The sequence below is a fragment of the Myodes glareolus genome, chromosome X (genome assembly GCF_982192425.1).
Source record: "Myodes glareolus chromosome X, mMyoGla1.1, whole genome shotgun sequence".
Classification (NCBI taxonomy): Eukaryota; Metazoa; Chordata; class Mammalia; order Rodentia; family Cricetidae; genus Myodes; species Myodes glareolus.
The window spans coordinates 65,093,947-65,166,035 of NC_142053.1; the positions used below are offsets into that span (position 1 = coordinate 65,093,947).

General features: G+C 34.7%; 1 protein-coding gene across 1 annotated transcript; it reads right to left on the reverse strand.

Annotated features, from left to right (window-relative positions):
* Nucleotides 1–20,484: 20,484 nt before the first annotated feature.
* Nucleotides 20,485–27,782, reverse strand: Pabpc5 (poly(A) binding protein cytoplasmic 5). Its single transcript, XM_048417903.3, has one exon. The coding sequence runs from the start codon at nucleotides 27,476–27,478 to the stop codon at nucleotides 26,330–26,332; it is 1,149 nt and encodes a 382-aa protein (XP_048273860.1). The 5' UTR covers nucleotides 27,479–27,782; the 3' UTR covers nucleotides 20,485–26,329.
* Nucleotides 27,783–72,089: the final 44,307 nt, after the last annotated feature.

Here is a 72,089-nt window from a genome sequence, read left to right on the forward strand (position 1 = left end):
GTTCAGTACCCCATTTTTTAATTGGGTTAATTAGAGTTTTAGTGTCTAGTTTCTTGAGTTCTTTGTATATTTTGGAGATCAGACCTTTATCTGTTGAAGGGTTTGTGAAGATCTTTTCCCAGTCAGAAGGTAGCCTTTTTGTCTTACTGACAGTGTCCTTTGCTTTACAGAAGCTTCTCAGTTTCAGTACGTCCCATTTATTTATTGTTTCTCTTATTGTCTGCGCTCCTAGGGTTCTGCTTAGGAAGTGGTCTCCTGTGCCTATATCTTGTAGACTACTTCCCACTTTCTCTTCTATCAGGTTCACAGTGGTCGGATTAATGTTGATGTCTTTTATCCATTTGGACCTGAGTTTTGTGCATGGTGATAGATATGGATCTATTTTCATTCTTCTACAGGTTGACATCCAGTTATGCCAGCACCATTTGTTAAAGATGCTATTTTTCTTCCATTGTATAGCTTTAGCTCCCTTGTCAAAAATCAGGTGTTCATAAGTTTGTGGGTTTATACCCGGGTCTTCTATTCGATTCCATAGGTCTACTTCTCTGTTGTTATGCCAATACCAAGCTGTTTTCAATACTGTTGCTCTGTAATAGAGTTTGAAGTCAGGGATGGTAATGCCTCCAGAGGTTCCTTTATTGTATAAGATTGTTTTGGCTATCCTGGGTTTTTTGTTTTGCAATATAAACTTGATTATTGTTCTCTCCAGGTCTGTGAAGAAGTTTGATGGGATTTTGATGGGGATTGCATTGAATCTATAGATTGCTTTTGGTAGAATTGCCATTTTTACTATGTTGATTCTCCCAAACCAAGAGCAGGGAAGGTCTTTCCATTTTCTGGTATACTCCTCAATTTCTTTCTTCAAAGACTTAAAGTTCTTGTCAAATAGGTCTTTCACTTCCTTGGTTAGAGTTACCCCAAGATATTTTAAGCTATTTGTGGCTATCATGAAAGGTAATGTTTTTCTGATTTCCCTCTCTGCTTCTTTATCCTTTGTGTATATGAGGGCTACTGATTTTTTGGAGTAGATCTTGTATCCTGCCACATTACTAAAGGTGTTTATCAACTGTAGGAGTTCTTTGGTAGAGTCTTTGGGGTCGCTGATGTACACTATCATATCATCTGCAAATAACGAAAGTTTAACTTCATCTTTTCCAATTCGAATCCCCTTGATCCCCGTAAGTCGTCTTATTGCTATTGCTAGAACTTCAAGCACTATATTGAAGAGGAATGGTGAGAGTGGACAGCCTTGTCGTGTTCCTGATTTTAGTGGAAAGGCTTTGAGTTTCTCTCCATTCAATTTGATGTTAGCTGACGGCTTGCTATATATTGCTTTTATTATATTTAGGTATGATCCTTGTATCCCTAGTCTCTTCAACACCTTTATCATAAATTGGTGGTTTTGGTACCAGGGTAACTGTAGCTTCATAAAAAGAGTTTGGCAGTGATTCTTCTGATTCTATATTGTGAAATACATTAAGGAGTATAGGTATTAGCTCTTCCTGGAAGTTCTGGTAGAATTCTGCATTGAAACCATCTGGTCCTGGGCTTTTTTTGGTAGGGAGACTTTTAATAACAGCTTCTAATTCTTCACAACTGACAGGTCTATTTAGATTGCTCACCTGTTCTTGGTTCAACTTTGGTATATGGTACTTATCTAAAAAAATGTCCATTTCTTGTACATTTTCCAACTTTGTGGCATATAAATTTTCGTAGTACAATCTAATGATTCTCTGGATTTCTTCTGTGTCTGTGGTTATGTCCCCCTTTTCATTTCTGATCTTATTAATTTGCATGTTCTCTCTCTGCCGTTTGATTAATTTCGATAGGGGTTTGTCGATCTTGTTGATTTTCTCCACGAACCAGCTTTTTGATTCATTGATTCTTTGGATTGTTTTCTGTATTTCTATTTTGTTGATTTCAGCCCTCAGTTTGATTATTTCCAGTCTTCTACTCCTCCTGGGTGAATCAGCTTCTTTTTTTTCGAGAGCTTTCAAGTGTGCTGTTAAGTCTCCAATGTGTGCTTTCTCCATTTTCTTTAATTGGGCACTTAGTGCTATGAACTTTCCTCTTAGCACTGCTTTCATAGTGTCCCATAGGTTTGAGTATGTTTTGTCTTTATTTTCATTAAATTCAAGGAAGACTCTAATTTCTTTCTTTATTTCTTCCTTGACCCAGGGGTGATTCAGTAGTTGACTGTTCAACTTCCATGAATTTGTTGGCTTCCTGGGGGTAGCACTGTTCTTGAATTCTAACTTTACTCCATGGTGGTCTGACAAGACACAGGTGGTTACTAATATTTTTTTTGTTTCTGTGGAAGTTTGTTTTGTTACCCAGTATGTGGTCAATTTTTGAGACGGTTCCATGAGCTGCAGAGAAGAAGGTATATTCTTTCCTATTTGGGTGGAATGGTCTATAGATGTCTGTTAAGTGCATTTGATTCAATACCTCCAATAATTCTCTTATTTCTCTGTTAGGTTTCTGTCTGATTGACCTGTCCATTGGTGAGAGAGGAGTGTTGAAGTCTCCTACTAGTAGTGTTTGTGGTTTGATGACTGCCTTGAGTTCTAGAAGTGTTTCTTTTACATAAGTAGGAGTCTTTATATTAGGGGCGTAGATATTCAGGATTGAGACTTCCTCCTGATAAATTGTTCCTGTTATGAGTATAAAATGTCCATCTCCATCTCTTCTGATTGATTTTAGTTTGAAGTCAATTTTGTTGGAGATTAGAATGGCCACACCTGCTTGTTTCTTAGGTCCATTTGCTTGAAAAACCTTTTCCCAACCCTTTACTCTGAGTAAATGTCTGTCTTTGTGGTTGAGGTGTGTTTCTTGTAAACAGCAGAATGTTGGATCCTGTTTTCGTATCCAGTCTCTTAGTCTGTGCCTTTTTATAGGTGAATTGAGTCCATTAATATTAAGTGATATTAATGACCAGGGGTTGTTGACTCCGGTTATTATTACTTTTTGTTTGTTTGATTAATAGAGTTTGTATGTGTCCCTTATTTGAGTTAAGCTCATGAAGGGTCGCTAGATGTCTGAGTTATTGTAAGCAGTGCTGGCAATGTTGGACTCTTTGGGTTGTGATTTTCCTTCTATTACTTTCTGTAAGGCTGGGTTTGTGGCTGCGAATTGTTTAAATTTGTTCTTATCCTGGAATATTTTGTTTTCTCCATTGATAGTGAATGATAGCTTGGCTGGGTATATTAGTCTGGGTTTGCATCCATGGTCTCTTAGTTTCTGCTGTACCTCTATCCGGGACCTTCTGGCTTTCATGGCTTCCATAGAGAAGTCCGGTGTAAGTCTGATAGGTTTACCTTTATAAGTTACTTGCCCTTTTTCCTTTGCAGCTCTTAATATTCTTTCTTTAATCTGTATGTTTTGTGTTTTGATTATTATATGGCGAGGGGATGTTTTTTTTTTTGATCAAGCCTATTCGGTGTTCTGTATGCTTCTTGAACCTTCATAGGGATATCATTCTTTAGATTGGGAAAGTTTTCTTCTATAATTTTGTTGAATATATTTTCTGGTCCTTTGATCTGCAGTTCTTCTCCTTCTTCAATCCCTATTATTCTTAGATTTGGTTTTTTTATTGTGTCCCAGATTTCTTGAATGTTTTGTGATGAGAATTTGTTGGATTTGCTGTTTTCTTTGATCAGAGCATTTATTTTCTCTATGGTATCTTCAGACTCTGAGATTCGTTCTTCCATCTCTTGTATCCTGTTGGTTATGCTTGATTCTGTAGTCTCTGTTCGTTTACCTAGATTTTCCATATCCAGCCAGCCCTCATTTTGTGATTTCTTCATTGCCTCCATTTCAGTTTTCAATTCTTGAAGTGTTTCTATTACCTGTTTGATTGTTTTTTCTTGGTTTCCCAGTATATCATTCATGGATTTACTCATTTTTTCGATGTTTTTTTTTATATTTTTCATCCATTTCTTTACTCATTTCTTCAATCTTTTTGTTATACTTCTTATCCAGTTCTTTAAGGGAGTTATTCATATCCTGTTTAAGGGACTCTATTGCTTTTATAAGGGCATTTTTTCCCACTTCTTCTGACTTAAGAGGTTCAAGTCCTTCTATTGTAGGGTCATTGGGTTCTGGTGTTTTCATGTTGCTTTTTGATTTTTGGAGGAGTTCTTGCCTTGGCGTCTGCCCATCTCTTCCTTCAAATGCTCTCTACTGGATCTTCTAGTACCAGGTCAGGTTCCCTTGTTGGGCAGGGGCTTCACTGACAGAAGGTATACCTTTCCTCAGGCAGTCTATTGAAACACAGGCACTCCCTACTACCGGGTTGCACTCACAACCCAGGCCCAGCGAGCAAGGGAGTTGCTCTGGGGATATCTTGTGGCCCCAGAGGGAAGGGGGGAAGAGAGGAAGGTGTACCTGGATAAAGGCTGGGACGGGATTCAGGAGAGCTCCGCAGGGAGGAGTCGCCTCTGACTGGTGACCAGATTGTCGAGGGGGGCGGGGAAAGGCTGAATTCCTCCTAGGGTAAGCCCTCTGGCCAGGAGAAAACTCACCCCTCCTCCAATGGGAGTCTGCTAGAAGTTCACTCTCCTGGATAAAGGCTGGGACAGGATTCGGGAGAGCTCCGCAGGGAGGAGTAGCCTCTGCCTGGTGACCAGATTGTCGAGGGGGGCGGGGAAAGGCTGAATTCCTCCTAGAGGAAGCCCTCTAGCCAGGAGAAAACTCACCCCTTGTCCAATGGGAGTCTGCTAGAAGTTCCCTCTCTCCTGGATAAAAGCTGGGACAGGATTCAGGAGAGCTCCGCAGGGAGGAGTCGCCTCTGCTTGGTGACCAGATTGTCGAGGGGGGCGGGGAAAGGCTGAATTCCTCCTAGCAGAAGCCCTCTGGCCAGGAGAAAACTCACCACTCCTCCAATGGAAGTCTGCTAGAAGTTCACACTCTCTTGCTGTGGGTTAAACTTTTGTTAGATTTAATGTTTTATTTAACTGATGAGTCTATGTCCTCTATTGTATCTTTAGCGCTTGAGATTCTCTCTTTCATCTCTTGTATTCTGTTGTTCATGCTTGTGTTTGTGCTTCCTGATTGCTTTCTTGTGATTTCTGTTTTTATAATTCCCTCAGCTTGTGTTTTTTTTTTTACTGTCTCTATTTCTGCTTTCAAGTCCTAAATAGTTTCTTTCATATGTTTTATTTCTTTTTCTTGGTTTTCTTTAAGTGATTTGCTGATGTCTTCTAATTTTTTGTTTGGTTTTTTCCTCTATTTCTTTAAGGGAATTTCTCATTTCCTCTTTAAGAATTTCAAATGTTCTCTTGAAGGTATTTTTATGTCATTATCTTCTGCGTCATCTATATTTGTTTGTTCAGATCCTGCTTTTTTAAGGTCTTTAGGTTTTACTGGTCTTGTGTTGTTCTTTGTGGTGTTGCTTGTGTTCTTAATTTTTCTATTCATCTTTTCCTCTAATAGGTTGGGGCTGTATGAGATTCTGTTGAATAATCGCTTAGGTGCCAGTGAATACAAAGCTCAGATGGTTGTTCCTCATGGTACAGTTAGTACCACAGTTCTAGTTACCCTGTTGGTGATTTGTGTTCCTGGAGGTACCTTGGTGCTCCTGGGCTTTGCTCTGCTCCCTTAGAGTTTGCTATCTCAGGCTTACTTTGGCCTAGGTTGCTGACTTTGCCATGTTTCAGTAAATACTGGTCTGGATTCCCTCCTGCAGAAGTCTCTGCTTGGAGTTGGACCTGCAAAGGTTTCTCACTCTGGTCTCTTGCCTCAGAGCTCCCAGGTTTAGATGATCCTGGGATCACAGAGGACCTGGCTCAAGCTTGCTTCTTCAGGGGTCCCAGACTCACACTTGGACCCACAGAAGTTCCAGGTTTCTGCCTATTCCCTTTGATTTACCAGACCAATGCCCAGACCCATAGATGTCCTGGTTCAGACCTACTCCCTCTGAAGTCCCAGACTCACTTGTAGCCCCATAATAATCTCTGGTTCCTGCCTATTCCCTTGGAGGTCCCAGGTTCACTCACGCTTAGACTGGCAGAGGTCCTGGCACAGGTCTGGTTCCTGGGATGTCTTAGACTCATGTCTAGACCCAGTGAGGTCCTGGCTTGGGTCTACTCCCTTGAAGGTTCCAGACTTACATCTGGACCCTCAGAAGTCTCTGTCTCTGGATCACATGCTCAATGGATACTCTCCTGTACCTGTTCTGGTGGAGATTGCTGATTCTGGATCTGTTTGGACTCAATCCTGATCCACCAGTGTCCTGGGAATGGGTTGGCTTCCGGGTCTGGATTTGCTCCTGGCTCCTACTCCAGACTTTTTTCTTTTACTTTATATGAAAAAACTCACTACTATACCCATGCTATATTTATTTGCTCTTATGTTGCCTATTGTGATTCTTACAATTTAGATCTACACTTGAATCTATGATGTATTTGTGTTATAATGTATTTGTATATGTTCTACATTTAGATCTAAAGATGGTTTTGTGTTAACTTTTGTCAGAAGTATAAGGTCTATATTTTAATTAAATCTTTGTGAGTAGATACCCAATCACTTCAACACTGTGTATTGAAAAAATAATTCTTTGCTTTTCTGTGTTTTATTTGATAATTTTAAAATCACTTCAAGATGTGCTTTCCCTCCACTTTATAATTTGCCCTATAATTTTACTGCTGTTGAGAAGTACACCATCATGCATTGAGTAAAATAACTGGGGGATGTAAATATTTAGTAATACACCAGGAAGAAATAAATAAAGAAATAAAAAGTATGTTGTACTCTTATAGTAAAGCAGCAATCTTTTTGTTTACCTATGTGAACTTCACAGGGCTTTTCACTTTCCTCCTAATAGTTGAGCATGATGGTAGAATGTATACAGAGCTATGCATTTCTCTTTTTCTAAGTGATAGGCTCAACTGGCTGTAACTGGATAATTTCCTTTTTCCCAGTATATTGATATCTGTAATAAGTCCATCAGGACCATTGTTGGTAAAGTAATTTTTCCTGACTCTGATATTTATGAACAAAAAGGACCAAGTGATTTTACACCTTTTAAAATGATTCATTTCCTTCCTCTTATAAGAGGTTTATACTTTTGATATTTACCACAGGAAAATAGGAGATATTCTGGACGACAAAACACCAACTTGTGACTAATACTGAGTTCCTGTAAAGATAATCTCTTTCATGTTTGCACATAACAAAGTATAAGCAATTTGCCAATTCCAATTATAGTTTTCTGTGTTGAATTTTTATAGGATATTTTTTCATTTTACATACCATCCTCAGGCCTCCTTCCCTGCCCTCCTACACTTCCTCATCACCTCCCCACACTCAATCCCCTATCCACTCCTTAGAAAGGAAAGTCTACATACAACGCTTGGCTCATCAAGATAAGGCAGGACCAAGCCCTCCCAACTGTAACAAGGCTGATTAAAGTATTCTTCCATAAAGAACGGGCTTCAAAAAGCCAATTCATGCACAGGGAATAAATCCCAGTCCAGCTGTAAGTGATCCCAAAGAATGCACAAGCCACAAAATTGTCACCCACATTCAGAGGCCAAAGTTCAGTTCTATGCAGGTTCCCCAGCTCTCAGACCAGAGTCAGTGAGCTCCCACTTACACTGTTTAGTTTTCTCTGTGGGTTTTCCCATCATGATCTTGATCCATTTGCTCATATAATCCCCCATCCCTCTCTTTGATTGGACTTGGCCCAGTTATTATCTATGGATCTCTACATCTACTTCCATCAGATACTACATGAAGGTTCTATGGTGTAAACTAGGGTGGTCATCATTCTAACTACAGGGCAAGTCCAATTCAAGCACCATCTCCACTATTGCTAGGAGTCTCAGATTTTATGACAGAAATCTCCTTGATAAGTTTGTTACTTGATTGCTACATAGGTAAGTTGAGTATCTAGCCATTTTACCTTTAAATGTATTATTCTTCATTTTGTGTTTATGAATATTCTGCCTGCATGTATGCCTTTGTACCATGTTCATGTTTGATGCCATATGTAGATAGCAGAAAGCATCAGGCTCCTAGAACTGGAGTCACAGTCACCTTTGAGCCACCATGTTTGTCTGGGAATCAACGGTCCATCCTCTGGAAAATTAACCAGTGCTCTCAACTGCTAAGGTCTCTCTCCAGTCATACTATTTACTATTCCATGTTAGTGTTTATGTCTATTACTTTATTTCTCTGTTTATTTTAAGAGTGATTGCCTTTTGCTGCCTAGTTGTGGTGTTGGGAGGCAAAGGAAGTTAAATCTCTGAGTTATAGCCCAGCTTGTTCTCTAGAATTGGCAAGGCTACACAAATAAACATGGTCACCAGAAAATTTAATGTTGGAGTCAAGCTTTTTCCTGAAAAAGATAATGAGATTAAAAAGAAGAATGATATAAAATAAACCAAAAAGAAGGGTGCCCTATGGGCAGGAAACCACCCAGCTAAGCTTCCTTCTTAAGAAAATGGAAAAGGAATTTTCTGCTTCTACCTTTCAACAATACAATACAAACTGCTGCAAATGTAATTCTACAAGGACAGTATCGGCAAATCAATCCCACACCAGTTATGTTTTAAGGGGTTATTTATTTTGTGGGGTAAAACTTACATACACCATAAACCGTCAGGAAGGGAGCCTAGTCGCTGGAGCAGGAGCCGGGAGCAGGAACCGGGACCAAGCCCCGGAACCAAGAGGGCCTGATCCGGGATCTATGTCTCTTTTTAAAAGAGAAATATACCATGCCCCAGTGGGCTGGTATTTCAGTGGCTATTGGCTGATGGAGCGGAAGGCAATCCCCGTCGCACTGTGGGCTCGTGCTTCAGCAACTATTGGCTGAGGCAGCAGAAGATACTCCTGCAGCACCTCCCCCTTTTGTTTAAGTAAGAGAGTTCTAAGTCTACTACGAAGTTATCTACAGTAAGTACAAACCTACACAATTATATACAATAAGTACAAATATCCTATTCTAACTAGCTAAAGTCTTGTATAATAAATAACTTGGCCAAGTCATGAAAGGAAAGTAACTACGTTTATATAATCTTCAATCCCATCAAAGACCTGAGAAGGGAAATAATGTTACCTGAGTAATTAGGAAGTGCAATCAAACTTCCAGAACATGTAACAAATCACAGAGACAACTGGCTACCTGGGCAAACACCCAAAGTCACGTTTGCAGCGTTGAAACAACCAACTTTGGCTAAGGCCTAACATAACTGACATACCATTTTCAAAGACAAGGAACTTTTCAAAACTATCTTACCCTGTCTTGACAGGATATGACAGTCCTGTTTTATCCATTTACGGATACTCTGTAACTCTGTCAGTAGTTGAGGTATGGGCATTTCTTTACCCAAAGGCCAGTTCTGCCAAGAAGAAAGGCTCCAGGTGGAGTGTCTTTGGTGCTCAACATTCTCTCGGGAATAGATCGGTGTTGCCAGGAGTGATTGTGTCTCCCTACCACAAAACTCTGAATTAGATTAAAGGCCATTTTCTACAGTTCTTTGAAGAGGTTGAAGATTATCTATCTATACTGAATATAATCTCTATGTATCTAAAGAACCTGATTAGTCTAATTATAAATGACAAACTTAGATGACTATTGATCTATATAATTCTCAATATCTATCTAACTTAAAGACTGAGATAGTAAACAACTGTGCAATAAATGGGGACAATATGACCTCCAAATATAAACAATGTGCAAGTATACATTGAAATATGGTAAATATATATATATATCAATACATAAACAATATATAAGTATCTTAATCAGAGCTAGAAGTGTACAATGCAATATGGTAAAATATACATATATCAATACAATGTATATATATATGTCAATACATAAAATGTTTTAAACAGAGGTAGAAGCATGCATGCATAAAATAGTCAACATAATTTAACTTTGTATCAATATATAAGAATCAATACCAATATATTTGTCAAAAAACAATAACTCACAAGTACAAAGCTATTATCCCATAATCCAATTATCCCTCTCTCTTTTTTTTTAAGGATTCCTGCACTTATAAAATTCCTTCCCCAACCCTCAACCCTATACTAATTATAGCCAACCCCTAAATGATGTCCCTAAACCCAAGGACAAACTTTACTGGGAGAGGGGACGTCGTTCTCTAGAATTACTTTCAGCTGTCATGGGGGTGACATTCTCTCTGGGGGATCCTGTGAAAGCAAAATGATGGTTAAATTTCAAGATCAATGTCTTTTAAAATTGCAAATAGTCTCTGAGTATTTTGTGGAGGACTGGCCAGAATATTGTACAAGATGTGCATCATTTCAGCTAACCACTTTGGAATCGTCTTGTGCAGCTGGTACCCAAAACAGGTCTTGTAGTAGCACTATCAGCATCATGACGTCATATCAACCAGGTGGAGTTGTTGTTATGGGGCCCGTCTTCTTGCTGGAAACTTCAAATGTCACTGCAGGAAAAACTTATTGTTCATTGTGGAAAACTTAAACATTAATCATATAGACATATACAGACATACATATATTCAATGAAAGACATGATAGATATACTTAATGAAAGGTATGATAGATATGAAGAAAAGTAAAAATGTTTTCTAAACTCATATTTCTTTCTGTCCCATATCATGGCTCTTGACATGAGACAGAAACTCCAGAAACTCTGAGTTTTTCTTTTAACAACAGGCTTGGAATTAGAGAGGGACTGAGCCAGAGTCCAACTCTAAAACCAGATTTATAAATTTAGAAATATGATTTAGTATATTTTACTTAAAGAACCTATTCAGTTTTCTTGATAATCCCTATTGGGCCATTATTTTCCATCTGTCAGTATTCAGATATCCAGGGTCCCTTGAACTTTTCAAAGATCAGTGTTTTCCTGTGGAGATAAGAACAGAACCCTGCCTCCATTCTATAGGTTTTTCTTACCAACTGTATGAATATCATCATTGTGGATGAGCTGTCATTTCTCCTTTCCAAGAGGTTTCTCCTCTTCAAATCGAACCTTTATTAATTTTGATGGTATCCACAATTTTTCTTCTCCTGTGGAAACAAGAGCAAAACCCCTTCCCCAACGTAACCCATCTCCTGGCCTCCATTGAGAGGTCAGCACGCCTTTAAAATAAACAGGTTGGTTTAGTTGAGAAGTTTTTTCCATTATTCAATGCCTCTCTGCTGCTGTTGTTCTTTTCTCATTAGCATTAAGAAAATTCAAGGTTAATAAAGCATTATGCAATCTATTTCTGGGGGTATCTTTCATCCCTTTCTGTTTGCTTAGCATATCCTTTATAGTACGATTTGATCTTTCTATAACAGCTTGACCTGTAGGATTGTATGGTATACCTGTAACATGCTTAATATTATAATAAGCAAAAAATCGTTTCATTTTCCTAGATACATAAGCTGGACCATTATCTGTTTTTATTTGTGCAGGTATACCCATAATGGCCATAACTTCTAATAAATGTGTGATTACTGAGACAGCTTTTTCTGAGCTTAAAGCAGTTGCCCACTGAAAGCCTGAATAATTGTCAATGGTGTGATGTACATATTTTAATTTGCCAAATTCTGGAAAGTGAAACACATCTATCTGCCAAATTTCATTCCTTTTAATACCCTTTGGATTAGTCCCTGCAGGCAATGGTGTTTGGTTATAAAAAGAGCAAGTAGGGCATTTCTTTACAATCTCCTTAGCTTGTTGCCATGTAATAGAAAACTCTTTTTTCAAGCCTTTGCTATTGACATGATGTTTTTTATGAAATTCAGATGCCTCCAGCACACTACCAATCAATAATTGATCAAGATCTGCATTACCTTGTGCTAGAGGACCTGGCAGACCCGATTGGGATCGGATATGCATTATATACATAGGGCAGAGCCTGTTTCTGATCATGTCTTGTACCTGGATAAGCAATGAGGTCAGTTCTGTATTATCAGGTATAAATTCAGCAGTTTCAATATGTAAAATAACTCTTTCTGCATATTGTGAGTCAGTAATTATATTAAGAGGCTCTTTAAAATCCCTAAGCACTATAAGGATGGCATATAATTCTGCCTTCTGGACAGAATCATAAGGACTTTGTCCCACTTTACTCAATTCTTCTGATTTGTAGCCTGCTTTCCCTGATTTATTAGCATCGGTATAAAATGTATGGGCTCCAGTTATTGGAGCATCACGGACAATTCGAGGGAGGATCCAAGAAGTTCTCTTTATAAAATTAAGTCTCTTGATTTTTTGGGTAATTGTTATTGATTTCTCCCAAAAAATTAGCACATGCTCTTTGCCATGGTTCATTGTCTTCCCACAACTTTTTTATCTCATCAGTAGTGAAAGGCACTAAAATTTCTGCTGGGTCTATACCTGCTAATTGACGAAGTCTCAATTTTTCTTTTATAATCAATTCAGAGACTTTTTTCACATAAGTTTTTAATTTTTTACTTGGTTTGTGTGGTAAAAAGATCCATTCTAAAATATCTTCCCTCTGCATTAAAATTCCTGTAGGAGAAATTCTGGAAAGCAATATGACTAGAATGCAACTAAGATTTGGATCCACCCTATCTACATGTGCCTCCTGTAATTTTTCCTCAACCATCATCAGTTCCTTTTCTGCTTCAGCTGTTAACTCTCTGGGACTATTCAAATCTTTGTCACCATCTAAGGTTTTGTTTAAATTAATTATTAGATCAGATGTTATCCCAACAGCTGGTCGTAGACTGGAAATGTCTCCTAATAATCTTTGAAAGTCATGAAGAGTTCGTAACTGGTCTCTCCTGATTTGTGCCTTTTGAGTCTTAATTCTTTGTAAGCCTATTTTATAACCTAAATAATTAACAGAATCTCCTCTCTGAATTTTTTCAGGAGCAATTTGCAATCCCCATTCAGGTAATACTATTTTTACTTCTTAAAACAGCCTTTCTAAGGTGTCTTTGTTTTGATCAGATATCATGATATCATCCATATAGTGTTATATTATGGACTTAGGAAATGGTTTGCGTATAATTTTCAATGGTTGGCTTACAAAATATTGGCACAGGGTGAGAAAGTTCAACATTCCCTGTGGAAGGACGGTCCACTGGTACCTCCTTGCAGGCTGAGAGTTATTATAGGTTGGCACTGTGAAAACAAACTTTTCTCTATCTTTTTCTTGTAATGGTATAGTGAAGAAACAATCTTTCAGATCAATAACTATAAGAGGCCATCCCTTTGGTAACAGGGAGGGCAGAATAATTCCAGATTGCAGAGGGCCCATAGGTTGAATAACCTTGTTGATAGCTCTAAGATCTGTCACCATTCTCCATTTACCAGATTTTTTCTTAACAACAAATACAGGAGAGTTCCAAGGGCTGGTAGATTCTTCTATATGTCCAGCATCTAATTGCTCTTGTACCAGCTGTTCTAAAGCCTGTAACTTTTCCTCAGCTAAAGGCCACTGTTTAGTCCATATTGGTTTCTCAGTCAACCATTGTAGAGGCATGGCTGTTGGTACCTCTGAAGGGCCATCAATTGTGTTGTGTTCTTGTATAGCTCTAATGGCTGGTTTCCGCCATCTGTAATATCTTGTAATATTGTCCTCAGAAATATAGGCTCTGGAAGCAGCAGGAATGTTAATTTGGGTATTCCATTGCTGCAATAGGTCACGGCCCCATAAATTCACTGCAATATTTGCTACATATGGCCTTAGTTTTCCTATTTGTCCGTCTGGACCTATACAATTGACCCATCTTGTGCTTTGTCTTACTCGAGATAGGTTTCCAATTCCTTAGAACTGAATATCTACCTCCTGAAGAGGCCAATGCGGATGCCAAGATTCTGGAGTATTGATACTTACATCCGCATCTGTGTCCAGTAAGCCAGTAATAAATTTGCCATTTACGCATACTCTTAGCTGTGGTCTTTGTTCTGGCATTCTGTGTCTGCCAGAATATTCGTTTACTTTGTCCTCTTAGTTTTCTTGATTCATTCACCACATTTAACTCATCCTTCAGGCTGTTATTGCTTTTAACAGCAAGCATGGGGCATTCTAAATTCCCTGAAGAGGCATGTTCTCTGCAGTGTTCGGAAATGACTGGACCACATTTGCCATGGAGGCCTTCGAGAGGCCCCCTATTGAGTTTCCCGATGGCAACGGGTTGCCCTGTTTATCTCTTGTTGACCTACACTCATTCGTCCAATGCCTGCCCTTTCCACATCTCCTACATAAACCTGAAGGCTGAGTCCTCCTATTCCTGTTATTCCTATAAGAGGTATTATTCCTGGAATTCCATTGTCTGCAGTCCCTTTTCATGTGTCCCATTTTGCCACAATGAAAGCATTTTGTAATCTGATGTCTCCTTTTACCTTTGGAAATTGCTTCTTGTACCCATGTTTCATTGCCATAATCAAATGTATCAACATTCATTGTATGTAAAACTCATTCATCCAAAGGCGCTGATCTGAGCTTTAAAGGCCCCAGGATGCTTTTGCATTCTACATTGGCATTCTCATAAGCCAAAGACTCAATTACTATATTTCTTGCTTCTGGATCAGGTATCCCTATTTGTACAGCCTTAGTTAATCATTGCAAAAAGTCACTAAAGGGTTCTCTCTGACCCTATTTGACCCTGACATTCGATTCTACTCTCTGACCTGAGTCTTGAACCCTGTCCCAGGCCCTTAGAGCTGCTGTAGCACATATGGATAAGATGTTTACATCATAAAGAGCTTGCTCCTGAGGATCAGAGTAAAGTCCTACACCTAGAATTTGATCTAGAGAAACCTCAATTCCTTTTGCTGATTCTTGTTGTTGTAAAAGTCTGGCCTCTTGCTTGAACAGGCATATGAAATGCCATAAAAGTCCGTTCTCGAGGACAGCTGACGTGAACTGGTTCCAATCTTGAGAGGTGGCCCTGCTGCTCAGAGCCCAGGATTTTAACATCTCCCTAACAAAGGATGAATGTAGTCCATAATTCACAATTGCTTGTTTAAATTCTTTCAGATCATTCATACGTATAGGCTCCCATGTATGTTCTTTAATGACCTTAGGGTTTTTGGAGCCGGTTATCTTTTCTGATGTTATTACTGGAAAGGCAGGTATAACTCTATGTAGACTGAGAGTTTTTTGAGGTGAAGGTTGCCTTTCTACCTTTTGCTCCTGTTCATCAGAGTCTATGATTTCCTCAATCTTATTAAATCTGCTCACCATTGCCTTCTGTAAGTCCTGAATCTTCTGTTCAGTATTATGCTCCAAAGCCTTCATTAACGATTCTAAGGCATGGAGCTTGTCCGTCAGAGACACTATTTCCTCCTTAGACACAATCACCTTCATTGATAATTCTAAGGCGTGGAGCTTGTCCATTAGAGATACGATATCCTCCTTGGACATAATCCTCATGGCATGTACTGTGCCTTCTTGTATGGAAATCCTGTCAATTAATCTATCATACCCTTTTGATAAAGTCCGATTTTCACATCCAATGGTTATAATCCTCTCAGCTAATGTTTCAGCACTTACAGTCATGGACTGGAGGTTACGAGTCATTTTGGTTGTCCCCTCCTCCAGAGCAGTGAGGCTCCCTTCTAAAGAAGCAATATCAGACTGTACCTTCTTGATATTTTGGTCAGTCGACCGAGTCATATTAAACAAAGATCTAGTCTCCTCTTTGAGAACTCCAAACTCTGATCTAGTCTCCTGCTTGAAAACTCCAAACTCTGACCTAGTCTCCTGCTTGAAAACTCCAAACTCTGATCTAGTTTCCTCCTTGAAAACTCCAAACTCTGATCTAGTTTCCTCCTTGAAATCTCCAAACTCTTTTTTGAAGAGGTTGGTATCAGTCTGAATTGTTCTTAAGGTTTTAATCTCTGGCCTCAGCATTGTAGATTCAGTCTGTAAGGACTGTATCTTTCTTATAAAATAGCCAAACACCAGAAAAGCAACAGTTCCCAGGAATAACAAAGTAAGAGGAATATCTGAGACATCCTTCAGAATATCCTCCATAGCGCAATTTAAAAAAACCATTGAACTTTTGGATAGTAATATTTTCTAACATTTTCAATCAAAAGAAATTGTACTTGTGTGTATGTATGTATGTATTTATTTTCAACCGAAAAGAAAAATCTTACCTGTAATGACCGTTGCCTGCCAGTAGGAGGTGGGGTGCACCTGAATCCACGTGGCAGTGGCGTTGATTCAGGAAGTAAACTCTAGAATATATACACTCAAATCCAGAGGTTAAATTCACAGATCACAAAAGGTCAGAGAGCTTCTAGTGGCCAATAAACAAGGCAGCCTGGCCTACCCCGGCCGGGCTCTGCTGCCCTGCTGCTCTGTTCAACCCGATGCAGAGGGTCGTGACACAGCCACTGCGCTGTTGCTAAGAGGCCTAGTGCTTTGGGCCCTGTGTCCCTGTGCTGGGATTAAGGGTCAAGCTGCTTGCAGCACTCCCAATCAGTTATGGCAGATGGCAGGGGCTTCAAACAGCTTGCTGGAACTTCAAAGGGAGCTTGCTACTGTGAGTTCTTTGACTCACGTTGCAAGGAAAAATTTAAAAATCCCTGCCGAACAGGGCAAAGTAAGCCGGCAGAGAATGTCCGGACCTGTGTATCCTGGGAAGCCGAGCTGGGGGTGGGGGGGTGGGGCGGTTCTTAAACCAAATGCTGGGTGCCAAATATCGGCGAATCAATCCCTCACCAGTTATGTTTTAAGGGGTTATTTATTTTGTGGGGTAAAACTTACATACACCATAAACCGTCAGGAAGGGAGCCTAGTCGCTGGAGCAGGAGCCGGGAGCAGGAGCCGGGAACAGGAGCCAGGACCAAGCGCCGGAACCAAGAGGGCCTGATCCGGAATCTGTGTCTCTTTTTAAAAGAGAAATATACCATGCCCCAGTGGGATTGTATTTCAGCGGCTATTGGCTGACAGAGCGGAAGGCACTCCCCGCCACACTGTGGGCTCGTGCTTCAGTGACTATTGGCTGAGGCAGAGGAAGATACTCCCACAGCAGGACAGGTTGCATGCCACATAAGTAGTTAAATTTGGCAATGCTGTTTGAGTGTTTCTGATTTTGGGGTCATAAAAGATACACAAATAAAGGAGTCATGGAATTTTCAAGAGTTGCTGAGAGCAGAAATGTAACAATCTGTCCCTGTATGTAGTCCCTGAGAGAACTAATTGTGAAAAACTATGAAAATAAATCCAGGTTTGCATTACAGTGCTAGAAGTAACAGAGATATATTTGCCAAGGGGAACTGTTAGAGAGAGAATGAAACCAGGCCATGAGAGAGATGTGTGTTAGAGTCAGAAAAACTGGAAGAGCAGCTTTATGTCAATAATACCTGGAAATTCAATTATTATCTTGTTATAATTTAAAATATTTTCTTATACTGTAGAAACTGTGCTTTTAGTTGAAATTTTATAACTTATGCTTCTAAAAGAAATGGTTTTACCTAGTGTCACCTTTAAAGAAGTGATTACATCATGGGGGTAAAAACTTCCTAAATGAGATTAGGCCCTCCTAATAACAATAAGGAACCTTCTTTAGCATTTCCATATGGGGAAATGATGAAGAGAAACAGTTCATAAAGATGATGTTGTCACTAAACAACTATTTCTATCAGGATCTTGATTTAAGAATCTCTCACCTTTAAAACTGCAAGTAATAATAATCTTTGGTAATAAACTATCCAAGCTATATTATTTCATCATTGCAATAAGAATGGATTAAGACAACCTTTCTGAAGAAAGTTTCTCGATCAGGGATTTGGAAATAATAATTCATAAGCTTGTATTCTGATACTACTTTTACTTGTTTTTGTATAAATACAAGTTTTCTTTTTCTTGTTTTATTTTAAAATGTTTGTAACTAATTTTATGACTAAGACACTAAATTTGAAGTCTTTTCAAGTAAAATGTAGCTGCTCAAATTAGAATTGTGATATAAACAATCTTTTATTTCTATTATCATCGCTGTATTTTATCTAATTCAAAACTTATTGAAATATGGATTGTTGAACCATTTAAGTATCTGTATAACATTCTTGAGCCTGGTCAGACCACTTAACTATATGTGATATGCTATCTGGTCCTTTAAAAAAAGTTATTTTTTGGCTTCTTATATAACTATTAAGACAAGTAAGCATAAGAATTTTCTGAAGATAATGATAAAAATATAGATTTGTTCCTCATACAAATATGAGTGTGGTTACACTGATTTTGATTCAATAAACTAGAGATGAGGACTTGTAGTGTTAATATTTTTTTCAAAAGGAAAGAATGCTAAAATATTTAGATTTTTCAATACTGATTTTAAGTTTAGTCATGTCTTGTTTATTGAAAATTTGCCATATAGAAATTTTAGTTACATGATTTTTGTGGTTGTACGAACAACATAGACTAAGTGTAAGTCCCTTGAGGCACACAAGATGCCAGGCCCCTCCCCTAAGGACCTCCAATCATCAGGTTCTACCCATAGAACATAGAACTAACCTAACAGTCAAATCCGGCCCTCATCCTACATAAGTAAAAGCACAAAGTTAGGATTTAAATCCTATTAATTACTGCAATTGACTCAAGATCTGGACATTTATCCTCCATATTTAGCAAGAAAATAATTGTATCTGCTGTGATACAAAATGTCCATCATTGATAAAAACTAAATCTGCATGGCAAATAGTGACTCTCTACCAAGACAAGGTAAATATTCATTATAAAGTTTTCTAAGGAGTGAAATTACACAGGAATCCTATCTATCTATGCTTTCTTTCATCATTCATCATTTCTCTCATTACCTTTCCTTAGAACACAACTTTTTATACACAGCAAGGCCTTGTTTTTCATTTGAGAATTTGGTGGTTACTAATTTATAATTGTATGAAAACAGAATTAGTTATTATTCATGTGTTGCACAGAGCTGCTCTTAAGTTCATTTTTGTTCTTTTTTATTGTTTGTATATTATATAAAGATATGCATGCACATATCTTTCAACTGACCCATTCATCAATATATTTGTCCATCTAATTTCCTTACAAATGAATTTTAAATTTCCTACACTGCTTTTGTTCTCAATTATTTTGAAATATTGATATTTTACAAAAAGAATACAAAATTTGTGCTCTCATATATTTACACATTTACCGATGACCCATAAAAATTACATATTTAGGAACATCCTGTTACAAGCAACAAAAATAATAAAATTAATATAGAAAATTTCAAAGTTATTTTTAGAAATTGCAGATCACTTGTAGAATAACTTATTAATAATTTCTAAAAGTATTGGATTACAAAAGAAATACTCCTTCTTCTGAGACAACTTTTAACATAAAATGTTACTCTTCTTTAATGAAGGTTTAAATGTCAGGAAGATGTTTTATCTTTAGGGATCTATTGTTTACTTTTACTCTTTTTTCTACCTTTCTACATATTCATTTACCATTGCTTCTATAGTGATGTTATAAAAAATTTAAATGGCACTTCTTTTAGTGTTTTGGCTTTTTGTTCATGTATTCTACAAATGCTCTCCTTTTGAGGACAGTATATCAACTACTACCTTATACAGTTACATTTTACACTTTCTCAATGCTAAATTCTTGGTTTGATATTTCAAATCATACATATTCAATGTATTGGAATGCCTCTCTTTTTAATTAATGAATTCCTTATAGTTACCCAACTCATTTATACACTGCCCTTAACTAGTCAAAGTGCTTTATTTGACTTCTAGAGACAGACTCCACATTGATTATTTACATGACATTTTCAATTTTTTTAATTCTGAATGATATATATATATATTGCATATTATGCATATTATACAGAATAAAAATCTTTAAAAATGGTAACAATAAACACATGTAGTTTATGATCAGTTATGGTGTTAGTAAAAACTCTAAGTTCTTGACCCAAGACTGAAAATAATATTTCAACTAAACAATCATTTATCTCTGATAAATTCAATATAAATTATCTCAGTGATTTAAAATATTGTTAAATAAAGCTGTGCTATTGTTTTTTTAACTTATGTGTATTATTAAAATTATTATAGAGAAGCACTTGTATTTTAGCATTAAAATAGATAACATATGGGCATGTATCAGAACTTAGAATTAGTGAACATTACCCAGTAATCTAAGGAAGCCATACTGCCTAAAGTAAAACCATTTTATTTTGGACATTCAAGAAAAAGACATACCTAGTGTATATGTCTTTCCTGTCTGGTTTGCTTTAGTTGGACGAAAATGAAACTGAAGTTTCAAAATAATAACTTTACATGTATTTTTATTCTTTGACTGGATCACATTAGTATGCCATGCCATAATAAAACATATAAAGTCTGTTTGTGGAAAGGCAATTTCATGGCCTATTTGCTACATAAGAGAACTTGAAGACTTTATTGGCACATCTTGTATATGTTTTCAGGACTTAAATTATTTTATAAATATATATATGTATATATATATATATATATATATACATATAAAATAGTTTGGTATTCAGATATTCTATGTCATGCATGCATTATGAAGCCATAATACCAGACAAACCCAGATTTGATGTTTCTTTAATTGGCATTATTATTGAATGTACATTCATTTAAAAGTACATTTTAATTAAATACATTCATCTACATATAAGCAATAGACAAGTTTCCCATCATCTACTATTTCTTAGCATGCAAATATTAAAAATCTCAGCAAAGTTGCACAGTATTACAAACATGCTACAATTTTTTTTTAAAAAAAGAGGTCATGTTTAGAAAAATTTCATACACCAGAAAAATTCTATGCATTCTCAAAAATTTGCAGGGTGGACCAATGTTAGCTAAATGGAGGTAAAGGAGTAGAGAGTAGATTAGCACCAGTCATTTTTTGAAAGGATGTTCACTTACAAAAGATTACTCTTGAGGTTTAAGATCACTTTTAGTAGTCACATAAGGAATAACTCCAGAAATTTATTGGAAAAAGCTCTTCTTGACATTTGATCTTAGACATCAAAATATGCAGAATTTTATTGTTATTACAGTATCCATTTACATTTATAATATTCAATTACTCTTTGTATCCTTTATTGTCAATTCACAAATCTCTCTTTTTGTATACAGAATAAATAAATGCATTCTTGGTTTTTCTATTTTTCTTGTTTGGAAATAAATTTCCTTCATTTGCTTTGAATTTTTAAAATATTCTTATGACAATGTTTTTAACCCAACCTTAACCTTATGACTTCACTGAAGTATATTTCTCTTTTAAATAATATTAAATTATAATATACTGTATAATGTATCTATTAGTTTAAATATTTGGGATTTTCTGTGTTTTATACAAGCATGTAGAATGTGCAAAGTTCTCAAAGATAGGTGACTTTAAAAAAATCAATTGCCATTCTATATATACATTAGCTTAAGTTTAATTTTTAAATAGTATCAGATATTGATTTGTTGAGTACTTCATTTTTCAAAAGCAATATATGCCCCTTTGGAAATCTAAAGTTAATCCCTAAATGTATAAATTTTTATTGTATGTTATATTTGTTTAATGATTAGTTTTAAATTAAAAAGTAGTCTGATGGCTGGGAAAATCAAGTCATATAATACCAGAATTCACTATGATTTGTTGGTGATTACTAAAGAACTCGTACATTTTTAAAAGTCCCTAAAATTCATATTAGAAATTCAAGGGAGACTGGCAGTGGCGACTCATGCCTTTAATTCCAGCCCTCAGGAGACAGAGACAAGCAGATCTCTGAGTTCGAGGCCAGCCTGGTCTTCAGAGTGACTTTCAGCATAGGCTCCAAAGCTACACAGAAAAATCTTTTCTCAAAAGTCAAACAAACAAACAAACAAAAAAATCCAAAAAATATAAATTGAAAATAGATTTTCGCCAGGTAATGGTGGTGCATGCCTTTAATCCCAGCTTCCAGCACTTGGAAGGCAGTGGCAGGCAGATCTCTGTGTGTTTGAGGCCAGCCTAGTCTACAAGCGCAAGTTTCAGGACAAGTTTCAAAACTACAGAGAAACCCTGTCACAAAACAAGCAAGCAAGCAAACAACAAAAAAAAAAACACCAATAAACATAATTCAAAAATAAAAAAAATAGATTAAAAGAAACTCAAGGAAAAGACCTTCTCCCTGTTAAATAAGACATATTTTTAAAAATTGCCTCTGATTTTTGAGGATAAAAGTACTTACAGTTTTGATTTTACAGTATTTTACAGTATAAGAATTAGAAGGCCAGTCTTAGTGGTACATTGCTTTAATCATAACACTCTGGCGATGGAGATAGGTGGATCACTGTGAGTTCAAGACCACCCTGGTCTTTGTAGAGAGTGCTGAATCTGTTAGGGCTAGGAGAGAGTAACTTAAAGAAAGAAGTATTCAGAAATTTGGCTGAAGGTTTGAGAGATGGCTCAGTGCATAAGACCACTTGATGATCTTGTGGATGACCTGGCTTGAGTTCCCAATAGCCACATTGTGGTTCATAAACATCTGTAATTCTAGTTCCCAAGGATGCAAAGGTCTTCTCTGACCCCTATAAACACTAGGCACATATTTGATACACTACACACATGTTGAAAAGAAATTCATAAACATAGATTAAAATAAATTTATTCTTAAAAAGCAAGAATTATAAGCTTTAGTATTAGGACTGCTTCAAGAATTTTTATTTTCAGATTTGATTTTATACCTAGAGTATTTATAAATACTGATGACATGCTGAAACTATATGGGATACAATAACTCTCTTGAGTGTTTAAGAAATCATTTGTTACTGCATGTTTCAATAGAAGTAAATAATACTATTAGTGTATGAGTATTAAATAATTTCAGAAAAGCAAGTTCTATTTACTCAGGAATTGATGTGAATATGTATTTCAGCACAGAAGTAAGACTTTGTGAAGTCTGATTGGTCTTCATATAGCATGTCATTAATGTATAAAAAGTGTTGTTCTACAAATAATTTTTTGAGTTATGTCAATCATTACAGGACTTGCATGACATACTTTTCAGTCAAATTGTGAATAATCATGGAAATATGGTATGAAAAAAATGATAATGATCATAGATAAAATCTTAACACTTACAGGATATTTTGATTCCAAATCATTATAATCGATATAAGTATTTTCTTTGTTCTCAATTACAAATCCATATGCTACTTAAAATCTCATTTATTTCATTAAATACTGAGAGGAGAAATAAAAAGTAACCAAATGGATGGGTGGCTCTTGTGTTATTAATGCATTCATTAATGGTTTGTGGAAAACTGCATTTTTGTAATTTAACACAATTTTATTATATATCTTAGACATTTATTGACACTTTTCTAATTGTTCTCTTAAATTAGGTGATTTGTTTCCTTGTAAGATGGTATTTAATCCATTTTTAATTTTCCAATTAAAGAAATTATTATTGCTTCCACCTGATCAAGCCAAAAATTTCACTTACATGTATTTTTTTTTCTTTTTCCTTTGTTGTTGGTGATAAATAAACAGAACTAGTTGTAAAGTTACCTGTACAAAAATTTATTCCCCTCCACCAAATTTTTATGATGATGGTGCATAATTATAAAGGAATATTACTAATTTTCTTCACCATGGACATATTTAAAATTTGTCCAAGTAACACTTTGAAAACTTAGGCAAAACAAAACTTGAATTAAATAGTCAATTTTTAACACTAACAGTAATTTTAAAAAGCACATTTTTCTCAGAAATCCTGCACTATAAACTTTATAAAACCCTTGGCAAAATTGTTGATATTTGGAAGTCTATTATGAGTACTCAAACCATAAATATAAAAATAAAAATATAATCAGATGTTTCTATTCAAAGTGAGATTGCATTTAATATATATTTTCCTCATGGTTTTCAGCTATTGAAGCTTCAATTTTTTCATATGGCTATATAGATCCTCAATATTTCTATTTTAACTGTAAATATAAATATTTAATTTTACCTGAAATTCATAAAGGTTGATCTTTAGAATACAGTAACACTTCTATTATTAGGTTGCAAAATCACACATTTTATTGTTTTTACTTTTTGGAACTCTTCCTTGATTTGTATTGAATAGACCTAAATTTTTTAAAGTATCAGGTTAAAAGTGAAGTTTTGTGCTTATAACTATGACTTGAAAATAATATTTGGGGCAGAAGTTATGTCTCAGTGAGTAAGATCACTGGCTTCTCTTCCAGAGAACCACGGTTCAATTCCTAGGACTCACAAGGCAACAGACAATTATCTATAACTTCGCTTCCAGGGGATCTTGAAATTTCAGACATATATGTAGGAAAAACCCAACTGATAAAAAATAAATAAATCTTTAAGAAATATTGTTTAAAATGTAAACAGTATATGATATATAATTGCCATTATATCTATTTGAAATTTTATGTAGTTTTATAACTTCAATATTATAAATTAGGTTCATAAATCATGAAAATTATCTTTTTCTGATTTCTTCTCCATATAACTTTAGATGCATAATACATGCTGAAAGTATTCAAACATTTGACAACATATCTAACTATTGTGTGTTTAAATTCTCTAGATAATTTAATTCTTACACATTAAAGAAATTTTTTGACAAACTCATAATGTATATTTCCAGAAAAAAAAAGATGTACAGCACAGTAAATCTTACAAATTTTTAAAAATGCATAATCAAAAATATTATCCAATTTTCATATTAAGGAAATTATGAAGTTCCTAATACATATGTGTGTGTGTGTATGAAAAGTTGAATGGCGTTCAATGCAAAACAAAAATATTAAACAGTATATGTATTTTTGTACAAATGTGTGCACACCTATGAAAAAGATATAAAAGTGTATGCACATACTAAAATTGAGAATGAATTTCTTCAGAAATGTTTATAAGGTTCACAATTATGTTTAGGTATTATATTTATAATCCATAAATCAGTGATTTTCATTTTGAAAATATTAGAGTATGAATATACACACACAATTGGATATCATTTCATATAAATACCCAATTTTCATTCCAAGGTGAAAAAGTTTAAAATTGTAAAATTTTTTTATGTTCTTAATGAAAATGAAAATTCTTCTGTAAAGCAATAGAAACAAACAACTGAAAAGAGATATCAAACATGTTCCTGTGACTGGATCTATCTTATGAGTGAATTATATATTGTAAGAAAGTTATTTAAGTTTCATACAATTTGATTGGTTTTCTAATTTTCAAAGATGCTTATTCTGATGTTAAGAATTAAAATTAAAAGATTAAAGTTAGGAGAAGAGGTTATTGCAATGAAACATGGAGAATTTGTATTTTGGAAATTATATTGCACATGAAGAAGCTGCAAAACAATTTTTTTGTCCCTAATGCTTAAACAGCACGTTTTGTTTTAAACTATTTGAAGGAGCAAAGGATAATCTTTGGGAGTTAATAATGCTTACATAATGGATGGAGAATTATGACTTATTCAAAGAAAAATTTCTTCCTTAATGACACAACTATCAATCTTTGCACATGGATATAATCAAGGTTAACAATAAACAACAGGTCATTAATTTTTCAGCAGCAGTGTATAAAATTTTTAAAGGTAAAAAAAAGTTAGTGCAATATTAAATAATCTTTCTATTTTAACATAGTCTACCTGTAGGTATGAATTATATACATTTAGAAAAACAGCTATTAAGGATGGTTCTTAGAATATCATCAAATATTAAATATCCTGGAAAATATTTTTAAGTCACCATCAGATTTTGAATAGACATTTATTAATGCAACAGTTTTCTAAAAGCACCAAATGCAAAGCAAGAGCATGACATTAATAAAAGCAATTTCTAATACTTCTTCAAAGACACTTACAAATCAGTAGAATGCTCCCAATATATTTATAAAAGAAAAATAATACAAATAAATAAGAAATACTATTCATAATTTAAAATGAAAATATATATCAATTTAAGTGTTTCATATGCATTTCCCTCTCCTTTGGTGACTTCTCTAAAAAGCAAGTGGTGACTTTTCACTTTGCCAGAATCAGAAAAAAGGACAATGCTAATAATATTTTCATGGTAGTAATTGCATTAGTATTATTAAAATGAAGACAAGAATATAATCAACTGGATCACTTATGCAATTCATAAAAATTAAGAGGAATAACCTTTATTCTACAATTTACTAAGGATAAAGATTATGTAAAAATTCAGATAACTGACAATTTTATATTTGAAAATTATGTTCTTCAGTATAACGAAAAAGATATTCTCTGTACACTCGCCAAAATAAGTTTTTACACACAAAAAAAAAACAAATCAAAACAAAACAATAATCTGTGAATTGACAGAAATAACCCCCTGCTACAAAGGCGCTCAAGCTAAGTAGGTAACAGCTAAGCCTAAACAAACTGATCATTGTGGTTCTCACCACCTGCCCCTTGCTTGGCCCAGAGTGACATTTAGTGGCTTAGAGCCTACTACACGACCATTCATCTCATCTACTGCTTTGGTAGCCTCTTCAAAGGAAGAGAAGCAAACAACACCAAATCCTTTGCCTTGTTCCACTTCCATCATCACTTTGGCTCGACTAATTGATCCAAACGAAGAAAATTCTTTCTTCAGTTTTTCATCATCGATGGTCTCATCCAGGTTCTTAATATAGATGGGCACTCCTGGAGGCCTACTTTTTTCTTTTAATTTCAGCCTTTCAAATCTCCGTCTTAACTCAGCCAAGCGTTCAATTTTTTTCTGTGCTCTCCCTACATACAGGACTTTCCCGTCTATTGACTTGCCATTCAGGTCTAGCACAGCTTTTTGGGCAGCTTCATGTGTCCCATACCTTACAAATCCAAAGCCTTTAGATTTTCCACTGGCATCTCTTATTACTTTAACACTCTCAGTTGGACCATATTCACTGAAAAGTTTCTTTAGTTTTTCATCATTCATGTCATCTCCAAAGTTTTTCACGAAAACATTGGTAAATGTTGCTCTATCCCTTGTTCTGATTTCAGCTGCTCTCTCTTCAGGAAATTTGAATCGGCCCACATACACTTGACGGTTGTTGAGCCGGACTCCATTCATGTGCCAGATAGCCCTATTGGCAGCAGCAAGGCTATCAAAGTGGACATAGGCATAACCCTTGGAGCCATTGTCATCACATACAATTTTACAGGAAAGAATGTTCCCAAAAGCAGAAAATAAATAAAACAGGGCCCTATTGTCTATGGATTTATCCAAGTTTTTGATGAATATATTTCCAACTCCAGACTTTCTTAAGCGGTCATCTGGCTGTGACCACATGAGGCGAAATGGCTTACCATTAATTAAATCAAAATTCATTGTATTCAAGGCCCACTCAGCATCCGCAGGAAAGCGGAAGTTAACATACCCATAACCCAAGGGATTGCGGGTCACCGGGTCACGGCAGATTCTAGTGAAGCGTAGAGGGCCAGCAGGTCTGAACTTCTTATAGAGCATGTCCTCTGTGACATCAGGGGCCAAGTCACCCACATACAGGGCCGCCTTGAGGTACTTCTTTTTCTTGCCAGCAGTATTAGGTTCCCCACTCCCCATATCTGAGCACTTAGAAGAAACTCTCTTGGGAGAGGGGGAGGAGGCGCCTTTCTCTAATCTAGGGGCCAAACAGAGCTGTTCTTGAACAGAAACAAGGCAAGGCAGGCGAAAGGAAGCTAAAAGAAGACTCAGATCACTGTTGAGGCTGAGGCTGAGAAAATGAAGTTCAGAAACAGCTGGTCAGCAGGCTCAGAACAAATGCATCAGACAAAAAGGCAACCCCAAAAGCAATCTGGTCTCCCTAAGAGGACTTAGAATTTTTACCCTTTCAAATTTCAAATTGCTTTCAAAAGCCTGCATTAAGAACACAATAGCCCCTTCCCGGTTATAATTAAAGACATCACCAAGGATCTGGCTGGCTCCCCACATCTAGCTTTGTCAACAGAGGCCTCGCGACTGGCTTTCTGAAAAAAAAAAAAAAAAAAAAATATATATATATATATATATATATATATATATATATATATATATATATATATATATATATGCCTCCAGCTCCTGTAGATTTAAAACGCCTGCAACCGCTGCAGGGCCAAGTGTATGTATTCCTCTGCCAGCCAGGGTCAGGCTGGTTAGGTGCTCACTAAGGCCTTTCTGCATTCAGCGTCAGCGAAAGGGCACACAAGACACTTGGTGCGCTGGAATCAGCAGGCAGGCTGCTAGGAGCGGATTACACAGAGAGACAGACACACAGACACACGCGTGGGGAACCGGAGACCGCCCAGATCCCCAAGATGCCCACTGGGTACGGACCGAGTGAGGCGCGGTGATTTCTGCAGCCTGAGGCTCTCGGCAGGTCCGGAGGGACTGACTGGCAGCCACGCTGTGGGTCAGCTCTGACGCGGGGCGGATCTAGACAGATATGGGGCGGAGTCAGCAGCGGAGGGCAGACGCGCCAAGGGCAAATCCAGTGAGGACAGGTGGACAAGCATTGCTTCCTGCAGTACAGAACAACCAAGGATCAAAGAGACTAAGATCTTGAGGCTGTGCTGTACTAAGGAGGGCGGAAGGGACGCTGGGAAACACGGAACCTTGCTAAGTAAATTCCCCTACATGCTTGATTAAGAGATTCAGAAAGAGAGAGAGCTAGAGCTAGAGAGAGCGAGAGAGCGAGAGAGCGAGAGTGGTTATAACCAATGTATAAAAAATACATAGTTTTGGGGGTTTTTTTATTCTTTTTTTTTTTTTTTAATTCTCTTCTGGGGAGTAAGGTTTGTGTTGGGAATGAAGACACAGGTTACAAACTTAAGTCAGTACACTGGAAACTCAAGAGCTGATAGCTTTCCTGGATATCAAGTGCTAAATGTTCACTGGGTCAAAAAGAACAAAGAGAAGAGCTTGGCTTTTATCCTTATCAATCCTAAATCATGGTAGAATTATCCTCGGGAAGTAGGGAGAGTTTTTTTCTTTGCTCCAGTGATATTAAGGTTTTAATTGCTGGAGAGTCATAAAATGGCATTTAATGCTACATAGTGACAAAAAAAAAAAAACCAAACAATTAAAAAAACATGATTTTTTTATAGCAGCATTCGGGGTGAATAGTTTAAAAATCACAGTACAAATGTTGAAAAAAGTGAATAAAACCATATAATTAGCATTCTAAGATAAGATAAGGATGTCAGGACATGGGTGCTTTCTAAAATTATTTATAAATATCAATGTGAGTTATCAAATTTAAAGCATTGCCAAGAAGTAAGTTGCTGTATCTATCTATGTATCTATCATCTATCTACCTATAGATCATCTATCAATCTATTAATGGTGGTGTGGTGGTACTAAATATAGAATCTAAAGCCTCAAGCACTGTAAACAAATCTTCAAAATTTTAACAAGATTCTTTGGAAAGAATTTTGCACTTTTAAAGAAAGTCAACAAAGCCTATCACACTTAACCAAATCCTCATGGAAATCTTTGAAGAACCATTCTTCTACCAAAACAAAACAAAACAAACAAACAATAAAATGAAAAATTTATCAGTACTCTTAATCTGGAGAAACAATCCTAGGTTAACAAGAAAATGATAGTATATGTTCTTACCAAGAACTTTTTAGAAAAACAAGATTAATTTAAATATTTTTAAGATTTTGGCATTTTATAGTTTTTATTGAGTTGTAGAATTAATTACATGACATTTACTCTCAGTAATTAATAAAATAGTGACAATATATATTTATTGTGTTCTTATTCTCCTTTTTCTAGGTTATTGCTTACCCAAGTCCTGAAGGATATGTACAGGGAAATGGTTAGGTGAAAGAAAAACAAACCTAGAATCTTACTGTATACAAATAGCGACAAGAAAGAATTATAGAGATATCTTGTTACATTTTTTTGCAGGTATATATATTTTTATAATAGTCTTTTTTTGGTCATATAGTACAAAGCAGTCACTGAATTTTTACCATGTGCGAATGCCTAGGTTTTGTGCACAACACCATTAATATATATATATATATATATATATATATATATATATATATATATACATTCATAATATAATGTATTTCATTATATGTGTAAGTAGCAATTGGTTATTCTTATTTTTCTCATAAGCTTTGAGATTATTGAAAATTATTTGAGAAAAAAACTACATATATAAAAATATTAACTCTCTCATTCTCACCACTACTAAGTTATGTAGTTACTGTTTCCAATATCTGTCTGTTGTGAATAGAGCCAGAAGTAAACAGAGATAAACAAGTATCTCTTACTAGAACATGAAATCCTTTGGATATATGCCTAAATACTGAGATATATCTATATATTATCTATGTATCCTATCTATCTATCTATCTATCTATCTATCTATCTATCTATCTATCTATCTATCAATATGTAGAGGGAGGCTGCTTGTTGGTTCCCAGACATCTGGCTTGCTTAGGCCTGAAATAATCACACAGAAACTGTATTAATTAAATTATGTTTGGCCCCTTTGCTCTAGCTTCTTAATGGCTAACTCTTACATATTAATTTTAATCAATTTCTATGGATCTCTGTATCGCCATGTGGCAATGACTTACCAGAAAAGTTTTAGCATGTCTGACCCTAGTGTTGGCCCCATAGCTTCTCTCTAACTCTGCTTTCCTCCTCCCATGCTATAGGCCAAGCCAGTTTCTCTATTCATTAACCAATAAAAGCAACACATAGACAGAAGGACCTCGCACATCGTCAATATTTAAGTGGGTTCATGTAACCATGTAAAGTGTATATAATGTAACTCATTTACTAGTTTTTTTTCTAAAATTAAATGTAGAATTGGATTGTTAAAATGTTTATTTTTAAATTATAATTTTCTTTACACCTAGCAAATCTATGGAATATGGAAGTATAGAAACTTTGGCAACAAATCAGATTTCACTGATCAACTTTTAAGTAAATTAATTTTACTTGAATACATTAATCTGGGCAGAAATTAAATGCAGGAATGGAAATCATTTGGGACCATAATTTATTTAGTCATGTTACCAATTAGATTGAAGTGTCTCAGATATTATCAAATACAAAACATTTTTCTATTATGTTTATTATGTACAAAGAAAGTTTATAGTACATGTAATTCTCATTCATATGTTAAAATACATTAGAGATTTACACCCAGATCCCTAAAACAATTGCTTGAGGAATGCCTATATATACCTTCCAAATATGAGATACATGAGATACATGAAGACAAAATCATGGGCAACTGATATTCCAAACTGCATTTAACTACACATTGATTATATTTCTTAAGAATATATAAGTGGAGAAAAAAAACAAAAGTTGGGGTTTATTTTTGTCCCTTGTCTTAATGGAACATAATACTATAATTTCAAATAAAAATCTCAGTCGAATAAGTGGTTGGGGATTTATTGTGAAAGTAAACACTATATTCTCTTGAATAAATGAAGAGATGACAGATTAAAGTATCATAAAAGTAAAACTTTACCACCTGAAACTTGACTTATGGTTCTAGAAAAGAGAAGAAAACAATTTAGATATGTCTATCAAATCTTCACATAGTAACCTTTGGTAAGAAGTTCAGTTACTTTGTATCAAGTAAAGTTTTAAACAGTGAATAAGGAAAAACATAAAATTTTTATTTTTTATCTGTATCATTGAGATCATAATAAATTTTTAAAAACCCAAATTTTCTACTTGCTATTATAACACTGCATGAAATAAATATAGGAGAAAATTTTCTCAATATAAAAAGATCATATTTGAAACACCCATATTTTATATCATTTTCAATAGTGAAAGTTATAATAATAAGGCAAGGATGTCTGCATATGCCACTTATTCTCACATGTGCTATTAACAACAGAACAAGATGAAATAAATATTTACAATGAAACATAACAAAAGAGAAAGAAAATCATAGATCAGAAACTTTGAACAATAATAGTAAAAGAATTAAAATTATAAACACAAGTATGAAGGATACCCTATGCCCATGGGTTAGAAAGTTAAACATTGTGAAAATGATTATACAATCTGAAGATATTTCTAGACTTAACACAATCCCTACAAAAATCACAATAACAATGTTACTGAAATAAAAACAAAGAGTAAACCAGAAAACTGCCAAAAATCCAACAATCTTGAGAAAGAGACAAACCTAGAGGCATCACACTTCCTGACTTCTAATCATATATTCCAAAACTTTAGCAATTTATCCTATCGTAAAATAAGGAATACATTTGAGAATATACGATATAGAGTCTTGAAAAATCCACATGTATACGTAAGTCAATTTGTGATTCACTGAGAGTGGAATATGGGAAATGACTTTTGGTAATTAGATTCTGCACAGCCAAAGAGATAAAAAGCAGAATCTAAATCAATCTATGAACTAGTAGAAGTATGTTAAGAAACTATTGCAGATTAAAAGTTAATACTGAATTGACATTATATAAAGAATTTGCATGCCTATCTCAATATTGAAACAAAATAAAATCTACAAAGAAGCATAAATGACAAAAATATAAGAAATGATATTAAAATACTAATCTCTAGAGGAATATAATTAAAAATCACAATGTGATATATCTCATACTTGAAGGGATTATTATGATGAAAAATTTTAAAACTTGCAAGTATTGGCCAAGGATGTGGTAAAACTGGAAACCATGTGACCTGTTCATGGTAATATATGATGGTACAAATGAAATGCAAAATAATATGAAAGTATCTTAACAATATTGTTGTGGTAACCCCACATAAATTGAATAAGTAGGGTGAAAACTAATATCCATTACTCTTTTCATTTTGGTATTGTAATGCAATAACAAAAATGTGTGAATAAGCCTATTTGTCTATTGTTTAGTGGCTCAATAATGATAAGCTGATATTCAGATACAATTAAGGATTGCATATGCAGCACCTGGTAATTTAAATTAAATTAAATGTGGTGACGTTCAGAATTTGAGAACAGTATTTTAAGTAAAATGAACCAATCAATGGTAAGATAAACACTGTATTACCCTACTACTTTTACAACAGTCACACTAACATAAACGAATAAAGTAGGGGTTGTTGTTAGTGACTAGCTGAGGAGTAAATAAGTAAATGTGGGGAATTGAAAATCTGATTATACAAAATGAAGGCATTTTAGAGATCTGAAGTAGAAGATTGCATCTGTACTTAAATCCTGCTCTATCTTAATCTTCATCATTTAATAACATAGTCAATTGTGAAAAAGTCTTGGTGTTAAAACATACGAAATAGAATGAGTAAAGGTTGTGAGATGACTCAATAAGAAATGCATCTGCTGAGCTAGCATCGGGGAATTTACTTTGGACTCCCAGTATTCATGTAAAGAAATATCTCCATTAAATGGCTTTAAATGGTTATCCCTAGCATTGAAGGAAGTGGTGACAGTCAGAGTCCTGGAATCCGCTGTCCAGTCAGGGTGTTTAAATCAATATGATCAAGGTTTATTGAAAGACAATTTTTCATAAAAATAAGTTAAGAGAGGAATAGAAGAAGAACATATCTAATGAGGAACTCTTGTTCACATGTGTACATGTTTATAAGCACATACTGAAAACAAATGTCTGTGCACACACACAAATACTGACAACTCTTACACAGATGCAAATGAATGCAGAAACACACATAGACACACACAGACATAAATACCTGCTCAACCACTAAAACAGTTTTAGATGCATTTTTAATTGTTTTTGTGTCTCTAAATGTTATTTTTAAATTTTAAATCAGAGAATGTGGTGGAATACATCTGTAATGACAGAACGTTGACGTGGACCACAAGTAGAAGGCTAACCAGATCCACTTCTCAAGACATTTGGTAATCTTTCATCAAGGGAACACTTTGCAATAGATGGAGACTGGCACAGAAAATCTCAACAAATAAAAATACACAGTTATGGAGCCCAATACTAATAGAGTCATCTTAATATGACTATAACTAAAACTCTAGGAACATTGCAGAAGATGGAGTGGAAAGATTGTAAGAGCCAGAGGACTTTGAGAATTTGCTGTAAGATTGTGTATCATACCAATATCTGAAGCTACATTTAAAAAGTTTCAACAAAACTGATGCACTAATGTGAGTATAATGAGGATGATGCCATTGTACATGACAAACTGGATGGGGGAAACCCACAATCGCCTAAATTCTACAAAGAACTAAACCAAGAAAAGCTGGCACCTTAAATTATGTATTCCCAAGGGGAAAACATAGCAATAGGTGGTCCAATGCCTAACAGACAGCCTTGAAAGCATATATACAAAAACATTATAAGAACTTAACAGATATTATTAAGAATATATATATATATATGCATGAAATAATAATCATTGATAAAAGAGACACGGTATTTGAGATAGATTGGGGAAGGGTATTGGGGAGGTTTTGTAGGGAGGAAATGGAATGAAGAAATGTAGTCATTAAATTATAAACTAAAATTAAGAAAAAATGAAATTCAACACAAACCAAATAATGTATATACATTTATTTGCATAGCATAACTGACATGAAAAATTTTATATAACAATTATCACAATCAAATTACCACACATCTTGACTTCATATTTTATTTATACCCAGTTGGTCTAAAATACATTTAAACACATGCAGTTTAACACACATGCAGTTGTTTTGCAAAAATTATGCAGTTGTCACATTTTACAATTCTGCCTCTTTGGAGTTTTATATATTTTGAGTAATTTTTTTCTTAATTCTCTTTCTTTCTTTCTTTCTTTCTTTCTTTCTTTCTTTCTTTCCTTCTTGGATTTTCAATAAGGATTTCTCTGAGTAACAGCTATGGTTGTCCTAGAACTGGCTTTGTAGACCACGCTGACCTCAAACTCACTGAGATTCAACAACCTCTGCCTCCCAAGAACTGGAACTAAAGGCATACACCACCACCACCATTATTTCTCATATGGATTAACATAGGGTACGGAGAGAAACAACTATTAAGATATTCTCAAAAAAAATGTTTTTTATTTGCTGAACATGAAAATTAACCTTCTTATATTGTAATTAGAAAACATAATATGCAACTATGTGATTATGAACTTTGAGTTAATATTTTTTCACTTTGACGTAGTAGAAGAAATGAAATCATTAATTCTTAAAATGCAAAATGATGCTTTAAATTTACTTTTAGTTATGGTAATGTGACAGTAAAATTTATCACTCAAACAATTTAAGTAACAAAATAACATTAACATCATTTTCATTTATCTAGGCAATCCCTAAAATTCTGTCTTCTTTAAAACTAAACAGAGTAATATTTAATTTACCTGTTTAGGTGTCTTTTATAACATTAATTCCTTTCTCTTTTGTTTGATATTAAAATAGTTTTATAATTATTTTCCAGTCATGACACATGATACTTCAATGAACATTTTTATTTGGTGTGGGAGGTCCTTCTGTCTATGTGTTGTTTTTCTTGGTTAATGAATAAAGAAACTGCCTTAGCCTGTTGGTACGGAAGAACTTAGGTAGGCAGGGAAAGCAACTGAATGCTGGGAGGAAGAAGGTCAGAATCAGGAGACACAATGGATCTGCTGCCAGAGTCAGACATGCAGAGTCATTGCTGGTTAGATCACCACCTCATGGTGATATACAGATTAATAGAAATGGGTTAAATTAAGATGTAAGAGTTAGCAAATAAGAAGCTGGAGCTAATGGGCCAAGCTGTGATTTAAATAATATAGTTTCTGTGTTATAATTTTGGGGCTTGGCTGCCAGAACAAACAAGGGGTCTCCTGGCAATTATTTATATAGCTATATATGTATTGCTTTCTTTTTGTATCAGGTAAATTGTTAGCAGCAAGAATTGTACAATTAAGTAAAAGGACATGGGGAATTTTAAATATTAATATGTACTATCAAATATTTGTCAAAGTTATGGTGATTTACTTATTTTGCAAAAATGAAAATTTGATAAAATGACTTATTTCTAGAAAAATAGGAATCACCAAATCTGTCTCAAAAGAAGATCTGATATAAAGCCAATTATAGAATGATTACATGTATACTAAAAAATATTATCATTAGATTTAAAAAAATATTCAGAATAAATGAAAAGCCAACTGTAAAATGTATACCCAATCATAATTAAAGCTCTCTGGATAATTTTTAAAATTAACATGACATAAATTCATAAATTCAGATCCATTTAAAGCCAAATTAAATATGTACTTCCATGGCTTTCTATCTACTAGTCAAACTTTAACACATGTTGATCCAATTAATTGAATATTGGAGAGAGAGAGAGAGAGAGAGAGAGAGAGAGGGAAAATAACAGGGTGCTATATGAATTACAGTTAATTACTACATAGCAAGCCTATAGATGTGGATATGGAACGGGAAAATGAAAATTGACAGTTCAGAAAGTCAAAACAAAGCAAAGAAACAGCAACAATAAAACATATTCTAGACACTGAAAAAAACCATAATTTAATGTCCTATATTTCTTTTCTGACAATATACTAAAAAGATAATGTATGACTTTCTGAGAGTCCCTGCTGGTCGGATGTTGCAATCTGCCATGGACTGACATCTCTCTTCAGGCTTGACAATATGAAGGAGCTCTCTCCACTCTATATACAGTCAACCATGCACTCCCCCTCAAGAATTTGCCCTTTTCTCTACCTGAGCTTATTGGGAGACTGTCTTTAGGTCAGGATTTCTGAATTATCTCTAGAGTGACCCTTGATACATTTCCTTGCTGAAGCTGTCTTTCTGCTTCCCATAGGTAATTAGATAATGTGCTAGGAGCTTTATGATTTGACCATGTATCCACATTTGATAACTAAAACTTATACTTGCCTTATGACTTGATCGTACTGTTTCACACCAATTAGAGGATGCCAGACCCACTGTCCCTATTTTTATATTTCTATAAAATTAATCTGACTCACTGATGCTGGCTCCCAGAGAAAGATATCTCCACCATGTACACAGACCACATACAAAGCTCTCTGTCCCTCTTCTACCCCTTTGTCCACGTGGACAGTTAAAAATAAAGAAAAATTAAATATAAAATTAAAAATAAATTATAAAGAAGAATTGATAATAAAGAAAAAGATATACATGATATCTGTCGGGAGTTTGTACAGGTCTTCTCCATATTAGCACAATTATTTTGATTTAAGATGTGCAATTTTTCTCTTGTGCATGGAAAGCACTATTTCCTTGAAATTATGCACCACCTCCAAGCTGAAGTATCCACCAATTTTGAAGATCCTTGAGTCTTTCTGTGAGGACTATGATAAATATTTATTTATGATTGAGAAATCCATAGTCTCTAATTCATTATACACTGGAAACTGAGGCACCTCAGTGCTATTTTCCAGCTTGTGCAAGGAGAAACTTCTCTGATGATGGTTAAGAGATGCTTTGAGCCAGGCAATGGTGCCACACACCTTTAATTACAGCACTTGGGAGGCAGAGGCAGACAGAACTCTGTGAGTTTGAGCCCAGTCTGGTCTACAAGATCTAGTTACAGAACAGGTTCCAAAGCTACAGAGACATGTCTTGAAAAAAAACAAAACAAAATAAAACAAACAAACAAAAAAAAACAAGAGAGAGGGAGAGAGAGATGCTAAGCGTAACAATTTGAAAAATCTCCCATAGAGATGAAGCTTACAGGTAAGTAAAAGCTTGATTTCTTTATGTTCTATGATAAAAATCCAAGTACTAACTGAGAAAGTTTGACAGAAAATTTCTCCACTATCTAAGGAGATATTGACATTTGGTAGCTGCTAGAAGAAGGAGAATTAGCTTTCTCTAATTATATGATACATTCTAGGTCCAATATATACCAAGACAGGCTATATTCCCAAGACTAACTTTGCAACAGGAATTAGATTGCAAGGGGAAAATAAAGAATAACAATTCAGAGATGTGTAGAAAGGGATAAGGCTGTTTAGAGGGTTATTGTGGGAAATATTCAAATAAGGGAAAAATATTTTCAAAATATACATAAGATTTTCCAGGAATTAAGAAAATATATAAACACATAAACTGAGAAATATGGATTTATAGATTTTTAAGAGTAAATTTTAAAAAAACAGATGATGCAGAAAGAATTGTTTTTTTTCCTGACATACAAATGGAAAAAAAATTATCATTACATTCATAGAAATGGAATATTATATAGAATCTTTCCCTTAAGTATTTTAGATCCACAATCTTCTATCATACAAATATGAATACTGAGTATGCAATACATTTCTGTGAATATTGTGGGATTTTTTTGCATATCTCTGTCTATTAACTTTCATAATATGAAATCATCACTATGTATATGTTTTATGTTATTTTACGTAATTCACATAATGTAATCAATCATTTTTTTATGTTGTTATATATAACAATGCTTATAAAAATTACAGAATATATTTTTCATCTTGAAAAGTCATCATTTTTTCATTTGGTCTTTGATTCCTTTGTATTTCTCCATTGGTACTATTTGTAATAATGTCTGAAAGAAAAAATTCTCTCATAATAATAGATTGCAACTCTATTTCTTCTCTTTGTTTCTGGAAGATAATGATATATTATGTGTGATTTCTATAACAAAATATTCTTAATAAACTGAGGAATATTTTATTGATATTTTATTTCAATTACATATTTCTTTATTGTTCATCTTAAACTAATTCTTGTACAAATGTTATTAGAAAGTATAATCAGCATTCCTGATAACCGACTATATGAAGACTTCCAGAAATTTAAAGTAAACTAATTTATGTGACTAGGAGCAAAACTCACATTCTAGTTAATGTGATTTTCAATAGTTTGGTATAATTAATCATTATTTTTGAATCACAGGAGAAAAAAATATTTATTGATTTGGAGTAATTCTTTAGTTATAGAAATTCAATACAATTTAGGATACTGGAATTTTAAGAGGATTGTAAATTGTTAACATAACCATATTTTTTATTTCATATTAAGAATATAACATTAATCCCCTATCATTGCTCCCCCAACCTTCCACATTCCAATCTTTACTCTCTTTCAAATCAATAGTCTCTTTCTTCATTAATTGTTACTGTATTCATATACATCACATTCTTTATTTGCTTTAGTTCTTTGTGTAGGGTTGAAGCCTTGTAATATCTTCCCCTCCAATTTGGCATATCTATCTATGTTGTTTTTAAAGGATATATTAAGTACTGTAATTAAAATGATCCCATTGTCACTTCACTTTTCCACTTTTTTCTTTTCATAAATGTTTGTTTTAAAAGTAGACTTGAACTTCCTTTAATTGAAGTACCATTAAGATTAACACTCATTCATCATTACTAATGAGGAACATTTCTCTTTGTCTATTTATTTACCTTTTTTGGCCCCATAAGACTGAATAGACAATTAGAAAGTTTAAATATATTGCTTCTACATTGAATTAAGCTCTTTTTCAATTTGACTTCTAACACTTTTTTGTGTAATGTTGTATTCTCTACTATCTTCAACTCCTGTGCATGCTGGAGTACTGGTGCTTACTAATTTAGAACATAAAGATAAAGGTGCTATGTACATTTCATTGCTGAACTATTTTTATCTGTTCTGGTTCTAAGGATCAGTACACTTAGTGCCTTTGGAAAGATTACTTGAGATATAAAAACAAAAATAAATATCACTGAGAAAAATAGTCACTTTGTCTTTTTTTCTCATTTAGGAAAAATTAAAGCTCTCTTTACTAATTTTTATTAAATTTCTTACAGCTTCATGAATATAAATGTTGTGTATACTCATTTATCCCCTCCTAATCAATCTCACTGATTTTCTCCTGAACTGTTATAGTCTCCATCTTTCATAACTTTTTAATTTTTACAACTTGAATATGAGATTACATTCACTGTGTTATCATAATTGTAGCAGCCAGGTCATATACTGTAAGATAGTGTTTCATTGCAATCTTCTGATACTCTTGTTCTTACATTCTTTTCATACTCCTATTCCATTATTTCTTAAGAGTTGAGGCCGATGATAGAAGTACTTCTTTTAGAGTTGAATATCCAGCAGCCACTTATATTTAACTATTTGTTTAATGATACTTTGAAAAGCACCTACTGCAAAAGAAGCTTCTCTGACCACGGTTGAGAGAGGCACTAATTTATGTGTACAAACATAAATAATATTTAGAAGGCTATTTGACTTCTAAATGATGTCCATCATTAAATGTATCAGAGGTAAATTCCCTTTTAGGCCCCTTCAGCTTCAATAACCATAAGTATTGAACTATGTTTACAATATGTGTGTGTGTGTGTGTGTGTTCCATTCTGTTTTGTAGGCTTCAAATACTACTAAAAAGTGATATTTTTTTATCTCAGAAGATTTATGTCCTTGCTGCATCAATGGGAATATTTTACCTAGAATGTCAGAATTATAGTGTGAAAAGACTACACCTGGGCAAAGCCATTATCAATTTCTCTCCAGTCATAAACTGCATAGTCTTGTTCACTGCAGTGAGTGCTAGCCATCAAAGAGGAAAATGTCAGCTCAATTCAATCTTGACTTCTGTGTCTCATATCTATATTGTCTTGTGTTAAACAGTAGTTACTTACTACCCAGTTTTTCTGGGAAAACACAAACAATGGCAATACCCTGTAAAAGGAATGGCGGGCCACTTCCCACCGCCCACCTGTTTAGCTATACCCGAAATAATTACACAGAAATTGTATTCTTTTAAACACTGCCTGGCCCATTAGTTCTAGCCTATTATTGGCTAATTCTCACATCTTGATTAACCCATATCTTATAATCTGTGGAGCACCACAAGGTGGTGGCTTACCAGGAAAGATCCTAACCTACATCTGTCTCAGTTCGGAGAACCATGGTGTCTGCCTGACTCTGCATCTTTCTCCAAGCATCCTGTTCTGTCTACTCTGCCTATCTAAGCTGTTGTCCTATCAAAAGTCAAGGAAGTTTCTTTATTAGCCAATGAAGTAACATATAGACAGATGACCCTCCTACATCAATACCCTGAACAGTGTGAGAATCCTATGATATCTCTCTAACTATATGGGAGGCTATCCCATATATGATACTGGGAATTTGGTTGAAAAAATATGGGTCTGGCAGTGGAATTATCCATGCATTCAGAGTATTTCCATTCAACCAGTTTCCTAGAAGTTTTTTCTCTTTATTATTAAAAATTTTATTTAACACAATATAGTCTGATTATAGATTCCCCTCTATCCAATTCCCCCCAGATTCTCCCTACCTCATAACCTCCTCAACTCATAGAGCTATACAGAAGAGAAGGCAGTGAGATTGTAAGACTGAGATTGTGGATGACTCCAAGGAAACAATGTCTTATGTAAACAACCTGACTTATGCATATATAAACTCATAGAGACTGTGTCAACCTGCATAGCGCCTCAAAGGTTCAAGTTAGATGACATCTCAGTAGTGAGAGAGGAATTTAGACAGGACTTACATCCCTAAGCAAGAAGCTATCTGTCACTAATGCCCAATTGGTTCTCACTGGAAATATTAGCTATACTTAAGGGTAGGTCCATCAGTAGATGACAAACACAAACAAACTCAATGGTATTTTTATTGACATTTTCTTATATTTTTTGTTACAGTCATTTCTTGTCTTAATGGTCTTTTGGCTTCTATATTATGATTTCTGATTTTGAGCTATTTACTTATTGTATGATTGAACATTCCACTTTTATTTTTTAATTATGTGTGGTGGTGTAGGGAAACAAAGATAGTACATGTGGAGGCAAGTTAGTGCAGTCACAGCAGAGGCAAAAAGAAGGTATTAGATACCCTGTAGCTGGAGTTACAAGTAGTTGTCAGTATGTGTTTCATTGTACTCCAATAAGACTTCTTTTTCCTATTGTCTTAAGATATATTTAATGTATCTTTTCTGCTACCTCTGCTCTACAGAGATAACCTTCAACCAAAACACAGACATCTTAAAATTCAAAGCCAATTCAAACATATGAGAGTAAAATATGTTTATCTTATGATTCTACATCTGAGATACCTTACTCTGCATATTTTTCAAGCACCATGTATTTACCTGAAATATCACTTCTCAAAAAATGTGAATAATATAATCTATTTATATATTAATATTTATTTTATTAGATAAAATATATTTTGTAATAATATAAATTATTAACATTATATATATTCTTATATAATAAAAATAATATAATAAAATATTAAAAATATTTATAAATATATTCTCTTTATGTATTACATAGTTTTATGCATGCTTCTGTTGATAATACTTCAATGTTTCCATACACATCTAGGCTGGATCTTTTTCCTTGCTACTGTGAATAGACTGGCAATAAACATGGATGTGCAAGTACCTCTGTGGTCAAATACAGAATTCTTTGGCTATAATACTAGGAGAGGAACATCTTGGAGTTATGTTTCTTCTATTTCTAGCAATTTCAGAAACTTTCACATTGATTGCCATAGCAGCAAGTGGCAAATATTACCCTGTCTTCATAACGATATTAACTTCTTCTACTACTTTTGAAACTTATCTTCAAGGTTTATCTAAATTTGATACCTCCAGAAATATCTATTTAACTTCTTGGTATATTCAAATATCTTTGTTGTATTAAATATCTCGTGATCTTTTTGGTCAAGCCTCTTCATGTGCATCATGAACTTGTATTTGATTCATTGGTTTTCATTTCTTGATGAACCATAAAGTCCTGTGGAATGCCTTCCAAAAAAGAACTTTAAAATATTTATTACGGTGTCCATCTTAATTTTTATTGAAATAGAATAATCAAAAAAGATTAAGTAGAAAGTTATATTTAGTTTCATCACTTAGAGTATGCACTTTCACATAAATAAGGCAAATAAAACTATAAGGCATGTCTTTTGGTTTGGACTTGATTTTATAATGCATTTCATAATACAAAAAGTATATTTTAATGCACTATTAATCACTTACGACTTATTGTAAATTAAAAAAAGAATGCATCATTTATGTTTCCCTCACAGTGCAACTTAGAAGTCTAACTGCTTCATTCTGACACAAAAATAGCTATATAGCACATATATTTTATTAAAAATAATAATGATTGACAGTGTCACCCTCACTTGATCAGAGGCCACAAATGAAACCAGATCTCCAGGTAGGTCATCTGCCCTTCAATTACTCATCACTCTATAAATACTTGTCGATTCTAACTCTCCTCATCAAAGCCAGTATAAGTAAACAATCAACAAAATACAAGGCAGTATGTCTTCACAAGAGCCCAGATATCCTACTAAATCAAGCCCAGATTAATATAACACAAATAAAACACAAATAAACATTTAAAGCAACTTTATGATGATGATAATGTCCCTTAAGAAGAAATAAATGAATCCCTTAAAGACAATGAGGAAATAGCAAACAAAAAATGGAAGCCTAATTAAATCTCTTAAAGAAAGCAAAGAAATAGTAAATGGTTGAAAAAAATGAATAAACCTACTCAAGACCTGAAAGTGGAAATAGAAGCAATAAACAAAACAGATGGGTAAAATAAGATATTCCATGATATAGTCTAATTTGAACAATATATATCCACAATTAGCACCATATCAAAAGTACTAAAAGGAAAATAATTAACACAAGGAGGTTAACTAAACCCTGGAAAACCCAGGAAATAAATAATATCACACAAGGAAAACCAAAAGAAGAGAAGCAAGCACTCACATACACATATACGCACATATACACAGTCACACATACACACACACCCCACAACAATGGAAATCAAATGCAAAATGATAGAGAATTATTAGTTATTGATATCTATCAATGTCAATGGATTAAATTTCCTCATAAATTATACAGATTAACAAACTGTATGAAAAACCAGGATCTACCATTCTGCTGCATAAAGAAACACACCTCAACATCAAAGATAAATATTACCTCAGATTAAAGGGTTAGAAAAATAGTTTTCAAGCAAATGGGCCTAAGAATCATGCTGGTATAGCCATTCTAATATCTAAAAAGTAGACTTCAAACCAAAACTAATCAAAAGACACAGGGAAGGCCACTTCATACTCATCAAAGAAAAATTCACCAAGATGAAATTTAAATACTTAAATTGTATGCCCAGAACACAAAGCCAACAAAATTTGCAAATGCATGAATAAATAAATAAAATTACTGAAGCTTAAATCACATATTGACCCTCATAAATTGATAGTGTGTCTTCAATACTGCAGTCTCACATACAAACATAAACTTAACATAGAAATACTAGAACTAACAGACTATATATACCAAAATGGACCTAATGGATATCTTCATAACAGTTTTCCTAAATGAGTATACTTCTTAGCACCTCACAGAACTTTCTCCAAGATTAACTACATACTTGGTCACAGAGCAAGTCTCAACGGATACAAGAAACTTGAGTTACACACCTGTATCCTATCAGACCACCACAGATTGCAGTTGAATTTCAACAAAAAACAAAAACAAGAGAAAGTATACAAGTCATGGAAATTGAGAAACTCTCTACTGAGTGAATACTGGCTCAAAACAGAAATATAGAAATTAAAGATTTTCTAGAATTGAGTGAAAATGAATTCATAACATACACAAGCTTATGGAACATAATGAATGTAGTATTATGAGTAAACTTCAAAGTGTCTATATAAAAATAATTGGTGGCGTCTCCTTCTATCAATTTAATACAGCATATCTGAAACATAGATTTCTAGAACAAAAGGAAGAGAGAACAGCCAAGAGGAATAATCTGCAAAATTTTAGAAAATAATCAAAATGGAATTCAAATCATTAAAATAGAAAAAGAAGAGAAATATGAAATATCAATTGAACAACAAGGAATTTCTTTGGGAAAATCAACCAGATAGATATCTTGTAATAAAGCAAACTAAAAGACTGAGAAAGTAAACATCCAAAGTAACAAAATAAGGAACAAAAATGAGTATTTAAAACCATACAAGAAGGAAGTCCAAAGAATCCTGAGATCATACTTTAAAAATATGTACCCCATGAAATTGGAAAATTTAAAAGAAATGGGTGACTTTCTTGACAGATACTACTTACCAAAGCTAAATGTCAATCAGATAATCAATTTTAATAGATCTATAACTCCATTTGATACAGAAGCATTCATTAAAATCTCCCAATCAAAAAAATTCACAGGCCAGACAATTTTAGAGAAGAATATTACCTACTTTAAAATTAAAGCTAATGCCAATATTCTACAAATAGTTCCACAAAATGGAAACAAAGAATATGTTCCAATTCATTTTTCGTAAGGCAACAGTCACCATGTTTTTTCTAGATCTTTAAGGTGTGTCATTGAGCTTCTAGCATGAGATTTTTTTTCACATTATTTATGTAGGCACTTAGAGTGTTGTGCATGTTCCTCTTATCACTGCTTTTATAATGCCCCTTAAGTTTAGTTATGATGTGCTTTAATTTTCATTGAATTATAGGAAGTACTAATTTCTTTCTTTCTTTTTTCCATGGCTCAGTGATGATGCAGTTTCACCCTGTTTAATTTCCAGGAGTTCATGGGTTTCTGCAATTAATATTGCTGTTAAATTCTAACATTAAGCCAAGGTGATTTAATAAGATATAGGGGTAATTCTATTTCTTTTCCATCTATTGAGGTTTGTTGTGTTACCAAGCACATGGTCAATTTTAGAGAAGGTTCCATGATGTGCTGAGAAAAAGGTATATTTTTTTTATTTGGATTGAATGTTCTATAGATGCCTCTTAAGACCATTTGAGTCATCACATCTCTTAGTTCCCTTATTTCTCTGTTAAGTTTTTGTCTGGTGACCTATCTAGTAGCAAAAGTGGGGTGCTGACATCTTCTATTAGTGTGAGTGTTTTGATTTAAGCTTAAGTAATGTTACTTTTACAAATGTGGGTGCCCTTTTGTTTAGATTAGGACCTTCATCTTGATGGATTTTCTTATGAATATGAAATGTCCTTCTCCATCTCATTTAATCAATTCTAGCTTGATGTTTATTTTCTTAAACATTAGGATAGCTACACCACTGTGTTTATTAGGTCCATTTGTTTGGAATAACCTTTTCCAGCACTTTACTCTGAAGTAATATCTGTCTTTGAGGCTGAGGTGTGTTTTTTAAATGCAGTAGATATATGGCGCCGATTTATATATTCATACTAAAAGCCTGTGTCTTTTTATAGGTGAATGGAGACCATTGATATTGAGAGATATTACTGACCAGCGACTGTTAATCCCTGTTTTATTTGGTTTTGGTGGTGTTGGTATTAGTATTGTTTGCCTGTTTTCTTTCATTGAAGTTTGCTGGCGTGTGGGATTTTGTTGCTTGTGTTTTTGTGGATACAGCTAACTTCCTTGGGTTTGAGTTTTCCATATAGTACTATTTTTAAGGACGGGTTTGTTTATAGGTATTGCTTCAATCTGGTTTTGTCAAGGAATATCTTGTTTTTTCTTCCATGGAGACTGAGAGCTTTGCTGGATATAGTTGTCTGGGCTGGTATCTGTGGTCTCTTAATGTTTGTCGAACATCTGTCCAGGATCTCCTGACTTTAAGAATTTCCATTGAAGCTGGACTGTGGGCTCAGGCCAGCAGGGGCATTTCCTTTGCTTTGAGAGCCTGCCTGAGGACAGGTAAGCTCTGTCTCAGCTCAGCCACACTCCTGGCCAGCAAGAGACAGTGATCTTCTAGCAGACATCCATTGGAGGAGGGGTGAGTTTTCTCCTGTCCCGAGGGCTTTGGCTAGGAGGAATTCAGACTTTCCCCGCCCCCCTCGACTTTCTGGTCACCAGGCAGAGGAGGGCCCTCCCTGCGGAGCTCTCCCGAATCCTGTCCTAGCCTTTATCCAGGTGCACCTTCCTCTCTTCCCCCATCCCCTCTGGGGCCACAAGATCACCCCAGAGCTGCTCCCTTGCATGCTGGGCCTGGGAAGTGGGCTCAGGCAGGTAGGGGCATTTCCTTTGCTTTGAGAGCCTGCCTGAGGACAGGTAAGCTCTGTCTCAGCTCAGCCACACTCCTGGCCCGCAAGAGACAGTGATCTTCTAGCAGTCATCCATTGGAGGAGGGGTGAGTTTTCTCCTGTCCCGAGGGCTTTGGCTAGGAGGAATTCAGACTTTCCCTGCCCCCCTCGACTTTCTGGTCACCAGGCAGAGGAGGCTCCTCCCTGCAGAGCTCTCCCAAATCCTGTCCCAGTCTTTATCCAGGCACACCTTCCACTCTTCCCCCCTTCCCTCTGGGGCCACAAGATCTCCCCAGAGCAGCTCCCTTGCGCACTGGGCCGGGGCTGTGAGTGCAACTCGGCAGGAGGGAGTGCCTGTGTTTCAATAGACTGCCTGCCGAAAGGTAGACCTTCTGTCAGTGAAGTCCCTGCCCAACAAGGGAACCTGACCTATTACCAGAAGATCCAATAGAGAGCATTTGAAGGAAGAGATGGGCAGACGCCAAGGCAAGAACTCCTCCAACAATCTAAAAAACAACATGAAAACACCAGATACCCATGACCCTACAATAGAAGGTCTTGAACCTCTTAATTCAGAAGAAGCGGAAAAAAATGCCATTATGAAAGCAATAGAGTCCCTTAAACAGGATATGAATAACTCCCTTAAAGAACTGGATGAGAAGTACAACAAAAAGATTGAAGAAATGAGTAAAGAAATGGAAGAGAAATATAACAAAAAGTTCGAAGAAATGAGTAAATCCTTGAATGATACACTGGGAAACCAAGAAAAACCAATCAAACAGGCAAGGGAAACAGTTCAAGAATTGAAAACTGAAATGGAGGCAATGAAGAAAACACAAAACGAGGGCTGGCTGGATATGGAAAATCTAGGTAAACGAACGGAGACCACAGAATCAAGCATAACCAATAGAATACAAGAGATGGAAGAACGAATCTCAGAGTCTGAAGATACCATAGAGAAAATAAATGCTCTGATCAAAGAAAACAGAAAATCCAATAAATTCTCATCACAAAACATTCAAGAAATCTGGGACAGAATAAAAAAAAACCAAATCTAAGAATAATAGTGATTGAAGAAGGAGAAGAACTGCAGATCAAAGGACCAGAAAATATATTCAACAAAATTATAGAAGAAAACTTTCCCAACCTAAAGAATGATATTCCTATGAAGGTTCAAGAAGCATACAGAACACCGAATAGACTTGATAAAAAAAAAATCCCCTCGACATATAATAATCAAAACACAAAACATACAGATTAAAGAAAGAATATTAAGAGCTGCAAAGGAAAAAGGGCAAGTAACTTATAAAGGTAAACCTATCAGACTTACACCAGACTTCTCTATGGAAACCATGAAAGCCAGAAGGTCCTGGATAGAGGTACTGCAGAAACTAAGAGAGCATGGATGCAAACCCAGACTACTATACCCAGCCAAGCTATCGTTCACTATCAATGGAGAAAACAAAATATTCCAAGATAAGAACAAATTTAAATAATTCGTAGTCACAAACCCAGCCTTATTGAAAGTAATAGAAGGAAAATCACAACCCAAGGAATCCAACATTGCCAACATTACCTACAATAACTCAGACATCTAGCAACCCTTCACGAGCTTAACTCAAAAAAGGGACACATACAAACTCCATTAAACAAATAAACAAAAAATAATAATAACCGGAGTCAACAACCCCTGGTCATTAATATCACTTAATATTAATGGACTCAATTCACCTATAAAAAGGCACAGACTAAGAGACTGGATATGAAAACAGGATCCAACATTCTGCTGTTTAAAAGAAACACACCTCAACCACAAAGACAGACATCTACTCAGAGTAAAGGGCTAGGAAAAGGTTTTTCAAGCAAACGGACCTAAGAAACAAGCAGGTGTGGCCATTTTAATTTCCAACAAAATTGACTTCAAACTAAAATCAATCAGAAGAGATGGAGATGGACATTTTATACTCATAACAGGAACAATTTATCAGGAGGAAGTCTCAATCCTGATTATCTACGCCCCTAATATAAAGCCTCCTACTTATGTAAAAGAAACACTTCTAGAACTCAAGGCAGTCATCAAACCACACACACTACTAGTAGGAGACTTCAACACTCCTCTCTCACCAATGGACAGGTCAATCAGACAGAAACTTAACAGAAAAATAAGAAAATTATTGGAGGTATTGAATCAAATGGACTTAACAGATATCTATAGAACGTTCCACCCCAATAAGAAAGAATATACCTTCTTCTCTGCAGCTCATGGAACCTTCTTGAAAATTGACAACATACTGGGTAACAAAGCAAACTTCCACAGATACAAAAAAATATTAGTAACCACCTGTGTCTTGTCAGACCACCATGGATTAAAGTTAGAATTCAACAACAGTGCTACCCCCAGGAAGCCAACAAATTCATGGAAGTTGAACAGTCAACTACTGAATCACCCCTGGGTCAAGGAAGAAATAAAGAAAGAAATTAGAGTCTTCCTTGAATTTAATGAAAATAAAGACAAAACATACTCAAACCTATGGGACACTATGAAAGCAGTGCTAAGAGGAAAGTTCATAGCACTAAGTGCCCAATTAAAGAAAATGGAGAAAGCACACATTGGAGACTTAACAGCACACTTGAAAGCTCTCGAAAAAAAAGAAGCTGATTCACCCAGGAGGAGTAGAAGACTGGAAATAATCAAACTGAGGGCTGAAATCAACAAAATAGATAAATTGATAAACACCTTTAGTAATGTGGCAGGATACAAGATCAACTCCAAAAAATCAGTAGCCCTCCTATACACAAAGAATAAAGAAGCAGAGAGGGAAATCAGTGAAACATCACCTTTCATGATAGACACAAATAGCATAAAGTATCTTGTGGTAACTCTAACCAAGGAAGTGAAAGACCTATTTGATAAGAACTTTAAGTCCTTGAAGAAAGAAATTGAGGAGGATACCAGAAAATGGAAAGACCTCCCCTGCTCTTGGATTGGGAGAATCAACATAGTAAAAATGGCAATTCTACCAAAAGCAATCTATAGATTCAATGCAATTCCCATCAAAATCCCATCAAACTTCTTCACAGACCTGGAGAGAACAATAATCAAGTTTATATGGAAAAACAAAAAACCCAGGATAGCCAAAACAATCTGATACAATAAAGGAACTTCTGGAGGCATTACCATCCCTGACTTCAAACTCTATTTCAGAGCAACAGTATTGAAAACAGCTTGGTATTGGCATAAGAACAGAGAAGTCGACCTATGGAATCGAATAGAAGACCCGGGTATTTACCTACAAACGTATGAACACCTGATTTTTGACAAGGGAGCTAAAGCTATACAATGGAAGAAGGATAGCATCTTTAACAAATGGTGCTGGCATAACTGGATGTCAACCTGTAGAAGAATGAAAATAGATCCATATCTATCACCATGCACAAAACTCAGGTCCAAATGGATTAAAGACATCAACATTAATCTGACCACTTTGAACCTGATAGAAGAGAAAGTAGGAAGTAGTCTACAAGACATAGGCACAGGAGACCACTTCCTAAGCAGAACCCCAGGAGCGCAGACAATAAGAGAAACAATAAATAAATGGGACCTACTGAAACTGAGAAGCTTCTGTAAAGCAAAGGATACTGTCAGTAAGACAAAAAGGCTACCTTCTGACTGGGAGAAGATCTTCACAAACCCCTCAACAGACAAAAGTCTGATCTCCAAAATATACAAAGAACTCAAGAAACTAGACACTAAAACTCTAATTAACCCAATTAAAAAATGGGGTACTGAACTGAACAGAGAATTCACAACAGATGAACTTCGAATGGCTAAAAAGCACTTAAGGTCATGCTCAACCTCTTTAGCGATCAGGGAAATGCAAATCAAACCAACTTTGAGGTATCATCTTACACCTGTCAGAATAACCAAACTCAAAAACACCAATGATAGCCTGTGCTGGAGAGGATGTGGAGTGAGGGGAACACTCATCCATTGTTGGTGGGAATGCAAACTTGTACAGCCACTGTGGAAATCAGTGTGGTGGTTTCTCAGGAAACTGAGAGTCAACCTCCCTCAGGACCCAGTAATTCCACTCTTGGGAATATACCCAAGAGATGCCCTAACATACTACAAAAGCATTTGTTCAACTATGTTCATAGCATCACTATTTGTAATAGCCAGAACCTGGAAACAGCCTAGGTGCCCCTCAATAGAAGAATGGTTAAAAAAGGTGTTGAACATATATACATTAGAGTTTTACTCAGCGGTAAAGAACAATGACATCTTGACTTTTGCATGCAAATGGATGGAAATAGAAAACGCTTTACTGAGTGAGGTAAGCCAGACCCAAAAAGAGGAATATGGTATGTATTCATTCATAAGTGGATTCTAACCATAATTAAAGGTCTTTGAGCCTATTATTCGTGATCCTAGAGAAGCTAAATAAGAAGGTGAACCTGACGAAAATCATGTAGCTATTCTCCTGGAGATTGGAAATAGACAAGAGTGCCAGGTAACCTCGGGTGCATGGGGGGGTGGGGGGCTGTTTGAAGGGGAGAGGGTTAGAGAGAAGGGAGTAGGGGAGGAATGGGGAAAGATCGGGGGACTGGGATGGGGGGAGGGAGAATGGATATATATGGGATCAGGGAAGTATATACCTCAACTAAGGGAGTCATTTTAGGGTTTACAAGAGACTTGAGTATAAAGGGGATCCCAGGTCCAAGGAGAGATCCCCAGATTGTTCTCTGGACAGAGGAGAGGGTGCCTGAACCGGCCTTGGCCCACAACCATACTGATGAACATTTTGCATATCCCCATAGAACCCTCATCTGGCGATAGAGGGAGATGGAGGTGGAGACCCACGTTGAAACACTGGACCTAGCTCCCTAGGTCCAAATGAGAGGCAGAAGGAAGGAGAACATGAACAAAGAAGGCAAGAGCAGAGGAAACCTTCATCTGATGTTGGATGGCGATACAGACGGAGACCCATATTGGAGCACTGGACGGAATCCTCCACGGTCCAAATGAGGAGCAGAAGGATGAAGAAAATGAAAAAAGAAATCAGGACTGCGATGGGCGCCATCAACCACTGATACAAGGTGACTGATCTAATGAGAGTTTACCAATGCCAGCTGGACTGGAACTGAAGGAGCACGTGATCTAACCAGATTCTCTTAATGTGGCCGGATTCTCTGGATGTGGTTGGCCCGGAGTCTTTCTGAAAAGCCATTGACAATGACACTGGGACTTGTTTCCTCTGCATATACTGGATTTTTGGGATCCAGTCTGTTTGGATACTCACCTTCCTGTACCTGGAGGGAGGGGGGAGGAACTTGAACTTCCCACAGGGCAGGAAACCCTGACTACTCTTAGGGATGGAGAGGGAGGAGGAGAGGGAGTGGGGGAAGTGGGAGGGTGTTGGGAGGAGGGGCGGAAATGGAAACTTTTATAATAAAAAAAAATAAGAAGAAAAAAAGAATTTCCATTGAGAACTCAGGTGTAATTCTAGATCTGGCTTATATGTTACTTGGCCTTTTCACTTTGTAGCTCTTAGTTTTCTTTCTTTATTTTGTCTGTTTAGTATTTTTATTGTTATAAGGCAAAAGGACTTTTTTGGAAGTCGAGTCTATTTGGTATTTTGTAGGCTTCTTGTACCTTCATAAGCAAGTCTTGAGAATTTTTTTTTCTCTACGATTTTGTTGAATATAATTTCTGTGCTTTTAAGCTGGAATTCTTCTTCTATCTCTAATATTCTTAGGTTTAATATTTTTTATGGTGTCCCAGATGTCCTGGATGTTTTATGTTAAGAATCTGTTGGGTTTACAATTTTCTTTGACCTATGAATCTATTTCCTCCATTGCATCTTTACTGCCTGAGCTTATATGTTCCATATCTTGGATTTTGTTGTTTATGCTTGCATCTTTAGTTTTTGTTCATTTTCATAGATTTTTCAGTTCCAAAATTCCTTTGATTTCTTTATTGCTTTTATTGGATCTTTCAAGTCTATAACTGTTATAACTGTTTTCTTCCCATGTTTAATTGCTGTTGTTGTTGTTGTTTCTTCTTCTTCTTCTTCTTCTTCTTCTTCTTCTTCTTCTTCTTCTTCTTCTTCTTCCTCCTCCTCCTCCTCCTCCTCCTCTTCCTCCTTCTCCCACTCCTCCTTCTCCTCATCTCCTTCTCCTCATCTCCTCCTCCTTTTCTTCTTCTTCTTCTTCTTCTTCTTCTTCTTCTTCTTCTTCTTCTTCTTCTTCTTCTTCTTCTCCTCCTCCTCCTCTTCCTCCTCTTCCTCCTCCTCCTCCTCCTTCTTCTTCTTCTTCTTGATTTTCTAGGATATCTTGACTTCCTCTAGTGGATTTCTTGTTTTTTCCCATTTTTTTTGTCTCTTCCTACAGTTCTCTAAGTGAATTTTTCATTTCCTTCTTAAGGACCTCTATCATCTTTATAAAGTCATTTTTAAGGTCATTTTCTGCTTCATCTGTGTTGGGATATTCAGGTCTTGCTGTTGTAGTAATCACTAGTTTCTGGTGCTGCCATATTGTTCTTTATGTTATTGAATGCATTCATTCACTTCTGTCTACCCGTCTCTTCTCCAATAGATATAGATTGAATCTGTAACTCTGGTGGTCACTCTTCTTCCAGGTGCAATTGGGGCCTATTCTTCTGGGTGAAGTTGGGGCCTACAGTTCCAGTGGTCGCTGTCCCTCTAGAGACTGAGGGATGTTCAGAGAACCTGAGAGCCAGATTCACTTTGGTATGTTAAATAGGCACCTCTGTTAGTGTTTTATTCCTAACCTTAGACCTAACATCTCTACCTTTTGTTATTAATTAATGATATGGGGCAATATGTAATATTTTCTATGGCTACTTCCTGTTGATCTGGGGGTATCATTGTTGGAGATCCAAGAAAGCTGAAATACTTGTCAAGTTCAGAAAATGTAATCTGCTTCATTTTATCTTGGCTCTCAGACCACCTTTGGTTCCAGAAGTACAGGCTACTTTTGTAGCACTTTATAAGGCTGAATTATCTGGTGCATGTCCCTAGAGTGGACTGGAATAGTGAGATTAGTGCTGGTCAGCAATTATATCAAAAGTACATAGGAATGTTGCTGATTGAGAAGTTTACAGTCTTTATTTGATTGGAAATCTACTGTAATAGATATAGATAAGGGATAAGGAAGTTGTGGAAATTTTTCTCAGCTGTACATTGAAATTTTAACTACCATGGCCCTGGTAATTTGCTGAGATGAATCACCAGATCAAGCAAAATGGGAGAAATCCTACTTTCAGTAATAGCCAGGTAGGACAGTTTAGGAATACTTATCTAAAGTATGTTTTACCTAATCCAGGCTGATACCCTGAAGATTGCATAAAATCTTTTTATGTTGATTACATTATCACTGGTTGTAACCTGTGCTGAAATCCACATTGTAGAAAGAACAATAGAAATACCTTTGAGACATAGTTAATGCTTGGGAAACAACAACAAAAAAGATTTTAGATTTAAATCATCTGCAAGTTTATCTCCTTTCAGTGTCTGATTGCAAGTTAAACAGTCTTTTGCTGATGGGGACCAACCTAATATCTCTTGGAAAATACAGCCAGAGGCTTGATTTTTACATATGAATAGGCAGCAGCTTACCCTTGTTAAAGATATAGTTATTCAGCCAATATCATTAGAGATCTGAAAAGGTTACCTATCCACTTAAATTACAGAGAATTACCACTCACTACCTAGAATGTTTTCCTAAGTTTCTATGATCTAGAATGTTTCACTGCTATCATATTTAATCAGCAACTGCCACACAGAGCATCATTGTTCTTCAACTGACAGACACAGGTTTGAGAGAATTTTCTGTGTAGAAGTAAATAATCTTACATTGACTTGACAAAAAAGGACAATGAACCTGAAAGTGTCCACAGTTTGAGTTGAGCCCAGGCAGCAGATGAAGCATGGAGAAATTTTTCCCAGTGGATAGCATTACCACAGTTCAGTTATAATCATCATACTCCACCTTTTTTCTTTGAAGAACTTAGGGTTCCTAGTAAAATATGCTATCTCTATTATGGAAAACCTATTCATTAAACATTGTAAATACCATATACAGTATATCTCTGAAGAGTTTGAGGACCACCTATCTATTAAATATGTGTGATTATAGGCTAAATCTTGAAAACACATACAGGAAAATAAATAAAGCTTGTCACTAAATCACTAAATAAATTGCATAAAAGTTTACAAATTAATAGTTTTTATTCTATAAACTTAGTATTTTACAACTTTATCTCTGTGTAATTTGATCCATAAAAATTTGAGTTGAAGACTTAAGATCTTTTAGCATCAAAAAACATTAAGTCATAAATAAACCATAAATACAATCTATACAGGCACTTTTTTGAGGCTTTTACAGTGCAAGGTTATAAAATATCACAGTTTTATATATACCTTGGCTTATCCAAATAGCTAAAATATAAAAAAGTAAGAAAAGACAAAGAAAACTTTCAAATTTGTTAACCTTAATTTTCAAATATACCTTATGTATTAAACATGTTGCTCATTTAAATTTTCTTGAGGCATGGTATTGTTAACGAGAGAATATCTTAGGATTTTATAGACCTTATTTATCAAATATTCCTTATTCATGTTCAACATTTAGCAGAGACATAAGTGGATAGTTGTAAATCATTCAGTAAGATTTTCTTAATCTGAGAAAATTTTTATAACCTTAAATTTTATTGTCATGCAGAAACTCACATCAGACAACCTGATGTTGTCTCCTTAATCTATTGAGAAGACATAATAAAATGAAAGCTCATTAGGACTAAAAGTTTTATAATTGCTGCTTTATGTCACAATATCATTTTAAGATTGTGAGGTCATATTGAATAATTTTTTTTTTACTTTTAGTAAAGAAAGCTGCCAGTCATGTATTTGATTATATTGTGGTGAGGTCATTAGTCAAGATGGAAAATAGCCACACGGTTGTTATCAAAAACATATTTTTTCCTACATCAGTTTTTAAACAAGAGTTGAATCCAAGTAATATACACAGTATATTTTAAGCAAGAGTTGAATCACATAAACAGTGAGCTATAAGAAATTAAAATTTCTGATGTACAGATTTTTATTATAAGATTTTTTTTATAATTTTAAAGTCTTATACTATTTGGGAATTTATAAACATTTTAACCACACCCAATGAATTTAGATATCCTGAGACAGAAGTTACATTATAATCCTAAGAGACATTGGGAACAGAGAACAGAGAAATTACAGAGATAAAGAATTTTATGAGTGGAAAGTGTAGAAAATATAAAGCAGAAAATATTTAAATATAAGGGACTTGGGGAACATTTTTTTTTTATAGTGGCAACTGCCATGACTTCTAAAAATTTGGTAATCTAGTGCACCAATTTTGGCCATTGTTCTGTACTGGGGCCAAACTGTTTGTATTCTGAAGAGAAGAGAGACAATATTGTAAAAATAAGCTCTACTGGAGGGAACTTCTATAAACTTCAAGAGGGAGCATGTGTAGTGGCCCAGGTGGGTTCAGGCTTTGAAGAAGTAGGAGCAGCTCTGTACAAGCAAGGACATGCATAGGAGATAAACACTTCCAAGGGGGTAGAGGGGTGAAACTTTAGGAAAAAGCAGAGAGAGAGAGAGAGAGAGAGAGAGAGAGAGAGAGAGAGAGAGAGAGAGAGAACAGGGTATCACAGGCCAAAGCCCATATGGCATATAGAACTCTGGGTTATTCACTCTTTGGTTCTTTGCTAACAAAACAGTTTCAGGTATATCAGGTATTCTACTCATGGAGGAGATCTTAAGTCAAATCAAACATCTGTTGGCTACTCCCACAATGATTTTATATGACCAAAGTCCTAACATATTTTTTCAGACAAGAGTAATTATAGATGAAGGTACTATGGCTGGACTGGTTTAATTTTTGATAATTAAAGAGTAACTTCCCACATCAAAGAAACTAGAAAGTAGTGGTAAAGATTCTGTGTAGTCACCAGCTCCACTTCCTCAGGTTCATTGAGTTGTGTGGATGTTGTTCTCAGCAATGGGGTCATGATGTCTGTCAGTTTACAGAAAACAACCCCGTCTTCTCAGTATCATCCTGGATTGTCTGTGATTTCCTTGGTACCCCCATTTGCCAACATCTAAGTCAATGCAAACCCACTCATGCTACTACAAGCCTTTCTTGGTTACAAGGGATTGCCAGTTGGGAATCCATATCCTCATTAATAAAAATCCTTATTAGGGTCATCTTCATAGATTTCAGGAAATTTCTTCTATGCTATGTCTTTACACCACGCCTAAAGGCTCTAATTCCAGTGGTTTCTCCAAGAATTATCTCCATCCTGTTTTTTCTCCAACCTGGTTTCTCTGGCTCCTGTCACTATCTGCTCCCAGTTCCCGCATACATTCTATTCCATTTTCCCTTACCATGGAGATCCATGTGTACCCTCTAGACCATGAAGTTCATTTAATCTCTTTTGGTATGTGGACTATAGCTTGATTATCATTTACTTGATGACTAATATCCAACTATAAGTGAATACATATCATAGTTTGTTTTTCTTGGTCGGTGTTACCTCACCTAGAATGATTTTTTTCTAGTTATATCCATTTTCCTGTGGATTTAATGATGCCTTATATTTTATTGATTTTTATTGAGCTCTACATTTTTCTCTGTTACCCTCCCTGACTCTACCCTCTCCTTCAACTTTCTCCCAAGGTCCCCATTCTCCCAATTTACTAAGGAGAACTTGTCTTTTTCTACTACCCATGTAGATTATATCTATGTATGTCTCTCTTGTGGTGCTCATTGTTATCTAGGCTCTCTGAAATTGTGATTTGTGTGCTAGTTTTCTTTGCTTTATGTTTAAAAACCACTTATGTGTGAGTACATGTGATAATTATCTTCTAGGTCTGAGTTACCTCACTCAAAATGATGTTTTCTAACTCCATACATTTGCCTGCAGAATTCGAGATGTCGTTTTTTTGTTCTGCTGTGTAGTACTCCATTGTGTAATTGTACCATATTTTCCTTATAGATGTTTTGGTCACAGGGCATTTAGGTTGTTTCCAGGTTCTGGCAGAACATGATGCCCTATTTTAAAACACAGAGTAATGGTTAATTCTGTAAATTAACCACACATTTAAAAATACATTATTCTGTTAAGGAATATTAAGATTCTTACAGCTTCTGGCTATTATGAATAAAGGTACCAGGGGTATTGATGTGCAAATATCTTTGTGGTAGAATGCAATGTCTTTTTGGTATATGCCCAAGAGTAGTATAGCTGAGTCTTGAGGTGGATCAATTACAATTTCTCTGAGGAGCTGCCATGCTGATTTTTATAGTGGTTCTATAAGTTTCACTCCCACCAACAATGAGTAATTGTTCCCTTTGCTACACATTCTTACCAACATAGTGTTACATTTATTGATCTTAGCCATTCTGACAGGTGTAATATGAAATCTCAAAGTATGTTTGATTTGTATTACCCTGATAACTAATGAAGTTGTATATTTTTAAATGTTTCTGATTCATTTGAGACTCTTACATTGCCAAATCTCTATTTAGACCTTAACTCCAGTTTTTAAATTTATTATTGTGTTTGTTTATATCTAGATTGCTGAATTCTTTATATATTTTGATATTAGTCCTCTATCTGATATGCAGTTTGTAATTTTTTGTCCCTTTTGTAGACTGTCCTTTGTTCATTTGGCTCTCTCCATTTTCTTATAGAAGCTTTTCAGTTTCATTGTTTATCTTAGTGCTTGTGCTCTCAGTGTTCTATTCATAAAGTTGTTCCCTATGACAATACATTCAATCTATTCCTCAATTTCTTTTCTATTAGGTTCAGAATGTCTGTTTATATGTTAAGGTCTTTGATTCACTTAGAATTGAATTTTGTGCAGGGTAATACCTATAGATCTATCTTCATTCTTCTACATATAGACATTCAGTTCGATCAACACCATTTGTTGAATATACTGTTTTTTTTCCACTTTATATGTCTGACATTCTTATCAGTAATCAGATATCCCTATAGGTTTGGGCTTATGTCTATATCTATATGTTGACTTTAAGTCCAATATCATATGCTATTGATCTGTTTGGTGTGTTATTGGACTCAATTTGCAAGTATATTTTGAACACTTTTGCAAATATATTCATGATGGAAATTTGTCTGTAATTCTCTTTCTTTGTTGAATCCTTATTTGATTGGGCATCAGAATGGATGTCTTGTGGCTTCATTTGGCAATGTTCTTTCTGTTTCTATTTTATTTAATAATTTGGGGAGTAGTGGCATTAACTATTCTTTGAGAGCATGGTAGAATGCTGTCTTAACACTATCTGTCCCTGGCCTCTGTTTGCTTGGGAGACATTTAATGACTCTTGCTTCTACTTTCTTTGGGGTTGTAGTTCTATTTATATTGTTTATATAATCTTGATGAACTAGTTTATTTTATTTAGAACACATATGATTAGACCAAACCAAAATGGTGTAAGATATCTAAAGGACACAAACAAGCAGATCCCTAAAATATTCTAAATTTGCAAGATAAAAATTCCAGACTTAGTCAGTATAATATGAATTTTTTGTTTAAGTATTTTCCATAATTCATTTGCATGTGTTCAATCATCCGTTTGTCTATTCCTTCCATTTCCTTATTCTGTCACTCAAAAATTCATTCTTCTGTCATTATCCACTGAATATTGTCATTATAGTTTGTATGAAAGGCTGCCTGAGTGACGAATTTCCAATTGCCTCTTCAATTGCTTTTATATTTTTCCTTTAATAACATGTTTTTCAGTTATGCTATGATCAAGCAAAAGCAGATCACAATTTTTTTAGTTTAATATTTTCATGTTTATTTCTTATTTTCATTTTTTATGCTTTAGTTTCACTAGTTACCCTTTTCCTTGATATTCAACTTTCTGTTTCTCCTTTATATGCTCTCCCCATTTTGTTCTAGTCATTCTTCTCTATATTTTTTCATTTGTTCACTAATATTTGTTTCTAATATATTCTTTGCTAATGTGGTAGTATTACTTTATCTTTTTCATTATAATACCATTTTACTCCTGAAAATAACTTTTAGTTTTAATCAAATTAAACAGTATATTCAAAAGAATCTAATGCATCCCTTGAAGCTATTATTGTACTGTTTTTTGACACTAGAGTGCACATACTTTTGCATGACATACTTTTCATAAACTGTAAATTTTGTCAAAGTTATGGAATTTTTCCCATATATCCATGAAATATTTGAAATATAGTGAAATTTGAGTAGAAAACTTTAATTTTAATTATGACTATTTACTTAAGTATTAAATATTTTGGCTACTAATACTGCAGATAATTATTTAGTTTTTTATCTCATTCATGATTTCACAAGGGACTACCTTAGGGGATGTGTGATGCACATTGTGTATTTAAGTATGTTGAATTATTTTTTTCTTTGTATTAGTATGCAATGTTGCTGATGTTAAAGCGTAATTTTAGAGCTAAACATTTTGTAAAAAAAGTGAGAGTAAAGGGAGTATTATTTATGTACATATTTGACATGACTCTCAGGAAACTTTTTTAATAATACTGATATTTTCTTTAAAATAGTAGGGATATGAGGGCAAGTAATGTTATTGATTTTCAATAAGTTAAGTAGATTTCTTTCTTTCTTCTTATTTTCTGTCTTTTTCTTCTTTTTTCTATTTTTTTTTTTTTAGGTGGAGGGGGCTTTCTTCAAGACAGGGTTTCTCTGTGTAGCAGCTCTGGCTGTCGTGGAACTAGCATTTGTTCTCAAACTCACAAAGATCCTCCTGCCTCTGTCTCCCAAGTGCTGGGATTAAAAGTGTGTACCACCATTGCCTGGCACTAGATATCTAATACCTTTCTAATCTAAAATAAGTTTCTTATCTCTAATCAGTTAAGTAGACTTCTAATAAGGTAAGTAGATTTTAATTACCATCCAGCAGATGGTAAATAACCAGTCAAGTATTACTAAAAGAGTTGATAAGGATAATCATAAATAAGAGTGTTGCAATCATTTGTTGCCTTGATATGATAAATTATTCTAAAACTACAAAGCTTAAAATTTGCTGTTCTTTCTAAATATAGCTGGATGTCTGAGCTACATTTAGAATTATATTGAAAATATCATGGCCATTCCTTATTCTAGTTTGAAATATTCACAGCGAGGCAATATTGATAATTGGAATTTTCTTCATATACTTCCCACTGGCGCAATACTGACGTTAATATCATGAAATTACCCAGTCACTTCTGATCATAATTAAGTCTTAATTCCACAAGATGAAACCCAGGATTAGTTCTATTTGTGGGCCAAAAAGCTACAGATTAATAGATTATATGATCTAGGGGACAAACAACATATTATTCTAATAAGTGAACTTGATATTAAAATTATTTATTAATATATACTATTATACATGAAGAATAATTGGACTTTCAACTCTTTTAAAAGGCTCTTCTTTAGGTGGACTTTGCTTATTCATTTCACAGCTGCCCAGACCTGAAATAACCATACATATACTGTATTAATTAAAACACTGCTTGGCCTATTAGCTTAGACATATTCCTGGATAACTCATATCTTAAATTAATGCAATTCTATTAACCTGTGTATCTCCAGGTGGTTGTGGCCTACCAGTAAGTTTCTGTCTGGCTTCCAGCATCTGTCTCCTGAGGTGGCTATATGGCATCTCCAAGACTCTTCCTATTCTCTCTATATATCTTTTCCAACCTGGCTATATTCTTTTAAGCCATTGGATAAAATCAGTTTCTTTATTAACCAATGACAATACAACATATTCATAACATGCAGAGGGGAAAGACCACATACTCTTCTACTTGCAGAATATCATAATTAACACAGAAAACTAAAACTTGCCAAAGTTCAGAATATAAAACTATATATTGCTCAGACTTAAATTGAACATATACGTTGCAACCCACTCATCTAAAAGCATGAGGACTATTAAAGATGAAGCATAAAAATAGTAAGATCCAAATGTGCTAGGAAACTAAAAGGAAAGAGAATCCCCTGAAGACAGTAGTCAAGATACATGTATAAACTTATAGTGGATATAAAAAAACACATAATATTTGTGCAAGGCAAATGAAATTCCAGAATATAGAAGGAATTAAGACCCAAATTCCACACCTATTGTCTAGTATTTGCAATTGTTAGCTTTTATAAGATAGGGAACTAGTTTTCTTTAAGAATGTTAACTCTGCTAACTCCACCACACACTGGTGGAATAACACTTATTCAAGAATAATGGGGAAGAACAAAATGGGATTTTAGGACTTATTAAAAATGGGAAACAAGGTAATGTGCATATGGAAAGAGGGTGTGGGTCAAGAAAATGTTGGAGAAACAAATCAATAGTATCAAACACCAAAACAAAATTCTCAAAGAATTAATATATATACTTTTTATCCATGCAAATTGGAGCTATGTATCTGTTATATAACTCCTCATTTTAACTATCCCTTTCTTTAGGAGGACAAGCTATACCTGGGGAATCAAATACTCGAGGAGGAATACATGTGAAACAAACATTACTAAAGATTAAATTGCACATGAAACCACACACACACTAATAATAGGAGGCTTCAGCACCCTATTATCACAAATGGTCAGGTCTGCCAGAGAGAAACTTAACAGAGGAATAAAAGAACTAACAGATGTCACAACTCAAAAGAACTTAATAGACAGCTACAGAACATTTTACACAAATAAAAAAGGAATATACCCTCTTCTTAGCACCTCATGGAGCCATCTTTAAAATTGACTACATACTTGGTAACAAAGCAAATCTCAACAGAAAAAAAGGAAAGAAATAACCCCATGTATCTTATTGGATCACCCTACTTAAAGTTAGAATACAACAATATTACAAACTGCAGAAAGCCTATAAACTCATGCAAATAACACCCCTGGGTCAAGAAAGAAAAAATGAAAGAAATTAAAGACCTCATAGAATTCACTGAAAATGAATGCACACAACACACAAACTTATGAGACACTTTGAAAACAGGGCTAAGAGGAGAAAGTGCAAAGCACTACATGCCTATATAAAAAAACTGAAGAAATCTGAGACAAGTGATGAAAAAGCACATCTGAAAGCTCTAGAACGAAAAAGAAGCAACCTTTCCTAGTAGGAGTAGATGCAAGGAAATAATCAAATTGAGGGCTGAAATCATTAATACAGAAACAAAGAAAGCAATACAAAAAAATCAAGAAGACAAAGAGTTTGTTCTGCAAGAAACTCAACAAGATAAACAAATCCTTATCCAAACGAATTAAAAGGCAGACAAGAATTATGCAAATAAACAAAATTAGAAATGAAAAAGAGGACATAACAATAAACAAAAAATTCAGAGAATTATCAGGTTATACTTCAAAAATCTGTACTCCACAAAATTATAAAATTTAAAGGAAATGGACAATTTTCTGGATAGACAGCATATACTAAAATTAAATCAAGTATAGACAAAAATAAGTCCAAATGGATCAAAGACCTCAACTTAAATCCAGTCACACTGACCCTAATGGATGACAAAGTGGGGAGTAGCCTTGAACACATGGGTACAGGAGACCACTTCCTAACTATAGCACCAGTAGCACAATTGAGAAGGTTCTGTAAGATAAAGGATACAATCACTAACACAAAACAGCAGCCTACTAAATGGAAAAAAGTCTTCACTAATTCCACATTGGACAGAGGACTAATCTCCACAATATATAAATGACTCAAGAAACTGGAAATCAAATTACCTAAATATACAATTAAAAAATGGTATACGGAACTAAACAGAGAATTCTCAAAAAAAAAAATGCAGATGGCCAAAAGACACTTAAGGAATTGCTCAATATTCTTAGTCATGAAGGAAATGCAAATCAAAATGACTCTCAAATATCATCTTAATAAGGTCAGAATGGCTAAGATAAAAAAACATCAATGATAGCTTATGCTAGGGAGGATGTAGAATATAGGAAACACACCTCCAGTGCTGATCACAGTACAAACTTGTATCATCACGTTGAAAATCAATATGCATTTTCTCAGAAAATTGGGAATCGATCTAACTTAAGATCCAGCCATACCACTCTTGGGCATATATCCAAAAGATACACACTCATACCAAAAGAATATTGTCTCAAATGTGTTCAAAGCAGCATTATTTGTAGTAGTTGGAACTTGAAAACAACCTAGATGATCTTCAGCTGAAGAATGGATAAAGAAAATGTGGTACATTTACACAATGATGTTCAAGTTAAATAATGCAGCAAAAACAAATATATTTTTTACATATTTAAAATAATATTATCCAGCATAAACAAATGTAATACATATTTGCCTATTTAAAATATTATTTCACATCATACAGAAAATTATTTAACTGTTATTTAACTATTTTAATCACAAAGATATTTTATCATGATGTTTTACATTATTTATTGTCTATTAAGTTTTTACACTAACACAAATGTTTCATGGACTCTTTAAAGAATTTTAAAGCGTAGGAGAAAATATTGAACAATAAACCAAAGCAAAGTAACAAGAACAATGTTTAAAATGTTAATTTGCATTTAAATTATATCTAAGTATATGACCATCTTTTATAGGTGAAGAAACATATTCCTTTAATATATAGCAATATAGGACCACAAGACTGGATGAAACAGTTGACTTTGGAAAGTTGTATGAACTCGCATTTCCATGATGGTTAAAAATGCTGAACTCTTTAAAGCAAGTTTCTCAACCATTTTTATTTCAGCTTTTGAGAGTTTTGTTTAGTAATATGTCCCATTTTTAATCCAGTTTTTTGATGTTATTTTTTATTTTTCTCTTTTACTTTGTAACTTTTTTGTGTTTTCTGGATAATAAACTTCTGCCAAATGCATTAGAATCTTCCCTATTCTGTATGCTGTCTCTTTACCTGAATGATGATATCCTTTGTTGTATTGAAACATTTTTGCTTCATGGGTTATCACTGATCAATTTAACTATCCTCATTAGAGTTATTTTTTAGATATTTTCATTTTTTCTTCCATGAAAAAGTCTGTTTCTAGTATTGTTTTCACATGTACATATTTTGTTTCACTTTCTGTTTTTGTGGTCTATATTTTCAGTATGCCAAAATTTTCATCTCAGTGTTACATATTATGAATTACTGAGGAGCTGTATTATGATTATTTTTCACACTGATTTCCTCCTATTGTGTATCAACATAAAATTGAGCTTGATACCTACACAATTCAACCTTTTAACTCTTGAAACCCCAGTGTTTTAAATGTAAATCATACCTTCATACTATTTCTACTTATCATTGGGTTTCTGTATTCTTATAGTTTCCGTAAAACTATAGTACTATTTGACTTAGAATTCTGTTTAAAAACTTCTTCACACTTTTTATAGCTATCTATTTTAACAAATGTATTAAAGAGAATCTTATTTATCCTTTTGGATGCTTGAAATTATATACTATAAAAATTTTGTTTTTTCTCTCTCTCTCATTTCTACAGTTATCCATATTTGAATAGATCTCATTTCTATTGTTCTCCTTAAAGTCTTATAATCATTAAATAACTACAAAAGAAAGTTGTTACATTTATTACTCTCATTCATTGTCTCTATCACAGTATTCACTAATGATCATCCACGCTTATCAAATAAATCATCTGTAGATGTTGGTTCTTTGATTATAGAGATAGTTGATCATAAAACAAATTGAATTGTCTGTAAACTTACGGTGTTTAAATCTAGACCAATAAGAAAATACTTGTTATTCTCTACTTTTGAAAATTACTCCATCTTTTGATATAGTAGTTTTCTGGTGGTCTGTTAGAATTTTTCATTTCAATACATTTTCTTCATAGTAAAATATTGGAATCTTTAAAGTTGTGACTCTACAAAGTAAACTTTAAAGCACTCTTCCATATTTCATCCTATTCCTTGGAGCAAATAGAATATATAGAGAGTTTACATGAAGGATCTTTAAAGCTTATTTTGTGTCCTGTAACTTTACCATAGAGTTTATTAGGTCCAAAAGTTTTCTAATAGACTCAATAGTTTTTTAAGTAAAGAGTCATGTCCTTTGCCAATAACGATAATCTGACTTTTTAAAAATCTATTGTTACCCCTCTTAAGCCTTTTATTCTTCTAACAGTTAAATCTAACTCAAGAGCACATTCCCTCTGGTGGGACTCCTTGTTAGCCTTGACATAATTGGGAGGGGCTTGGTCCAGCCCCAATTTGATATGCCAGACTTTACTGATTTTACTTGGGAGGTGTTATACCTTTTGAGGAATGTATAGGGATCAGGATGAGGTAGAGAGATCAGTAGGGGGAGGGAATGTGGTTGGCATGTAAAATAGATAACAAATTATTAGTAAAAAGAACTTCATGCACTATATTGAATAAAAAGGGCTAGAGTTGACATCTTTGTCTCTTTCCTGATTTTAGAGGGGAATGCTTTCAATATACTTCCATTTAGTATTATGTTCTCTATCATTTTGTCAAATATAGCTTTCATTATTTTCTGAAGATTTTTGTCTCTTAAATTCTATAGACATTTTACCTTAAATGCATAGTCTTGGCAAAATACATTTTTTATGATCAGTTGAAATAATTATTCAATTTGTATTCATGAGCTTGATTATGAGGTATATTTCATTTTTGACTTATATGTGTCAAGTCAACTGTGCCTTACTAAGATAAAGCCCAATCAATCCTAATGTATAATGTTTTAATGCATTCCTAAATTCAGGTTGTTAATTTTTTGTCAAGAAATTTTGCACCCATGTGTTCCCTCTTACAGACCTCCTTGTTTTTAGCCTTTTGTGTCTGTGGATTGTAGTATGAAAATCATTTTCTTAACAGCTAGTATCTATTTATAAGTGAGTGTATTCCATGTTTCTCTTTCTAAGTGTGAGCTATCCCACTTGGTACACTTGATATATGTCACTAAGAAGGAAGAAATAGAAGAGATTTTGTGGGTAAACTGGGAGCAGGCAGAAATGAGAATCAGAAAGATCAGGTTGGGGAGTAGGGATGAAAGGAGAGAGTACAGATGATTGGAATTGGAGGGCAGTTTTGATTCAATATGGAAACACAATTCATTAAAAATACTCCCAGAATATGAGGGTGACCACAATGAGGACTCATAGTAATAGAGGACAAAAAGCCTAAACTGGTCATCTTCTGCAATCAGGCATCTCCTAGATGAGAGACTAGAACATCAATACAGATCTCAAATTTTGAACTTTCAATATATTCTTCCACTAAGATATGTTGGGATTAATGGATGCACAGAACATGTGGGAGTAGCCAATTATTGGTCTAATTTAAGAACAACATGATGAGAGTGAGCCCCTCCTCTCTGATTAATGAATAACTCATTCCCTCTTCAAAAAGTTGCTTAATTTCCAAATGATTTGTGGCTTCTATAGTTTTCCTCTTTCATTTTCTGATTATAATGTAATATAATGACATTTTTATGATGTGGGGTTTCCCTCTCTATGCTGTGATTACCATTTTTGAATAAAGAAACTGCTTTGGGCCTAAAGGGAAACAGAGCTAGGTGGGGAAAGCTAAATAGAATGCTGGGAGAAAAAAGTGTGGAGTCAGGGAGAGGCCATGATACTGCCTCCATAGTCAGACATGCCAAAATTCTGCCAGTAAGCCACCATCATGTGGTAATACACAGATTAATAAAAATGCATTAAATTAATACATAAAACTTGGCCAATAAAAAGCTAGAGCTAATGGGCCAAGCAGTGGTCCAATTAATACAGTTACTGTGTGATTATTTCAGGTCTAAGCTAGCCAGGTAGCTGGAATCAACAAGTAGACTTTGCAATAAATTATTCCTTTACCATCTTCCCTCTAAAATCTCTCATATTCTTCTTCTTGCTTTTGTCCCCTAATTTATGCACTCTTAACAATTATTTCTAGTTTAATTTTATTGACATTTGAAAAAAACAAAACAAGAAAATCTCATTTTTATTTGGTGAGACAACTTATAACTTACAGCAGATAAACTTGCAGGATGATTACACATGCTGCTTAGAGACATGTATTCTTTCTCTGTGTGGCACAACATTCTGTATATATTTGCTATATCCATATAATCCACAATATATTTTAACACATAAATTACCTTACTTCCTTTTAGCTCAAAAGACCTATTGATATTTGATTCTGAGGTATAGAAGTACCCCACTATAATTATGTCAGAACCTGTGTTTTTTATGTCTCTTAGTCTTTAATTTATGAAATTAGGAGAGCAAATATTTGTTGCATAATGGTGTAAAATTGTTTTAGTTTTTGATGAATTGCTCCTTTCCTTAATATGCAATATTTCTTTTTATATCTTGCAAAATTTTTAGTTTGAATCTTGCTTTGTATGCCACAAAGAAAACTACACAAGTTTTGTTATGTTTCCTATTAGATTGGTTGATAGGGGAGATCAGCCAATCCCATTCTGTCTGTGGGGCGTGTTGCCCTAAAGCAAAAATTTCCCTATAAACCTGGTGGGTGTGCTTCCCCCGCCCTGTCTCGCTTGGATACTGCATTCTGGATGGACCATTGGGACTCTGCTGTAAATTTTCCTTCTGTTTATTAAAGCTGTATCTTTTGTATTGAGCTAGTCTGTCTGATCTTTGATCTTTAATTACCGATCGACCTTGCCTCTTCAATTGGTAGTTTGCCCCCAGCTGTTTGATAAGATGCTTTAAATGTTTTTCTTCTAAATGAACTTCATGAAGACAATATATAATATAATTGGTTCTTGCTTTATAATACAATATGTTAGGCCATTTCATTTAGTGGTTATTTGAGACTATTTACATTTAATGTTCTCATAGAAAGGGGCTTGTTATTTCTAATAACATCGTCAGGTACTATAAAAATTGTTCGATTATTAGTATTTCTATTCCTGCTCCCATATTTGTTTTGAAGACTTTTCTTTGTAACTATGTTGAACACAGCTTTTATTTTCTTTCCAAATCCTAGCTTATTCATTTGAGGTTAAACGATCTCCTCTTTCTCCATGTAAAATATATATTACAGTGCTGCTTTGGTTTTGATTATTATAAGTGTGAATCGCTTATCTGTTTTAAAATTTATTTATTTCTCCTTCAATTTTAAAAAATGGAATTGTATGGTATAGCATTTATGATCATAGTTGCTTATAATCAGAATCTAAAATGTGCCATTCCATACACTTCTGGTCCTTATGGTTGCTGATGAAAAGCCTGAGGAAATTCTTAAATTTTTGTCTTTATTACTGGATATTTTTTCCTGTTGCACTTAGGATTACTTTATTCACTTTGTTTTTTTACTTACTGTCTATAATATGTCATGGAGGTTTTTCTCTGCTCATGTCTATTTAGATTTTGATATCTCTTGTGTAATTAAAAGCTCAACTTTTTTTCTCTAAACTTGAGAAGCTTTCTGCTGTGTACTCTTTAGTCTGTCTATTTCATTAAATCATACCTCTTCTCATGCGCTTGGTGTTGGAGATTCTTCTGTCTATGTGTTACTTTTATTGGTTAACGAATAAACGAACTGCTTTGGTTTTATAGCAAAGCTATAGGGTAACAGAGCTAGGTGGGGAAAACTAAACAGAATGTGGGGAGGAAGAAAGCAGAGTGAGAGAGATGCCATGGAACCACCACCAGAGCCAGACATGCCGAAACATTGTCAGTAAGCCACAGACACATGGCAATCCACAGATTAATGGAAATGGGTTAAATTAATATGTAAGAGTCAATAAGAAGCTAGAGCTTATTAGGTCAAGAGGTGATTTAATTAATACAGTTTTGTATGATAAATTTTGTTCTAAAGTAGCTGAGCAGACAAGAACCAATGGCTCCCTCCTACAACATATTGGTGCCCAATGTGCAACCAAGTAAAATCGATTTAAAACCTGAGGAGGGCTTGCAAAGGAATTCTAGACACTAAAAAAATAAAGTTTAAACATTTTTTTTCCCAAATGGGCTTTGCTTGCTGACTACAAACTGCAGTTCCTATAAGAGAAGATTTCCTGATTCAGTCCTGACCATTTTGAAATACCAGCATTCTGGACCATGATGCAAGTGTAACCTCTGGCTATTCCAGGAGACCAAATATTTGGATGGGGTTTGTGAGCAGCATACTGCAGCTTTCTTGATGACAGCTTGAACTGCCTGTGTGCCTGGAAGTTTGGTAGCGTGTGTGGCACTCAGAGGTGGTAAGCAACTCCACCATGCTGGAGTGGTTGGGACAAGCAGAAAATGCTGTATTTCTCCTAGCAATGATGCAGCTTAAGTTTTTAAGAAACAATTAGCATTTTAAGAAGTCTTCCTGGTCAGAGAAGGCTTAAAGATGCACAATAAAAACAGATTCATAAATTAAAGACCTCTAAATGGGTCACATTGTTGGATAAATATACATAGGCTTGGGGGAGAGAATCATAAAATAAAGTTAATAATTTTTAAAAACATTAAAGTCTTTAAAGCAACAGAATACAGATATTCATAGATTTAAAGGAGTAAAGAAAAATAAACTACATAAAAATGGAACATTCACAGAGAGTTTGGATTATGTATACTATTCTGTTATCCTTGATTTTTTTGACAGTGAAGGAACTAAATAGGGAGACATTTCATTGTATGGACTGATAAGTTAAACCAACATAAATGTACCATGATTCAAATATTTGAGTCTAAGGATAAGTTGCTCTGAAAAGAGGTTCTTCTTTTGATTCTACAGAGGATGAGAACCTGTGGTTTATTTCCAGATCAATATGGTTTTATGGTACAAGATCCCCTGAAAGGTTACTGTGAACATCCTCCCCCCCAAAAAATACTTTGTTCAATAAACAGCAGGAAGAAGATTGGATAGAAACATGCTCATATTCCCAAATATTGTTTATAAAAGTTTGTTTTTTTCCATTTAAAGGGGGATATGCTATAGAGATTTGCAATGGTATGGATTTTGGATTATTGAATTAAATTTAAGGCCAACTTTGTTATATGTATATTTCTGCTCTTGATTAAGGTATTGTGTTTCTGCAGCTCATTAAAACTGTAATACATAATTAAGAAATATAGGTTAACCGATAGTCATCTATAATAGTCAAGCTTGTAGTCATGATGTTAGTTAGGTTTTCTAAATATATAGGGATGTACTTCACTTAGATATTCTATAGATCTCAAAAACCTTCAGAATATGGCATTTAAATGTTTTAAGAAATTAAGATATTTTATGACAGTGAGACACATCTGGTCTTGGTACTGCAGGAGCTCCTTTTGCTCTTTTAGCCAATAGCCTTTAAGATACCAGCCTACTTGGACATGGTCTCTTTTGCTTTAAAAAGAAGTGGTTACTCTGCTTGCTCTCTCTTTTGTTTATGGCTCTTCTTCTTGCTACTAGATTCTTTTCCTGGTTGTGCAGAGGACTGTTGTCTAAAAGAGTGATCTGTAAGTTTTTTTTTCCCTTAAATAAATAACCCTTTTATTAATAATAATTCCAAAGTGGTGTGAGATTGTTTAATGACTTATGTCTGTACAGCTCCAGTCTACTGCAAGAGGATGATGGGCATTGAAGAGTCTCCTTATAGAGTTTGTTACCCATTTGGACAAGAAAATGCTCTTGCCTGGACTGTTTTACTGGACATGCAGAACACACAGAGAAATGAATGCTGAACTTGTTTACAGGTGACAAAGGGCCTTCAGAGTTCCTGCTTCAAGAAAGAGTCTGCCAGACACATGCAAGACACAGAAAAATGTGACTGACAAACTACCAATATACACAGAAAGGTCTTTAAAATTTCCTGTTTAATGGAAAAGTCTGCTGGATACTATGGGCCTATGGGATGAAGATTGGATGCTCCAATGGTAGAAATTAACTAAGGGTGAGTGTCCAGGCAGTGAGATGTCTCTGTCAATTCTAGAGTTTTGGTAATTGCTGCAATGCATTTCCTGTTTACTTATGTAGTATTATATTCTTCTGGAGTCTTTGTTGGAGTTGGATAGTTATAGTTTTCCTTAGTTATAATAAAATATAAAGTAGATATAAATATTGTATCTGTAATTCTTGCTTGATAACTGTTTTGTTATATTTAATTTTACTATGTTAAACTTAAAATTTTCCTATTTGTTTAAACA

Coding starts and splice junctions, on each gene's coding strand:
- Pabpc5 (XM_048417903.3), bottom strand. CDS start 27,478: ATGGGGAGTGGGGAACCTAATACTGCTGGCAAGAAAAAGAAGTACCTC.